The sequence below is a fragment of the Pezoporus wallicus genome, unplaced genomic scaffold (genome assembly GCF_028554395.1).
Source record: "Pezoporus wallicus isolate ANWC-B61680 ecotype Strahan unplaced genomic scaffold, APGP_CSIRO_Pwel_v1 contig_1181, whole genome shotgun sequence".
NCBI lineage: Eukaryota > Metazoa > Chordata > Aves > Psittaciformes > Psittacidae > Pezoporus > Pezoporus wallicus.
Window position 1 is genome coordinate 7165369 of NW_026641428.1, and position 72089 is coordinate 7237457.

The 72089-nt window shown below is 38.1% G+C and overlaps 1 long non-coding RNA gene across 1 annotated transcript; it reads right to left on the reverse strand.

The window, feature by feature from the left end:
- Positions 1 to 14067: 14067 nt before the first annotated feature.
- Positions 14068 to 17767, reverse strand: LOC130607038 (uncharacterized). Its single transcript, XR_008974141.1, has 2 exons — positions 17718 to 17767; positions 14068 to 15969 (listed from the first exon to the last, which is right to left on the reverse strand). It is a non-coding gene; the product is annotated as an uncharacterized LOC130607038 (long non-coding RNA).
- Positions 17768 to 72089: the final 54322 nt, after the last annotated feature.

A 72089-nucleotide genomic window follows, 5' to 3' on the forward strand; every position in this document is an offset into this window, starting at 1 on the left:
GACCATAGAAATTCACCCAGCAATTCCAGTGTCTAGCCAAGTAATTTGTGGCTGAACTCGAGCATATCTTTCAAGAAGTTATCCAGCAAGCTCTTAAGCATTTGTGGAACTTCATTCGCTTGAGTATGTTCATTTAGCTCACTTGAGTAGATGTGATTGTTCAGGCTTAAGAGTGTTCAGGGTCAAAACACCAAGCAAACAAGCCTCAACTGCCAAAACCCCAAAAGTTTTCCATTATTAGTGAGGGAAGGCACTGTTTTGATTTACAAAGATCTGGGTCATTCTTGCAAGATATAAGTTTTCTTGATTTTTTTAGGATGTGCAGTATTTAGAGCTTAAAAGAAATCTGTCTCAGCAACAGCAAAATCCTTTGGCTGACCTCACAGGTGAAGGCACACACACAGATCATAATTTCCAAAGATCTGGAAAGAGCAAACACTTGCCAACCTCTAAAAAAGTAATCCCAAAAGTGAAAAATAAAAGGAAAAAAAGGGGAAAAATAATACTTAACACATATTTTATCTTTGGATATATACATACAGCTTCCCCACAAATGAAGGGAAATCTCATTTACCTGTTTAAATCATCATCCAACCCATTTGCACAGACTGAAACATCTTTATTTTATTCTGATTATTTAACTGTGTTCTCAAGCTCCTATTGAAGAGGAAGGATCAACGTACAAAGTAGGTTACATTTCAGACAAACACTTCATAATTTGAGTCCAGTCCGAACTAGAATTTTGGTATAGGCTTCGCTCTGAGTGTAATGGAGCTTCATTTCAGTAAGTCAAGCACTTGCTTTTGTAGAAGAGGCTTCACAATAAACATGTCATCTTTTCCTGAACGGCAAAATGAGCCCAATTTCCTTACAGAAAGAGTAGAAGCAAAAGAAGTACCAGTAGAATGACAAAGTATGCAGTAAGTCAAAAGATATAGATGGGTTCTATTTCTGACTTTGCTACCAGTGTGGAAAATCTCTTCCTTTTCTCCATGTCCATTTCCAAGATTTGTTCTGGAAAGATAATTAAAATTGCAAGCCTAATTAAAGCTGTAAGTTTTCCAGAGCAAAGCCTATAGTTGTTGTGATTGTGCTTGCATGATATACTAGTAAGCACAAGTATTTTAATGTTGCTTGCTGTTATGTGTTACAGAACCAAGTCAGATACAAACAAAAGTGAGGAGGAAGGTGATAAAACCTTTTGAAATGCCTGAGGGAGAAGGAAGTTAAGATGCTAAGAATAATTACAAAATGGGAAGAAGAAAAAGAAAAATCGGAATGGTGTTGAACAGACAAATGCTGCATGGAGGTTTTTTAAAAAATCAAGGAAATCTAAGCTTGAAGTCAAATATCAGAATGGTATTTCCTGACAGGGGTCATTTGCAATGTGTTGCATCACTGTGCCACAGCAGTAAGATGGATATTACATAGCTAAAGCTTAGAAGACAGTGCTTGGCTTGCCAGTATGGAGTCTGCCTTCACCTTTATTACTGAAGGAGGATGTTTTTATTTGTCTAGTGCAATGCATTATACCCATAAATTCCATCCCCTCAGCAAGTCAAATTAATGCTAACCTACAAGATACATTAGGTATGGGTTTAAATCAGTCACTTCATAAGATACACTGCAACCTAGTTTCTATCCAGGTTTGCAATATATTCACCATTCAAAATACCCTGCAAACATTCTTCAAGATGCATTGTTTGTTGAGGTGTCTCACCTTTTCCAGCTATGTAAAGATGTAAAGAATACAATATCCAATTTGTGTTGCTCACTACCAATGCACTGCTCACTACCAATGAAACTGCAGGCTGCCAAAACATTCCAGTGCCATGAGAAAACACACCCAGCTGAAAGGCATTAGTTAGTCACAGTAAAATCTACTACTTTCCTCATGAGCAGTTTCCGCTGGGATGGTGTGACAATGTGAAATCCTTTCAGGTGATAGCAGAGAGAGAAAAGCTGATGGATTATGTGTGAATCTTTAATGGTGCATGGCAAAATTAAGGTCTGCTTAATGGTGATGTGCAAATTTTCTCCACTTAGCAAATTGTCCTATTTCACATAATATTAAGCATTTGTGTGCATAATCAATTATGCACTATAATGGCTATCAGTTATCAAAAATAAGTGTGAAGTTAACAGACTGATTCCTGTAGTTGCAGAGCCACACCTACTGCAGTCATTTTAGATGGGAAAGGGCTAGGAAAGACAAAAGTTAAAAAAAATAGTAGGGAAAATTTAGAATACAGAAGTTTCCCTAGAGGGAATGCAGGATGTAGATACATTTCTATAGCAAGTGCCACTTCTTTGTCAATATTTACACAGCAAGTGGAATGATAATGTGCCTTCTAAAACAATAGTTTCTGGCTCTTGATAGAGTTGTTCTGTGTAAATTATGCCAGGGATTATGCCTGGATTGCGCCACTGGCATAGTTATTTCAGATCTACATCTTGTTTCCAGATGGCTCATCTGTTTGTTTCTTTAATATATTCAAGATTCATTGTGTTTGCCACAAATTTACACATTTTTAATGCTGGTTAGTCAGATAAATCTGATCTTAGACAAAGGATAAAGAGCTAACATCTGTAGGTTTTCATACGAATGCTAACTTAAAATTTTCTCTAAATAGTGAAAGCAGAATAAAGTTTTTGTAAGGTTAGCCAGTCACTAGAGGTTTTCTTGCTTATCAAGTATTGTAGGAAGCAAAACAGATCTGCTCAGTTTCACCAAGTGATTTCTTTAAGTGCAGGAAGGCAAGACGCATGAAGTTAGTCATAGCCTACATTCTTCCTGCAAAGTTTCAAACTTTTGCTCCTATTCTTGAAATAAACAGTATTTGTACAAGGCAGATTCTCATGGTCATCCCTTCTAAGGACTTCAAGGCATTCATTACTCCTTTTCTGCAAAACCAGCTACTGTTTTCATGGATAAGGTAGCAGGGTAAAAAATCCAATAGGTCTCAACTCCAAGCTGTGTTTTCAAGCTTCCACAGTTGAGCTCCATAGGGTCACCATCCTTTCCCTTTACGTCTTCCATGTATTTCTCATGAGGCTATTCAGAAAGGACAGAAAGTTTTTCTACAAATTTTTACAAGAGTTTTGCATTTTTGTAACATATTTTTAGGTACAGGAGATGTTAAAAGTGCTTACTAAAATAAAGATACCATTGTACTGGCTACTGGCTTCATACAGCTTGGATTCCCAAGGCTCATGGTCTAATTAGGCAATTGAGGCAAATAATTACTATCCCCATAACATACAGGTAAGAAATGGGAATAGAAGGGTGACTTGCCCAGGTCAAAAAAGGCTGTGGGAGACATTTAAATGTAGCTCAAGTCTCCTGAGTTCCAGTCCAATGCATCTTAGTTTTAGCCCTAGGTTACACTAGCAAAGGAAAGGAAAGACGTATGAAATGTTAAGAGCTTTCTTTGACAGACAGGAACATACCCAGTAAAAATGTAGAGGTAAAAAATTACTCTGAATCCTAAGTTTTGTGTTTCCCAAACAAATCCTCTTGTATTACAGAAATTCAAGAAACATATCTGCATGGCATAATTGCTTATAGAAAATACTGAGCCATAACCTCTGATTATCAAGTCCCCCAAGTTTTGTTAGCGATATGAAATGACATTTATCTCCAAGTTGTAGCATACCCACTCCTATTTCATTATTAGCTAGCGCTAAATGTTGATGAAGAAGCAGAAAGCAAACTCAGTGTCCTGGCCCACATGTCAGAGAAAGGATTATATTGCAGCATAGGCTGCAGGTTAACAGAGATTATTTCAGAGAACTCATGTACTGCTGCATTTTCATCTTCAGCTCCAATGCAGCCTTTGCTTTTCAAGGCAGTGTCTCCAAAATTCTCCAATCTTCATGTCTTCATGCAATATATATTACTTTATGGAACAAGCACTAGCTATGGATTTCTATTCCTTAGGCACGTAGTAGTTTTGACTTCCAGCTACCAGCTCTCATAACATGTTTCCCTCTCCAAGCCCTGTCACCTTCAGTACAGATTATATTGCAGCCCAGGATACTGTTGGCTTTCCGGGCTGCAAGCACAGATTGCTGGTTCATGTTGAGCTTCTCATCAACCAGCACTCTCAAGTCTTTCTCCTCAAGGCTGCTTGCTCTCAATCCACTCTCCACTCAGCCTGTATTTGTACTTGGGATTGCCCCAACTCAAGTACAGGATCTTGCGCTTGGACTTGTTGAACTTCATGAGGTTCACATAAGCCCACCTCTCAAGCCTGTCCAGGTTCCTCTGGATGGCATCCCTTCCCTCCATCATGTCAGCTGTACCACACAGCTTGGTGTTGTCAGCAAACCTGCTGAGGGTGCATCAGTCCCACTGTCCAAAGATGACAAAGATGTTGAACAGTGCTGGTCCCAGTAGTGAACTCTGAGGAACACCACTTGTCACTGGTGTCCGCCTGGATATTAAGCTGTTGACTGCAACAATGTGAGTGCTGTCATCCAGCCAATTCCTTATCCACTGAGTGGTCCATCCATCAAATCCATGCCTCTCCAATTTAGAGACAAGGATGCCATACAGGACAGTGTCAAATGCTTTCCACAAGTCCAGGTAGATGATTTCTTCCCTTATCCACCAGTCCTGTGGCCCCATTATAGAATGCCATCAAATTTGTCAGGCATTAATTGCACTTAGTGAAGCCATGTTGGCTGTCACTAGTCACCTCCTTATTTTCCATGTGCCTTAGCATAGTTTCCAGGAGGATCTGCTCCATGATGTTGCTGGGTAGAGCTGAGACTGTAGCTCCCTGGGACTTCCTTTTTTCCCTTTTTATAAACGGGGGTTATGTTTCCCCTTTTCCAGTCAGTGGGAACTTCACCAGACTGCCACAACTTCTCTAATATAATGGGTAGTGGCATAGTCAAGTGTTAAAGCTTATCCCTGACTGAAGGACAACTGGAAATCCATAGTTCAAGCTCTGCTATTAATCCAAAAGTATAAACAATTTCCTCCAGTATAAACAACTTCCTCCAGCTGATCAAGAGCCTATGGTTAAGTAGCATATAAAGCCAGCTACCTTTTCCTGCAATTCCTATGTTTTCACAAGTTATTAAATTTCAACCCTTCTGTTGGAAACACTTTAGAAAATAAGAAATAAGTTAGCTTCTTGGAATCTCTATCTCCCAAGTCACACAAATACTAGCACATATTGGACAGGGTTGTCAAAATCTCTTTCATACTCCTACAAAACCCTTAGGTTTAAGTGGCAGAACCATGTCTTTGATCTTTTAATATGGAGTAGCTCTGGAATTCCATAATCCTGACACGTTTGCTAGGTACAATGAAGTCAAAAGCCACAGCCTAGCTGCAGAAAAGTGAACTATACAAACTAGCTCAAGCAATGCTTTAGTACTAGAAGCCCTCTATTAAGCAAGGAGGACATACCCTTGGGGTTCTGTCATCTGTCACTGAAAATACTGTGATATTACTGAATATAGTGAAAAATAACATGAAAATAAAATGTCACACATTTGCAGAATACTCGTGAAATCTGAGCAGACACTGGTGAACATACATTTTTTTCCCCAACGTTTTCAGTATGTTTCAGTATTATCAGGTCCATTTTGGATATAAAGAAATGAGGCAGAAAAAAATATCTTCAGCCTTTTAAAATTCCTAAAAGTTCCTAGAGCCTATTTGTATATGCATATTATTAATAATTAAGGATTGCATGTAAAGTTACACTTGCAATTATATTGATAAAGTCTTGGGTCACTCAATGGGAGGTTAAATCAAGTGCTTAGTAAAATAATTCAAGTCACAAAGAAAGTTTTGGAACAGAAAACAATGAAAATTAAGGTCTCCTATTCCCCTGTTCTGGGCCTCAGCCCCAGGAATCTTTGCTCTGTACTTGATAGTCTTTTTTTCAGAGCTTAAAAAAAGGAACAAGAACAATTTTTGCAGCCACAGAAGCATGTTCACTCTTTTCCAAACAGTACATTTGCAATTCATCAGTTAACAACGTTCTGTGTTAATGAACCATTAACACCGTTCACCTACACTGCCCTGAAAATGATATCCACACTTGCCATTTGAAAAAGGCAACAAAAGAAAGAGAGACCATGTATGGTTTTAAATACCTATCTATCAGCTCATAGTGGCATGTCACAGCAAGAAGGCTGAACAAATATGTAAAAAAATTGTTGTTTAATGGGGAGAAATACAATAAAATTGTTTATAGTGGGCCAGTAAGTTCTTACAGGCAAAGTAAATCACAAACATATTTTTCAATAACATTTTAAGACTTCACATTAGATTCTTATATACTGTTCAAAAATCAATTTTGCATGGAATTTCTGTGAGCGTTCCATTATTAATAAAGCAGCAGTAGGTGACCCTGGCTGCACTCTCACAACAGCACTACCTGATGGGGAAGAATGCTGCTATACATAATCCTTGCTTTGAAGGACTCAGCTCTCCATTCCTTGCACAGAGAATCTCTACCTGGGACAGGGCTCTTATGCTATCTGTAATCAAAAGAATAGCAAAGGCTGGGAAGGAAGTAACTTCTTCAGGTCTTCACTCTACCTGACTCAAAGTAATTTAAATTCTATGGGTATTAAATTAATCCACAACATTACGCAAATAAATGAAAATAAAAATTCTCATAAAAACCAATGAGAAAAATGCATGAGATTTTTTAAAAAAAAGAAAAAGTTTACATAGATACAGAATGGATCTAAATTATTTCCTATTGTTTATATTATGTTTATAGTACCTAACTCTGGCTGCTGCATCGTTCCATATAATTTATGTAGATCGTATGTGTTTGATTTTATGAATAGTCATCAGAATTGGGATACCTTTATCCTAGTAATGTCATGTAATCCATATCTATCTTGAATGACAATTCCTACTATGCCTCCCATCTTTGGTTTCTATATACCGGAGAGTACAGCAGATCTCACTTTAATTTAGGGGACACTGAAGCATATGTTTGACTTTACACACATGTTTAAGTGCTTTCACAAGCAGACCTGGAATGAAACTTTAACACAGAGAAGGTGAAATGCAGAGCTAGAGCCAAAATATGGAAGATCAAAGTGCTTTAGGGAAGTTAGCAGACAGAAGAGACTGCTGTTGCCCTCAGAAACAACAAAGTTGAATTGCTCAAGGCTTACGTGTCATGGGGTTTCTTACCTTTTACATGAAGAGTTAAATGCTCTTTCCTACATTCAGTGAATTATCATCTGTAAAAGGAAATAATATTTCCTTTTGACTGACGCTTATGGTTACAAATCATTAATGAAAATTTTCTGATAAAGTCCATCTGAATAAGAAATTCCACATACTAAAGAAAAATCTCATAGGCCAACATTATTATATAGTATATTAAATAATAGAGAAGTCTGTGTACCTTCATTGGCTAACAGATGAAATCTGAATAGTGCCTAATACAACCTAATTAATTGTTCAGAATTTATGAGACTCATCATAATTTAATTAACAATATAAATATTAAAAAACATTTTCTAATAAAATTTTATAATTGTAATAAGACACTCCAATTTATGAATTATGGAGTATTAATTCACACCCAGTTGTGTTGAAACTGGGTATGAATGAATAGATCATAATTCACAACTTGTCATGTCCTAGTGCTGAAAATAAAAATGCAGACAAAATAAAGTGGAATAATACCTTGCAGAGACAAATTAGCTAAAATTCAAGTTATTAATATAATTTATTGTTTCAGCTCTTTATTAACCAACTTCTCACATGTTACACGATGCCTAATCTCATAGTCCTGACACATGGAAAATGTCTGCTTCAGCAGACAGTGATGTGATGGTGATGACTTCAGAGATCTTGCCAGAAACACTAGCAGAGATGCTCAGATTGCACCAGCCAAGAACTTGGCTGATTAGCTTAATGAGGAGCTTTTTCTAGTGAAAGGACTCCAAAACAATGGATCTTAACAAGTAATTAGGCTGAGTGACATGTTTTCATAAATTCAAATCATAAATTCATTTGTCAAAACTACAATTTATCCAGAATGCTTCAGGAATCTTAGTTGAACCATACTTAAAAGGGTGCAAAAAACCCAGGAAAAAAATCAAAATGTCTTTACTGGAAGGTTTGGTGTTTTGTTTTTTTTTTCATTTCAAACTGATGCTTCCTTTCAATTTGTGATCAGTTTTTGAAGTTTAAATATTTTCATTTGTTCTGTGAGCCAGAACATCAGTTATTTCTTAGGTCTGGCAAGAAAATGGAGGGTTTTCTCTTACATGTTTAAAACACTCAATATACAGAAGGCTTCCAGAGCTCAACTTGTGCGAATTTTAGGGATGCTGGAATTTGAATCAAGATCAGTCTTGGAAATCAGCCATCCACTTTTGGAATAACTGATATTAAGCTCAATCTAGCCAAAGATAAAATATAGTGATCCAGCCAGTTTCACTGAAGGTCTTCTCAGTGTGCATCCCTTCTCTATGTGCAAGACAGAATGTTGGAATACTGTAAATCCAACACAGAAATTAAGAGGAATTTGAGCTTTATTCTAGTTACCGCTGAGTGCAACTGAAGTAAAAGGAGTCTATCTCTGCTCCACATGGGCCACAAGAGATACTCTTTTTCAAATAACATAGACTGTTTGCACGATGCTCATGTGTCCCAAGCATTTGCACTGATGACAAATGACTGGATATGTATCCATCCTCCAGTGAACTGCATTTTAGCCACATGAAGAGGGCATTTCCTTTTGTATTATAGAGAAGGGTGTTAGGGTCCCTGGAAAAGAAATCAGACTGCAAGGAGATTCAGCTGCCTGCAACCTGCCTTCTACACTTCTGAAGAGTCCAAAAAGGGCCACATAGAATGAGCAGTGGGTCAAACATCATTTTGTCTCAGACCAGTCCAATCATGACCCACAGACTTTGACAGAAGATGCCACAGACCCTGTTTCCCTAAGACATGTTTCTTGCTGCTGGAAAGCTCCATATTGCCCTTCCTCTCCAGTGCAACCTAGTTCTTATGTCATTTCCCAGTGATCTGCTCCACTTCTCTATGCAAGTCTCTGAAATAGCTGGCACTGATAACATTTACAGACAACTGTGTGGCTACTATAGTTAAACCTGTATCCCTCACTCCAAGCAAAGAGCTTCATGCAAGCTAGAAAACTTACAGGAATGGATTACATTAGTTCAGCAATCACTCAGCTCTTGCTCAAACTTATCTGATGTATGAGAAGAGAGAACAAGAGGACAGGATGCTATTTCTCAGTATTAGCTCTTTGTATTATTAGGGTGGCTGCACATCAAGGGTGAAATCTTGGCCCTTGCAATCTTAGTGGGAAATTTGCCATTGACTTCAGTGGAGCCAGGATTTCACCCTGGGTGAGCACAGTTCCCATATGGGTTTCCATAATGAAAATTAGGAATGATTTGTCTAGTAGCATATGGAATCCATTTATGCATTATGAATAAGATTATTATTTAAAATGGAAGATAAATGTAAATTAACTACTATATTCATGCATGCCTTGCACACATCAAATATAGAACACTGGAATGAGAATCCATTGCATTATCTTCTTTTTATCTGCTTTAGGTGAGTTTAAAAAGTCTGTTGGAGGACAGACTTACAGGACAGAGCAAAGGTAACTAGCAACCTATCAAATTCTTTGCTAAGTTTTATAATGACACAAGCCAGGTTGCCTGGGTTCTGGATTTCCTGCTGCCTGTCAGTTCAAATGGATCTTTAACGTTGTTTTAATGGCAGGTTTTCTGTTTGTGAACTAATTTTGCTATTAAAAGAAATATATTTGAAGGAATATGAATGGAGAAAAAGCCAAAAAAGGGAATTTCATCCCTCATGGCTCTGTACTGCCTGACCTTTCCCACCAGAAAAATTGTTCTGCTTCTTTGGAAACATGGCTCAGTGCCATCCCGACTGCAGACATGGTTTCAAACCGCCTTGGAGCTGTGCCACGAGGAACCTCTGGCTTATTATACAGGACGGATGTCAGACAAACTGGCTGAGGTGTGGTTGGGTTTTATGGACTTCCAATTTGAAAGTTATGCTATACATAATGTGATTAGATCTGACTGGAATGTTATTCCTTATTTTCTTTTATTGAAGTTTAATTGTTTCCTTATTTCACTGTCATCTCTCCATTTGACTAACACTTGTGTATCTCTGGTAAGATGTAATACTCAGCCTGGCTTTGTCTTTATACACTACCGCTCTGTGGACCCTTTTATGTTTGCTCAAAGAAAGAAAGAAATTATTCAAAAAGCAAAATCATTTTTAGATCTCAGTTCTGAAGTTTTTGCAGAAAATCTGCCTGCAGCAAATGTTTTACCTGAAGGAGGATAACGAACATAAGCCATCAATCATACAAACTGACCTCATTCTTACTAAAAGGCATACATAGCTTAGGTGGCCATTGCATTATTTTTTTAGCCCCCCATTGTGCATTCTGAGCTGCACACATCTCGTAGAGCTCTGTTTCCTTTGAACAGGTACAGCAACCACACATTTTGATCAAAATACAGGACAAGGACCTTCATTCACATGGTATTTATGTTGGGATCAAAATTACAACCATTTAAATATTTTATATTGGGCATACTCCAATCTAGCAAAGCAATTTGGCTAAACAAGCTTCTGAGGTGAATGAATTACTCCAGTGTGTTTTGGTGCCAGGAACATGTTATGAAAACAAAATATATAACATTTACAGATTTTCACAATTTCTAAGGTCAGAATGAGTGACTAATTGTAATGTCTTTGCCTAACTGAACTGCCAGTTTGTCTCATGTGCTGTTCTTATTTGTAGTGATCAGTTGGACATACCATTACATGGCATGGTTTGTCTCAGACCTCTGCCTCTTGTGAAGTCAGGTCTGCACCTACTGTTACTATTTAATCTTTATATATGTCCTGTTCTATTCCACCTTCAGTTAATAGCTTGCAAGGATTACTGACAGGTGATTGCCAGTGGAAAACTTTTTGGTTTGGTCTAGAACATACTGCCCACACTTCCAAACCCCTCAGATAATGAGAAGCCCACAGTCTTTGTGGTTACACAGCTAATCCTCAACTCTAAAGTTTATTCATCTAAACTTGCAAGCTTTTTTTGCAAGGGAAATCAGAGAAACTCATAACGAGGATGAACCTTTTTATGCCTCCTAGCCCATTGTGTCTCTTAGGCATACATGTACTTGGTTATTTTTTTGGAAGAGGTGGGAGCTGACTGGCTCAACAGCTGTAAATAAGGCAACCTTTCCCAAAGTGGAAAAGAATAAACTTGATCAGGTGCTGTAGCACCAGTTTTTAGAATTAATAAAAAAAATCTCAAAGATGTAATTTTCTTTTATAAGAAAATAACTTGAAAAAGCTAATATATGACTAAACAGCTTCATACAAATGCCAGGTTTACAGTACCACTAGAACAGTTGGGCTGTCCTTGACTGTGTTTCCTTAGGAAGCCAGTGCAGAGTTGCGGGCAGGGGAGAATGACACATTTTAGGTCTATTCATATTTTCTTGTTTCCAATGCAAAGATTTTTCTCTTCTACAGCACTGTAGAGGCAAAAATGTAGGTATTTAAGAGTGAAATTTTATGCTTATAATTTAGCCTACTTCGTTACATATCATATGTAAAAATCACTTTATTAGATGTGTTTCTATAAAAGACTGCAGTGTTTCTCATATTTGCTGAAGGAATGAGGTTTATGGCACACAGCTGAACCCATCTGATACTCTCCAGTAGGAGGCAGGGGTCCACGTGCACTCAGTCAAAATCATTTTAATAAATCATAACCAAAGGGAGTGGGGGAAGAGAGCAGGACAGACAGGAAATAGGCATGTTAACATTCATTTGAAATGATTGTTACTGATTAAGCATCCTGCTGGCTTTCCTACTTTGTTGGATAGTAAAGCAAGGTCACAGAGCACTGGGGGAAAAAAACAGTGATATGAGAATCATGGACATCATAGGCAAGGAGTGAATAGAATGGCAAGGACTGTATATGAGCCCAGTTTTTGCTAGTGCAGACAGTGGGTTTTCAAAACAAAGCCTTGCAGTCTTTTATATAAACACCTCTAATAAAGTGAAGCAGTCATAGTTGGGAAGTAAAAATGTCTTTGCTGGGACTATGAGGTTCCAAGTACCTATGGTCTGCAGCACAGTGTAAAATTGCTATGAAGTCATGGATTTGTTAGAATAAATGTTGTTTTCTATCCAAACCTCCAGTGACATTATAACAAAGTTTTACTGTTCCTGCAGTCACTTTGCACTAAAATACTTAGAACGGTGAAGAAAGGGAGAACTGAGGAGAAGAGGACAAGTAGGGAACTGCAGAGGTGCTGTGTAAGTTCATTTTTGGTGGCAGAGAAAACGAAATTCAATTCAATGGCAGGACAAAGTGGGAAAAATGCAGATTGAAATGTAAACTCTAAAGATCTGCCTCAGCCTTGAGTGCACTAGTAGGCTTTAATTCCCCCAGCCAGGGCCTCCACACAACACTGCCCACAGACTCAGAAGCCCCATTTAAGCTCAGGCCTGGGCACACACTCTTTGCATGTGAGGTACATCACAGGTGCACTTTGTCCCAGACCTACACCTGAATTGTTGCTTGACTTTCCCAGGCTGACTTTCAACTCGACTTGTTATTTTGCTTTTGCTGTTGGTCATCACTAGTGTATCAATAGGACCTGTTATTGTCACCACCCTGCTGTGCTTTCCTGGTTCAGGTGCTGTATGAATTTGCCCTGTCAGTAAAGTCATTGCCTTGTTTCTGTTCTGACCATCCTTGGCTTCTTCCTCTCTGGGAGAGTAACTGGCTCTCACTGCAATACAGAAGGGGGAGCTCTCTTTGGGGAATGCATCCTCGTGGAGAACCAATAAAGGAGTGCTACATATCCAAGAAGAGGAAGGAAAAGAACTGTGTTTCCCACTCTATTTCACCTCTTTCAATACCTATTTAGAGAAAGAGAGATCTTCCTTGGAAGGATGTGAAATGCATTTCATGAATTTCTGAAAGGAAGGCAAAGGCAATTGTAGACTCTTAAAGTCTGCATATTGCTGGCAGTCATGCAAAAAAGCTGCTGGCAAACTGCATGGGAAAGAAAGCAGTAACTACATGCCAAGAAGTAAAAATAAAAATAATGATGTTTTAGACTTACTCAGTTTCCATAGTATCAGAAATTTTAGCCAACAAGACATCATTACGTACCTGATGTAGGATCTCCAGTTGCTTATCAGCTTTTTTACCCAGCCCCTGTCATTCTGTAATTACCTACACCTAAACAAAACTTACAATAAAAACCCTAACCCCCCCAATTACACACACACACCCCTGATCTGAGGTCCATTGCTGTCACAGAAGGATGTGAATAGTCAGGAAGATGTCAAAAACTGAATCTGCACAAAGAACTTAAGTTTAACTAAAATCTAAAGGACACCACATACAATCTGGGAAGGAGTCTTGAACTTGACAGTACTCATAGTGCTGCAGCTATATTGTTATGTTGAACAGGCTGACCTTAAGTGAGCATTAGGAGATCCTCATAGCTTATTATAAATGAGCGAAAATAAAACCCAGAAGATGGAAGTGGTAAGAGAGCTCCAGCTCTTCCAGCTCAAGCAGAGGCTTTACTTTTGTAAGTGATGGTAGAATAGAAACGGAGAAAAATTCAGATCACCTCTTGAGACCAAAAAAGAAAACAAAAAAGATATTGCTTGTGTCATGTGGCACAAGTCAGGCCAGTAGAATTCTCTTCCCATGAGATGTGAAATGGCTGCACAACTACTCTGAAATAGTTTTTATAGCATCTGGGAGCTGTTCTGAGGCTTACTTGCCTGAGGGTTGTCGCTTGGTCTGTGGATCTCCACTGGCATGGAAATACTGGTCATGTCTCTCCTGGCCTGTCCTGATTCCAAACATCCTTTTCTACACTAAAGTGACACTTTGTTCCATTCCATTTATTTTGTAAAAGCCAAAAGCTCTGACCAGGATGTAGGATTCTTTATTTCTATCCTTCTCAGATCTTAGCACACAGCCCACAGGAAAGAAAAAGCTGAAATTACTTGTTTGCTTCTTTTATTAATAATAAAGAAGTTCACAGCTGTTGATCTGTCAGTCATTTTTAAATGTCAACTTACATGTGAGGTTACTAAAAATGCAGTATCTGAGTGAGATTCAAAATAAAAAATAAAAGATGTTTAACAGACAGTCCTGATGTATTCCCAGACACCTTAAAGAAGCTTTTTTCCTCTCTCCCCAGACTATTTTCCTTCATTGCTGTTCTCACTGTCACATGGCATTACAAACATAAATCCCATTTCCTTTTCCACAGAAGCTAAAGAAGCTTGGTTGAGAAGATACAGCTTCTAAAACCAGCACTTCCAAGATGTACACAGTCTATTAAGAGTGCATGTATTCAAAGCAAGGACTAAGGTAAATGGCAATCACAGGGAGACTCTTCTGCTCCTGGTTAGGGCCCACTTTTCCTACAAAGATAAATAATCCAAAATTTATTGGCCTCTTTATGATTGTTCTGATTGATATTTATTGCAAGAGAATATTGCACTGAGTGCACACTTTGTTAAGCACTACAATTTAGATTATAATGTAGAAAACTAAGAATTAAATAGCCAAGATGCGTATGTTTCAAACAAGCATACTGGAATGATGTTCTAGCACGTTCTGTCCCCTGCAGCCAAATTAACTGGTGTTTTGAAATAATGAAAGTTCCTGGTAATTCCTGTGTAAATTCTTAACTACTTCTACAAAACGTCTGAAACATGGATCAACTATAAAGGTGCTGCACTGAGGTCTCCAATTCATGTTTACATGCCAGGAATATAAACTTTTTTCTTGAATGGGCTCACAGTAGATTTGTCACTCTGCTCAGTTCGTCTCAAACTGAGAAACTTGTCCATGCAGTTTCTCATGAGCTGAGGTCATTGTGAGGTTTAGGACTTACCACAAAATTGTCTGGGTTTGTGCTTTCAATTTACTGTATAGTGATTTTAGTACTTTAATATCAGACTATCTCAGTACAGTTGCAAGCATTCCCACTCTAATAATTCCACCAGCCGTATATTGCCTTTTCCTATTTCTCATAAAATGATTACATTTACATGCTACCAGTTCATTAACAGCACTCACAATAGGAACAGATTAGGGGAATAAATTGATACAACTAATGAAATGACAATGAAATCATTCCCTCAAAGCACTGCATTTTTAGCAAAGTTTGGTTCTGTGCTGAGACAAAACCACAGCTGTCAAAAATACGGCATCTAAACCCCTTCACAAATTTAAAAATACCATCTGCAGGCAATGCAGTGCAGATAAACAGATGTCGAGGAAGTACAAAGCCCAGAGAAAATGGCTTGACAGTTTTAAGGTTAATATGTCTGAAAAAAAAAACCACATATGTTTCTCTGATGAAGAGACTGCGAAATGTAACAATTGCTAATGTTTATAAATAGCTACTGAATGCAAATACACAGTTAATACCTGCATTTCGTATTGTTTTGAGTTTCCTTAAGATCATTAAGTAGATCAATTAGAGAAGACTACAAGTTCAGCATCTTTCTGTGTAGCATTAGTTGTTTAGTTTAACTGGAGAAGGTCTCTATACTATCTTTAATCTGCTTGTGGGTTTTTTCTTCCCCTGTCCAAGAACTCCTCTCATTAAAGTGAACTCTTCTGAAATATGCAACACTGGCTAGTTTAGTCCCACTTACTAATGGTCTTGGATTGATTCTTAATTAGTTGCAATTTTGGTCAGAATCCCATTACAATAGCTGAGTTCTCCAACAGGAAAAAAGGAAAAGTCTGGTGTTCTGCTGTGAACTGCTGAGACTGGGGGTGAGCTTGCACCCACAATGGCAGCTTTGCAAAATGCAGTGAGATTCAAATCACGCTCTGTGTCCTGGTTTGAACACAAACCTTTGTATGGTAATTTATCCTCCATCTATTAAATATGAAGAAGAAAGGCATCCAGATGCTGTTAGAAAAACTGCATTCTTCCAGTACTCTTCTAGTCTATTCTTAAGGAAAAAGGATAGTAATTCAGAAGCGTATGAAGCCTTTTCAATAAATCACTGTTTTTTTTCCTGTACAATTTTATTTGCTGTATATTTTCTAACCTTCTGTTTATGTTCTAGAAAGCCTCTGGGAAGCTAAAGATTATATTTTCATGGTTTTTTTTTTTTTTCAAATGAATGAGTATTTGGTATGAACTGAAGCATATTTTTGTTCACGAAGGGAATCAGTGTCATTGTGCAGCTATTGCTTTATGATTTGAGTTTAATTATAGGAAAGTGAGGTATCAAGAAAACATGCTCTTCTAAAGCACTATCTGGAGCAAGTGTCCCTGTTGTTAGGGGACAGTGATGTCACGTGAGCAGCTTTTGTATTCAGCAGTAATAATTCACTGCCTGCATGGGGGGATTGATCCCAGCTATGGTATCCCCAAAGGAGCCTCCACTAGGAATAGGCTCACATACTTTGATCTGTAGATTAACATGAGCAGGATCACAAGCCTTTGTCTCTTGTAAACATTGTATGTCCCTAAATTTGTATCCAGCAAAAGGCTGAGTCTTGTGTTTATTTGGGTAATGAATTGCAGTAATTAATGCACACATTGATTCCTCTACTGACTCTCCCCTAAAGGCCATTTCCATTTTTAATTTATAGAAAATGCATACGATTCCTTTAATCAGAGCATAGCATGCAATCTAAAACAAGCACTCACATAAAAAATATAGTAAGTGGAAGCGAGATTACTGAGCAGAATAAAGGTAGGAATTTAGGTACAAGGAAGTTGTATTTAGCATTGTATCAAAAGACAGCTACATAGCAATAAATGTGAGAATATGCATTTGAATTTTCAGGGCAGGTACAACCCTATAATCAGAGAAGCACAAATCCTACATTTTCATTGAACAGATTTTCACTTACTTCAGTAAGGGCTCAGTTTGGTCCTTAATGTATGAATGTATATTTCTGTCATATATTTCTATTACAAGGATGTTTTGATGCTGTCTTTCTTTCAGCCTTTTATAGCTTTTGCATTAAAAAAGACTCTACCATTTATTATACATTCTTGGGCAGGAAGATCAAAAAAAAACAAAGTGTGCTTCCTTTCTGAATAATGAATTTTTCTTATTTTCTAAGTGCCAAAAATGTACTCAGCATTGTGCAAGGTGTGAAATGCAAACAGCCTTTCCCTGTCAGTCCTTCAGCCCAAAAGCAGTTTCTAGCATTCCAGACATTATCCTCATCTTAAACTGGACCATTCACAAATAACATAGCTTCAGAACAAAGCAAAACTAAAGTGCAAACCAAATGACACAGTTTAGAAATAAAATTAAAAAAAAAAACCAACAAAATAAATTATATCACAATTTTTGTTTCATTCCTGCAGTACTTTCAGTCACTAAGATTATCTGTTTTCCTTACGTGGGAAATGTCTACCTTGCACACATAAAATTTCCATATACATATTGAAATGTGTGTAAAATATGCCTGGGGAAGTATGAAAATACAGCATTATGAATACACAGCAAGGCAGATGAGGCTGTGCTGAGGAATGCAATCTAATATTTTTCTGAAGTGTACAGGTAATATAAATTAGAAAATACCCCATGGTATGTATGCAGCATAAAGGACACAAAAAAGAAAGACGGATTTGGAAGCACATACAAACTAAAGGAATACCTGATTAACCTTTCACTGACTCCTGGGCCACGTGATGCAAAGCTTGCCTTCCTCCTAGAGTGATGGCTTTAGAAGAAGATGTTAAATTTAACCTCTGGCGCAATGATAAATTGACAATAAAAAATTCAATGGCTTGGTAATTACCAATCACTTTGGACATCGGCAACATTTTTCAGTTCTGTCAGTGCTCATTGGCACAAAAGCTTCAGCTGAAATTCTCTTGATCTCCCTCTTTTTAACTTTGTTTTCATGATGCAGATTAAATCTGCCACCCTATTACTGATTCATTTTCCTAATTTTTCATGTCTGCACCATGCCCCAGCTGCACTAGGCTGATAATTGTGGAGCCCAGCCCTGATGATTAACATCAGAAGAATTAATTATGCCTGCCATTAAAATTCCAGGTTGCACATGGTGATCAAGAAAAATTAAGTTTCTCTAGGCCTCTAAATCATTTCACCTTTGAGGAGAATGATAGTGCCTCGACAGCTAAACTGCAGCCTGCGTTCCAGAAAAGGTCTAAGCCACACACCCTTTGTGTAATTCACTAAATGCCTTCCTAGTTATTCTCACTGGTTTATTCCACTTGCTAAAAAGATTTACTGCTCTCCAAATAAAGACAACTAAAGTATCTAGCTGACTGCTTGATTCCAATATAAAACACCATTTTCTCCTCCTTTTTGAGACTCTTTGAGGAGTATCTGTTGTATTAATTTCCAGATAAAAGCATCACGCAGAATGAAAGACCTAGGCATGGAACTAGTTTCACAGAATTAGTAGGTAATTTACTTTCATCCCAGTTACAAAGTGAAGGGAAATTATTATTTTAGTACTAGGTAAAGAAAATGATATTTCTGAGAAATAAATTGATAATGAAACAAAAACAGATTCCTAAGATCTTTAGGCTAAGTAGTAATGAGTAAGGAAAAGCCTGTTGACTGACTTGTTTTGAAAATGATTTTTGCATGGGAAACTCAAAATGTATTTGGTCTAGCCTAAGGTATGACATTTACTGGAGCCATAAAGATTAAGATGATATGCATTTATCATGTTCTTTCTCTACACTATGTTTCGTTTTTAAATTACCATAATCATGTATATTACTGGCTCATCTTTAGAAGACTGATAAGGAGACATATTTTGCTGAACGGATGTAAATATCTAATGTCAAATGGAAAATGTCACAAAGACTATGCATAAACTCGCATTGTATCTGCTACCCTTGTTATGTATAGGCAGTGCAACCACTGCAAAACTATTTAGATGTGGATGCTCTTGTTAGCTTTTATAGATGACAGGTTTCTAGAATAAACTTAACAGAATCAGACCAAAGTGCAGCACAAGAGCAATTATCTTCCCCTATAAAATACGTTACAAAATGGGACTCGGTGTATTTAGAGATTAACTTCTATGGGAAGTCATGTGCCTGGTGAAATAAGAGAAAGACCCTTCAATATAAAACTTAAATTCTTGAGTTTAACGTGAACATCACTACTATATCTCAAGGATATTGTATTCTATATAAAATAGGCCATTTAGAACTTGTGAGGACTTTATTGCAGTGTCTCACAAATGACAACTAGCATAGTATTCATGATTAAATGAACGTTTATTGTATTTGCAACAGTATTCCAGGAATGCCATAAAATGCAGCATGAAGTCATCCATTTAAACAGTTTTAAAACATGTCTTAACTGAAAGCATTGAAAGTATCTCCTTACAAGAGTTCTGGCTAAATCCAAAACCTTTTTCTTTTTCCCCCAGGACAAAAAGGGTAACAAAGAACCAAGATTTTTGGCAAATCACAGCTGTCTCCCCACAGAGTCAAGAATATACTCAAACACATTGTCAAAAGCCCAAGAAATGGGTGAGAGTAGTCTGAATATGCTTACAGTCTTGTCCATTTCTAACATCCGTGAAGAGAGAGCAAATGAAGTCCTAAAAGGGGAAGACATAAAAAGCAACACAATGAAATGGGATTAAAACATTGGTGCAAAATTATGTCTAGCATTCTCTGAATTAGACTAGTATCCAAAACCATAAATTCTAAAAGATTAATCACAGATTTACTTTTAAGACTTCAAAACCGCCCAAATCAAACAGTAACAGGATGAAAATTAACTGTACGGATTTTTGATACATTTGAACCTTAGTGCAAATATATTTACTATGTACATATATAAATGTTGTATCAGAATCACAATCAGCACAGCATGAACTGTAGGAGAAAATTATCTTCATTGACTCCAGTCTGGAGAACGCCAAAAAATAATTTATCTTGAAAGTAGCTTGAAAGGTTATTCTGGGATTAAGCTTTAGGCCAGGGAAGACAGGGATTAATATGCTCCATTTCCCCTAAAATAACCAAGACCCTTTGTCCAGTTTATTCTGACTAGTTCACACATGACTCTTGCTCCTGCATTATGTGCATGTAGCACTTTATCTACTAGTCAGCTGAAGTACAGCAGATGTTAAAGAGTACAAGAGTACAACAGCATTAGCATCATCTCAAATCACAGAGTTAATACCCAGTCCAAATCTAGGTTCACTCATTTATGGGAATGTTGAACATGATGTTTGACTAATTATTATAGTGATCAGACACAAAACTTCAGGGTCTTGTATAAACTATTTTGGGTCTAAGAGATTTATTTGGAATCTCTACATTTTGGCTAATGCTAATTTCTACTCAAAACTTAACACAGCACAAGGAGAAAAAATATACCTTATGAAGGGAAGGGAAAATAACAGAAAATCTGCTTGCAGAAAGAATTTTACATAAGTACAGAAACACTTCTGTTGCCATTTGAAATCAGAGAAAACTCTGTCACAGCACTGTCAGGATGTTAATTCTTTCAGCCTGCCGGACAGCAGCTACAAGAAGTGACGCTGCTTGTTAGAAGAGGGAATCACAACCTGGCTTGCAAAGCCCCTGTAATACTTGGATGGTTAGGACAATCAGCTCTAAATAACAGAAATAAGCCATACCCCATTTCCAGATAACTTCAGGCAAATTTAAATTGAGATTTAGTTATCAAAGGTCAGTGGCTCTGTATGAAACGCATTAAAGAGGTCTTTGCCATTTTAACAAATACAATTTCAGTCTTTAGTTGCTCAGCCTTTTTTTTTTTTTTCTTCCCCTAAAAAAAGAAATTATCCCATTCCTCCTGGGTAAACACCATTTATCATAAAACCAAACCAAACATTTTGCATTGTCATTGATGGTCATCTTCTGCTATCCTTTATCCTGATTTACTTTGCCTGTTCATTCCAATTGCATGGTTGGTGAAGTAGGTTACCGCCAGACATCAGTAGAATAAGGCCTTTAATCTTCTGTTGGTAATTCCAGCACCACAGCTGACTGAAAGCCTCTGCACCTGCCATCCAGTTTTTTCCTACTTTTTCTTCTACAATATCACATTACGAACTCATACTAGATATATAATGTGCTCACCTTTGGCATGAAAATAATTCCAACATCTATTATGTGTGTATTTGCCTTAAGGACAACGAGGCCTTCAGCCTAATCTCTTGTGCACTTTTTTTCTTGTGATCTTTCTGGCATGAGTACTGTTCATTGGTTTGAGTATCCACTTGAATATTGCCTATTAGCAGACTTCAATGTTATTTATTATATATTGCATTAATGTGAAAATTGTGCCAAGTGTGGCAAAACACAGGGGGTCTTTACAGAAAGAGTTCACTTTCCAAGCCACAATGACTGGCAATGACAGACCAATAGAGGAATACAAATAAGTAATGAGACTGAATTTGTCAGCATGTTATAAAGTTTTCGTAGCCATCACAAAGCCCAAACCAAACCTGAAAGTTCTGAGAATAATGTACAACCATTCCTTTCAAGCAGAATGAGAATCATGTCTGTCATTTTCTGTTACATATACATTAATACAGCAAGAGAAGCCTCTACTAGTGATATTTCTTTGGTGATATATTCCTTCCTTCCATGTTGTTTAAGTATTTCTTCATCTCCCAAATCTGTATTTTTCCCACGCTGCCAATTTGAGACTCATGTCATCCAGTTTTCAAAAACAGCGCTAACAACACATGAAGGTGCGAAAGGATGCACAGCATAGCAGAGCACATAGTAAATTTTGGGTTGCCACCTGGTCCCTGAATTCCTGAAGCCAGACATAGGCTGCTGTGTTTCATGGCAACTGGTACTGCACCTACCATTGGCGCTGTATTAGCTGAAGAGTTCCAGGGGAAAGCACACCGTGTGATCATTAACTTTGCCCCACAGCTTTGTCTCTCAGACTGGAAGCAAACTGGTAATGCTAGACTCTTCTACATCAGTCACATATCTCAAGGCAGTTGATGTACCTCTATCCTCACATACAAATCAGATGTACTTCTCATGTAATAAAGTGAAATAGATGAGCATGCCTGATTTCATCATTTTTCCTGTCAATTTGCTGTACTTACAGATCTGTATCAACTTGCTAAAGATCAGAGACAACATTCCAGTGTTGTGTAAAAATCATGGAAGGAAAAAAAAAGAGAAATAATGCACTTTGAAGTGTAACAGGCTTCAATTATTTAGAGATGTTGCACTGATGCAGCTAAACATGTGTCTTCTATATGAAACAAATATTGCTTCATAAATACAGGCAAATGAGAGGAAAGTCCTTTTTCCTTAATTGTTGAATGACATATAAGGTTAGGAACCCTAAGTCTTGCTCAAATGAGTAATCACTGACTCGAAGAATACAACTTGTGTTTCTAAGGACAAGTTGTATGAGCAAGATTTATAGAATCAGCATCCAAATTTGCAGAGTATCACAGTAAAAGCAATTACTAGCGAGGAATGTGAGAATCCAGGGGGCATTATCCAGGTTGAAGTCATGATAAAATGTTCCTTTACTGTAACACAGTCTTCTGTATTGCTGGTCTGGGACACAGCAGCAGACTGGTTTGGTTCCTTCTTCTCTCTACTGACAAAGGACCTGCCGGCAAGCCCCTGTGCTACGATCTGCACATTGCTTCATCACAAGCTGTAGTCTGTTACCTCTAAGCTGATAGGGACGGTACTATGTCTGGTACTATGCCAACTGAATTGGCAGAAAAATCACAATCATCTTTACAGAACTATAGTGACACTATTACATTTCACAATTAATAATATTGCTTAGGGAAAAAACAATTCAAAGCACACATAAGTGGTGATTAATAACATTCTGGTTTGTTACATTTTCACTTGATGAGGACCTGCTACCTTGTTCAATACTTCATCCCTGGTGATTTCCCTTTTCACATGCTGCTAATCCATGCTCCAGGTTTGGAGAACAGGCCACTAGTTTTAAATAGTTTCTAATTCTTTCCATTTTACAGTGTTAGCTATGCTTCATTTTAAAATATCTTAATACTCAATAATTAGAACTGTCCTCCATATGTTGCAAAATAACAAAACTAGCAAACTGATGGCAATTGAATATTTTCTGGTTTAAAAGAGTAATTTACAAAAATCTGACATTCACTGAAAATGCATTTTTCTGCTGTGAAGAAATCTGCACTAACACACCCTTATCTGACGCTGCAGAAAATACAATAACTCTTTCCTAAATAATACTTTTTCATACCCTTTGCAGTGACTGCAATTGCTACAAACACCATTTGGAATGCAAATAAATCTAGAAACTTACAACATATCCTCGCATTTTCTGCAGTGATTAGGCTCAGTTCCTTAAGGGATTGATGGAAAAAAGAAGAAACCTTTCTCATGGCAGTTTCCCCTCTTTATCCCGTATGCAACATAGCCAGTAGCAGTCAAAGGTCAGGGGACAAATGAGAGCAACTCAGCTAAGTGAGGCTCTACAAGAGACAAAGATAAATTGAACTGGATGTTGGAAACTGGAATGAATGAAGAATTAAAATGATGTTCCCACTGATCTGGCACCTGTATCAGAAGACAGAAACCCACACACCCTACCATCTATGTCAAAACTGTTAACACAACATTTCAGCTAAGACTGGCTGAGAAAAATAGTGTGGCATCTCTTCAAAATTCACAGTCAAACATTTTAGGTGTTTACACAGCTTTTATTCAGACATGTAAATTCCAGTTTGTAAGGCATATTGAAAGGTAGGTCATATACTTGAAATATCACTCTTCCATCAGGTAATGCATTGAAGATCTGAATCTTTATACGCAGGCATGTTTTAGCAATCTCTCTGCAAGCAAACCCAACTGACGCCCAAAGCTGGAAATCTCATAGAGTCAATCTTTTGATGAAATTCACAGTGCTTCATTATTTTAATAAGGTCAAAAATTCCCAACTCCTTTGAAACTCAGAAAGTTTGCCTGAAAGACAAAACCTTGCTGATTTAACAATGTTCAAGTTTTGATTCTGCTTTGATTTAATGCACAGGACTTTGATCTTCACTAGCTGATATTGGAGCAAAGCTTTATACTCCTTTTGCCTTTGTTTTGCGAGGGGATTTGGGTTCAGTAATATGGGAAGGACTTCACATGATAGATTACCTGAGGATTGAACAAATGGCAACGTTTCATTCATGCAGAGCAGGAAAATTTGTAGGGTTCTGTTACTGGGAGCTCCTTAAATCAAAATATGGAAACTCAATATCGAGGTACATAAAATATAAGCTTTATTGATCATGTCTCTTGTGATTAGGCATTCCTACCATTCTAAAGACATAATTCTGCATGGGGCTGTTTTCCTTCAACTCTTAAGGGTGTTCAGCATCCAAAAAAATTAGAAAATCCTGTTTCTGCACATATGTGTCTCAGAACAAAACATGAAGGAACTCTCAAGGATATTCTTTTTCTTCAGTTTTTCTGACATCCTGGTCAGGCATCTAAGAATCCTGAAGAAAATTAATGGATATGCTTTCCGGTGAGGAAGTTGCCTATTTGGCATAAACTGCCATAACAGTATGAAATGCCTTCTGATAAGAGGCCAGTATCATTTTGTTTTCCAATGTAGTGCAACGCTAGTAATCCATTCTTACATATTTGCATAACTTTGCTTTGTATCAATTTGAGTGACTATTTATCAGTCACATATGGTGTGATACTGAGTAGATGCAGAAAGGAACAGACAGCGGAGGGTGAAGGAAGATGCCAAGGTTATAAACCAGTGCTCATATTTACAATTGAGCTTTATTTTCATGAGAAGCTTCTCCAGCACAGACATGGGTGCAAATGGAGAACATCAGAGCTCTCTATCAGCCAACACCCTCCCTGGCCCATTCCTGTAAATTCTTCTCTGTGGCATGTTTTATTGCTCTGGAGGCACCCCATGATGGCTATTTATTTAATTGCCTGGAAAGCCCAGCCAAAGAAGGGTGTCTCAAGTTTGGCATGTTAGTTTCCTGCTTGCAGATTTACAATTTAGCACCATTTGGGTTTTCAGAGTCTCCTTGTTAAAAGTGCAAGGGGCCCATTTCACCAGATGAAGTACAACTGCTTTGTTTGCCTCCAAACAGTTGAAATCCCCCAAAAGGCACAGAGCAGGACTGCAGTCTTCATGAAAACCGGTGTGTGCTGCCCCTCCAACCACTGATTCCTATTTGGCACATTCTCCAAGCAGAGCTCTATATCAAGTTCAGTGTTTTCTCTGTCCTGTCTTTTCCTTCCCTCCTCCCGCCTAATTTTGTAGACAGACAGCCATAATACGCAATAGAAGCATAACTCTTTAAACTGAAAATGTCATCACTTAAGAATACAAGAGAGTGGTATGTGTCATGTATGTCTGCAAAATGCAGTTGCTGTCTGTTACAGTCTGTAGCAACTTTTAAATCTGTCATCACAGCATGAATTTCATATTAAGCTCCTTCCCAGTGCTTTAGCCAGGAAGTAAAGGGGGGAACATACTGTATCATTTATGGGCATGCTGGTGCTGGGTCAACCATGACATCACTCTCCACTCCGCTGAGCTGTAATGAGGTGAAAAGGCAGCTTTAGAACAACATAGCACTTTATTTATTAGGAAAATTTAAGTGTGCGTGTATTTCAATTTATGATAAAACTGAAAACAAAGGTTATGGACTATAGCTCTCCTACAGCACAAAGTAAGGGGGGAGAAAAGGCATTTTGTGGATGGTGAGAGATTTAATGCACATAAAGCACAGAAGATTGAAAGTTCTCAGCAGGCTAAAAACCTACACTGACAACCCAACCAATTAGAGATGGTACACAGTGCACTGCGCTGCACTGAAATTGTGCTACATGCTTTGATCAGAGTGTGTCACTGAAAGAAGAGTCTAGTTGAGACTCGCTAAAATCTTCAAATTCAAAAGCATGTAGGCATATAAAGAGCACAGAAGAAAAAAAACTTGGTGAGGGTTGGAGGCTATTAGAGCCCATGATTGCAGAAGAAACCTAGGTTTCCCTAGAAACCTGCAACACTTTCTAAATAACATTGAGAAGCTGGGAGGTTCATAGCATCTCTCCAAATTAATGCTTAAGTATAAGGTGAACATTTGTACTTTACACTATGGAATTTTTCTGCTCATAGCTGGAGATGAGACAAAAGAGGTACAAACAAAAAAAAGCAGAAAAGCAAAATGCAGAACAGGTCTGATCATATTTGTAATTATCTCCTCTTACTCCTTCCTTCTCAACTACTTCTAGTGTTCTGTTTGATTTTTAAGGTTGGTTGGCATAATTATTTTTCATGCTTAGGTGAAGCAGTAACAAATGTATTATTTCCACTGCAAGCACGGTGCCAGCAGTTGGCTTTTTCTGGAAAGCATTGCAAAAGCAGCACTGCTGCTGACTTCCCTATTTTGAATCTTGCCTTGCTTTTAAAAAGGGCATCCCAGTGTCACTGATCACTAACTAGCCTGGTATTCGTGCCTTCTTTGGCATGCACAGTAAACCCCACATCCACAGTGTTCAAAAAGTACTTCTAAAATGCCACATGCAATCTGCAGCCACTACAGACATACAAATAATTAATAATAGTTTACATAACTATATTGCTACTTATAATTACATACAGAATTATATGTAGGTTTAAATAAAAAATGTAGTTTGATATTGATTTTTTTTTCCGTGTTACAAGATATTACTTTAGCAGCTCTGATCCCAAGAAACACACAGTCTGAAACTGGCCAGTAGCCAGAATATCTAGGGTTTTAACCTTGCTAAAGCTCACAAATGGGATTTTGTAAGTAATACCTAGCAAGCACCTGAGCAGTATTTGGAAGAAAATACTCCACGGAAAACCCATCTGGAAGAGTCAGTGTCAGCTCCTGAGAAGGAGGTATTCTTTTTTTCAAATGAGTGGTAAGCTGGCGTCTCAGCATGGTCCTAACCTACAGTGTACCGCCGGAGCTGTAATCTTTCAGATGAAATGTAAAACTACATTTCTCAATATTCATAGAGGTTTAAAAGCCATTATATGTTTCTCAAAGCAACTGTATAGTATTAGTAAAATAAACTAGTAGACAAACTTTCAAATGGAGGAATTAATTCTGCACAGGATATTTACCCCAAGAATGGAAAATTATTTCTTTTTTTTTTTTTTACTTCATACATGCATCAGACAAATGTCTCAGACATGAGCTTTTGAAACACGATCTTTAAAATATCAACCTTCCAGAAAGAAGGCAAAACATATAATTTTGGATATCTTCTTATTTCTGCCAAAAATATCCACTAGACAGCACCAAATATGTCAGAAGTTGCAAGGGCTACATTTCCAATTATGCTCTGCAATGTACATGTAAAAGCAACTCATGCAGTAGGCAACTCTTCAATTCAAATGCAAGCAAAACCCTAGACATCTTTCACTCTTTCTTTTTCCTTGATTTTCTGGGGTAAGGTTATCCTCTATATTATCTTTTTATGTTTTCTCCCCATTCCAATCAGGTTCAATCAATCTATGGATTTCTTTGCTTAGGAAGAAAGGTCTAAAGAAGTGCCACAAATAAAAAGCTTTCTAGTCCACCACTCATTCTTAAAATAACTCTGCCTGTCTTCTCAGTGCACATTTTTAAGAGTTCTGGAAAACTATCCGAGGAACCTATTAGTTAAAATATTTTATTGAAAGTTGACTTGTAAAACATTCTTTCTACTTTCCCTCACATGTGTTACTTGTTTCAAGTACAGCATGAACCAACAGTAAACACTGTTTTCTATCTCTAGCTGTGATGGAAAGCACCTGGAAGACAAAAGATGACTGGGAGAATCAAAACCAAGATTATACAGCATGAACCAAATTCATTCTTCATATGCTTCCTCAAATGCCGACCTAAATTGAATTATACTGTGAGTCTGGCTCTCTATCTGCATTTCTAATTGCTCACTGTTAGCATCTGCCTTTTCATTATACCTTGTGGCCCTTTCTTTCCCATTAATAACCTCTCCATATGCCCCAAGTTCAGTACTTCCTCCACTGAATTTATTTTGTCATCTACAGATTCTTTAAACTATTTCCTTTTCAGTATGTGAAACATCTTTGTAAAAGACAAGAAGCACAGTCTTTATGTCTCTATCCATTACTTGCACGATGCTCTTTTCAACAGGTAGCCCTCTGTACCTGTCTGTATTTAGTAGTCCTGTCCCTGAATAGTGCGGTATTCCCTATGGATTTAGAGTCTTTGTAAAGGAATGGAGGAAAAAAAAAACAAAACCAAAAACATCATTATGTCACTGTATGAATCCAGAGTGAGTAAACTTGTCTAGCCCAAAAAAGTTGTTGTTGAAAATAGAAAGAAGAGGCCAGCAAAGACAACTGGGACTTGGAGTGAGTTCTACACAGAAATGATTAAATAGAGCAGGGCTCTTAAAGCCATGCCACTGAGAAGAAACAATACTAAATAAAAAAATCAGAAGTTGTATGAAGAAGTTTGAAATATCTTTTCTAATACAAGAATGAGACAGTATCAAATGAAAATGGTTCAACAAATGTGCAGTTATACTAACAAAATTAAACAGTTATACTAACAAAATTAAACACAGGATGCTGGGAATGCTGAAGATTCAATGTGCATTTTAAAAGCCGTTAGATATTTTCATGAAAGAAAAATCCATCCAGGACTATTAAACACAAAGATACCACCTTTGCTTCATGAAATCCTAGAACCATAAATCAATGAAGACTACAACAGAGAACAGATTATCACTATGTGTTTGACCTATTCTCATACTCATTCATAGGCAGCTATTAGCGGCCATTGTTGGAAGAAGGAATCTGGGCTAGCTATGCTGAGAGAGGAACTCCAGTAATGCTACTTAAAATCTGGTCCTCTGACACAGCTTACTGCCTGTGCAGTGAGAGTAACAAAGAATGTGTACTCCTGCCCCAGCTGCTTCAGTTCACAGCTTCAGCTAAAACACCATAGTGAGCTCTGGAATGTAATACAGATCTCAGTCAACTCTTCTCCTGTGATAGCAGTGATATTCAGTTAGTGAGGCAATAGCAGAGAGCTACTCAGCAGTGCCTTACACTGCTGTAGTAAAGACTCACAGATGCTCTTCTGGTAATGTTTGTATCAACTGCATGTTATGCTGCATAGCAGTTTAGTTCTAAAGTATGATGTTTGCCTCACTTTCAGCCTGCTTGCTAGCTGACACCTCAGACCTTCTATAAATACTTCACCTACAGTTTTCCTGTATTCACAAATCAAAGGGTTCTTCTCCATTTTAATTCTCTAATATTTCTCACAGTGCCTTATAATCTGAACAGAAAAAGCTGAACAGGAAGAAACAGACAATGAAACACAATGCAGGAAGATACCAAATCAGTCAGAAACCCCCACCCTATCCACACACAATCAGCACCAGCTGTAGTCCAATTAAACTTAATCTAGTCACATGCTCATGTGTTCCTCCAAAATTAGAGGAAATCAATTCAAATGCTAATGAGAAAACCCATAATTTATTATCTGCTGAGGAATGCATGTTACATTAATTTTAACTGTAAACAATTATTTTTATTGCAAGATTAATTACACCATCTTACACAACTTCCTTTTTTCATATTTTCTGAAGGAATTAGTTTTCTGCTACTGTTTTGTTGATCTGTCACAGTATTTTAAGCCTGGAAAAGTATAATTAATTTAGGAATACTACAAATGTGGCTTTCTATTCTTCTGTCAAAGGAAAGTGGGACAAATGCCTGGGGCAAAATGCAGAAAGATCCAGATGAAGCTCTTGGCCTAAACAAAAGTACAACAGCTAGAAAACAGTGCACTCCTTAATGTGAGTCTGGAGCTAAAAACATAAGATGAGAGAAGGCAAAGTCCAGGTAAAAGCACAAGCAAATTTTCATGCCTGTTGGCCAAAACAGAATGGAACATAGAATTTTGAGTTAACCCTAAATGTCATTCAGCTAGCCAAGTCACTCTCTTGATTTCTAGTTGATCCCTTTTTACATCTTTTTTCCCTCAGTACGTCAATTTAAACAAAACCCAAAAAACTTCATTACACAGTGAGGAAGCTGCGAAGTATTTTAACAACAGAACACAAGGAAGCAGTGGAAAAGAAGCAGCATTTCAGAAAAGCCTCTCTTGTTTGCTGACCAAGTCTTAATGCTTTTCTGTAAAGCATGTATGTGTACAGAATGAAACATGTGCATTATAGCTGTAGTTTATTGCAGTGATACTGGAGGCAGAGAACAACAAAAATAATCCAAACAGTGTTTTTTTCACTTTCTGGACTTTTTTGTGTGTGTGTGTGTGTGAAAAGCCTGTTCTAATCTCAGAAAATGTCAGTGATAAAATGCCTTACCCAAAGCAGCCCATTATTCTTCCTACGTGTTTGATTTTTAATATGAATAAGAATTCAGACACCCTTACCAAAACAAAAATCAAACCCAGAAATGCATGAGAGTTAATTTAATAGCTGCTCAAGCAAGAAAGACCGTCCAATGTAGTACCTTCAATTCACATTAATTGCTAGGAGTTTCCTCAGTACAACTCAATCTGGGCCTCAGGTCTTAGGTGACTGTGGGGCTCAGATTTTGGGGTTACAAGTGAACAGGAGATCTTTCTTGACAAGGATGTTAGCACTACCATTGGTCACATTACTTTATAGGAATCATGACAAATGTAGCTCTTTTCCTCCCTGAAAATCCTTTGCAAAACCAATTTGCACTTTCACTAATTTATTAACAACTCACGATGTATTCACAGATTTTAAACATACCTGACTTTGTGTGTAATTAAAACAAAATTTACAGTATTTTTTATTCTTCTCCTGTCTAGCAAATGCAATCACATTTCTGCTTATAATAAATGGTTAGCACATTTTTGGCTGAGAAAAAGAAAATAGATAACACTGTTCTGCACAAATAGCCTTGTTCCCATGTATATAGGAAGATCATATTCAATCTACAAACTGTAGTGCAGACAGAATATATTACTGTATATATTCACCAAAAGCATCTGAATATGAGTTTCAGAATGTTGGGCAGAATGAACTGTTTGCCCCTAAACTGTGTTTTTAGTATTAAATCAGATTGGTATGTTATAGAGAAACAGGGGACCAGTTTATAACAGCTGGCCAATTTCATACCTAAGGCTAATAGCTTAGCAAAAAATGCCTGAATTTCATAGTGTTTCTTCCACTAATAAACACAGAAACCGTACTGCACACAACGTTCACTCTTTTCCTCCATCTTTGTGTCAACAAAAGAAGAGAGCATCTGTTTTTAAAATCTGTCACAGAGGATTACCCTTGTCTCTCGTGAAGTCTTGTGCATAACGCAAAGTTAAAAGGACACAAAGGGCAAGGGAACTTCAAATGTCAACTGTGTTTGACTGCTGCTGGACCCTATACTTCAGCAGACTGAATGGTTCAGCAGTCACCCCAACTACGCTTTGTCTGCACTAAAACACCTTTGGGATTCTGAGCAAAGCTGAATGTGACTATGTCATTTGTTGCATCTGCTAAAGAAACTCAGTGCATTGTAGTTCCAGGTTCATCACTAATACTGGTCAAACTGTAAACCTCTCTACAAAGTAATAAAGTAAATGGAGCATACTAGCATATATCACACGTATGTTAGGAACCAGTGCTGCCATGAGGCTCTTATTAAGCAGTACAGTCTTCATTCAGTCTTCATGCTCCAAATGCGCACTTTTGAACTCCTTCCCTAATAAACTAGAGAATGTGATGAAGCTACTCTGGAGCCCTTCACATACTGTTGACACACAATGACCAAAGGAATTTTTCCTTGGCACAGGGTATTACGTTGCTGTACTGTGGGTGTACCAACACCCCTTCCTCCCAGCTTGCTCAAGCACAATCTGCAGCTCACTCTGACTAGCAGAAGCTTTGACATCTTTTACTGACACTTCTCACCAAGTATAAACAGTGCTGACAGTTTCAGCAGAAGGACGCAGGATTTTTCAGAGGTATTTAGTGGGACAATAATAATCACCAGAGTTCTAAGAGTGTCTTTAAAGACAACCTAAGGAGAAAATGGAATCACAACTCTAATCCTGTTAAGCAAAGAGCCCTAAATTAAAGCCATTAAATTGTATATTTCAAAATTTTATAGTTCAAAGTCAGAAAGAATTATTAGATGCTTCCAGCTGGCCATCTATTAATCAGAAACCATTAAGTTTCATTCAGATGGCCCACAATGATTCCCAAAATTTCTAGTTAAACCAAAATATTTAACCCCATTGGAGTACTAAATTACTTGCTGAGGCAGAAGGTAGAGGGGCACTAATAAGAGTCCAAAAGGCAAAACTTCAACACAGGCAGGAAACTGATGAGGTGAGACGTGCCCAAGTGATCTCAGCAAATGAACTCTAGCCTCCACTATTGAGGGCCTACCTCATCTGGGTTGCAGGTGTATTCCCTCCCAGACAGCAGTCACAATAACACAAGCACATGAGTAAGAAAGTGAGCCGTATCTAGAAGGTTTCTCTGCACAGCTCAGAACACTCGCTCTCATTATCTGGTGTCTCATGTCTAGTTATGGTCGGTCCCTCCTTTAGAGGAAGCTGCAAACAAAATTCTCGGATCTATATACTTAATTGGACATCTGGGGAAATTCCTTCTTGACTGGCTGAAGCTCTAAAGCTTGAGAGCTCTTTATAACTATTGTCTTAATGCAGAGCTGGCTGTGTCACAAAACAATATAAAAGCATTTCAGAGAGAGCAATGCAAGCATTTCCATTCTTGCTACAGTCCGCAAAAAGGGGAACTCAGATTTACAAACTCCAAGGAAAGAAAAGATAATGGGAAACCTTCAGCAATGCATTTTCACTGCTATTCCCACATTCCTGTCCCTATAAACAAAACATGCAGGTATCAGAATTTCTTATTGAAGTTGAATTGTTTGTTTTTTTTTTTATTTTAAAGAAGATCTCACCTCCCTTCTTTAAAAATCTAAGTAATAGTGAGTCCAAATCCTCACTTGGCAAGCAGTTCCCACATCTAATTACTCTCACAGCTTTCAGCCATTCGATCTTGTTATGCTTTGTCAGCAGGACAGAAAAGCCCAATTATTGCAGTTTTTTCCATGGAAGGGTAGCCGTGTGCTTCTTCACTTTATCTTTAAGAAGCTCTGTAAGTAGAACTCCTTGAGTTTTGGTGGGGTTTTGTTTCCTTAGAAGAATAAGGCTTGTTTTCTAGCACCTGCATAATTTTCATGGCTTGCATTTGAACTCACTTCCACATCTACCTCTTGAAAGGCAGTCTCCAGAACACAGCACAATCTTATTAGTGATCTTGACAATATTGTTTGTACTTCTTTACTGCTGCCTGTTCTTTTCTTCTCACACAGCCAAGGAACCCCTTGCCTATTTTAGCTACATCATTGACAGCTCATATGGAGCTGAATATTCATAAGGTACTACATTCTTCTATGACAGAATTACTGCTTAGGTTCTTAACTTCTAGGTATAGCATATCTTGCTATATTATAGGAAGACTCTACCGTATAGTATCTATAGTGATACTAACATGCAATTGTTAATAACATAATAATTAACCTGTGGCCATGTCTGAGATCACTGAGATCCATTTAACCATTGTGCTTTTTCTTTACTGTTACTAACTCACTAATGTTCATCTCATCTACAGACTTTATCGATTAATGCTTTTCAGTGGTTTTTGGCAAAAGTATTGTATCAAAACAAGCCTCGATCCCTGGGGAGCTCCATTGGAAATAAATCTACCAAATTAATCTCTCCCTATACACAAATATATTTTGGTATCTGTCATTAGCCTATTTTTAATCCTTTTAATAAGTGTTCTGTTAACATAATACAAGTTTTTTTTTCTAATCAAAACGGTTTCAGATGAAAGATATGTGCAGACAGCTGCAAATAGTTAGCTCAGCACATATAAACTGGACATATATATGTTATTTGCCTGTTCCACTTGAGAAGTAAACTATGTTAGCTAAAGCAGAGTGTTTTAGCATGGACATTCACAGCATTATTGGAACAGGCCATACTTCTGCAGTCAATGCATCAAACCTGACATGTACTTCAATTCAGATTGCTGCTGCGCTTTACCAACTGCATACAGATGCACTGAAGAAATTCCACCTAAGTGCAAGATTCTGCATGGCTTAGGTAGCACCAGTGATGGAAACATCATGTAGAACTACATGGGATGCTTGTACGAGCTATCAAAGAACCTCCCTACTAATGATCTGCAGGCTCCAACTTTTCAAAATCTCCTTCCTCAGCCAAAGTTCAGTGGACTGGTATAGTTTACTGTGCATAGTGCTGCGCTTTCTGAATATTGCACAGACCAGTTTTCATAGTAAACTGAGATGTACCTAATAAAAACATGGTATTTTTGGAAGCTGTATTAATTGCGCAAAATGTGTCTGGTAGATTTAGTCTTGTTCCTGGTCTACATATGTCTCAGTTACAGAGCTTCTGTCAAAAGCTCAGCTGTCAAATTTTTATGTACTTACTGGCTGGCATTCAAATAGAAAAGTTGCCTGTAAACCTAAAAGCTAGTTGTTGATTACACTCAGAGACTTAATTGCTCTCTTTTCCCTTAAAAGGCTTCCTCATTTGGAATCTCACCTTTTCAGTAAATGTGTGAATAGAAAGCCTGAATCTGAGGGTCACTTACTGCTTATCAGAAGCAGTAAATGAATGTTTGAGGAGCTGTACAGCCTTAGATGTGACAGCTACCTGTGTACTGCCATAGCTTCAGCCTAGATAATGTTGTAAGCATTCTCAATACAAACTCAAACATTAGCCTATGTGTGGGCTGATATCAGACCATCTGTGAGTATAAACATTTGTGCAGATGAATTCCTGCTGCACATCAGGTGATGAACATATAGATGAGTTTCCTCTGTGTAAAACAAACTCTTTCTGACTAATCAACCTTTGCATCAGTGGTATAGTATATACATCCTTTCAGCTCTCCATCAGAATGCAATAAATCTTCCTGCTAGTGTCATAATACTCCTCTCAATATTTATAGTTACAAAATTTAACTCTTGACTGCATGTTAAAAAACGTAGGGAGGATTGATTGTTAAAGTAAAAATCAATCTGAGGGTTTTGATGATTTAACAAGCCACAGAAGCTTATAAATGTATCACAAAAACTTTGATTTAGAATTTTGTAATCCATCCCTTCTCATCTATTATCCTGTAAGTAGTATATTAGCAATCATTAGTAGCAGGACGAGATAGAACACTGACATCTTCCTGACACAATACAACCATAACTGGAATCTTCTAATACACAAATGCTTTTACCTGGCTATTAATAGTGCCCTTCACTAAAGATGGACTGGTATTGCCAGCCATATTGAACGACTGAAGTTTGTCATCAATCCTGGAAGTGTCTGCTCTGGATGGTTGCACCTACCGGAACAATACTGGACTGCCAGCCAGACTACTGTACTCCTGTTCCTACCAGTACTTTCATTTATCTCTGTAGAAAGACAGTAAGACAGTAATTTAAAATTAAATCCATAGTAGTAAGGGCAAGGTGGATATTTTTCAGGATTTTAAAATCAGAATCTGACTCTGATCTCAATGAAAAAAATGTTTTCATTTTTCCATAAGATTACAGTTCTCCATGTGCATAAGACTTCAAGATTCCTAGCACAGGCTGGGACCAGCAGTGATGTCAAATAAAAAATCAAGCGCCTACTACATAACAAGTCTTTATCCTATCGCTATGATAGCAATTTTTCTAAGGTTTTAACTTGTCTCCTAAAAATTTTATACAGGATGAAAGTGCACAAAGTCTTCACCAAAAATGAATACCAAGAAAGATTGCCACTAACTCCATTTTAAACAAATTATAAGCAAAAAGAACTAATTTTCACATGTACGCTAAAAAGGCACATATTTTTTTCTATAGATTCTACACACCATTGATGTCAGTGGTTTAAACAATATAGAGAACAGCTTGGACAGCTATAAATTTTGTTCCTTCCTGCTTTGGCAATTTAGGTGACACTCATATTTGAGCTTTTACAATTCTTTACAAAAACAGGTGTGAAAGCCAGCCTAGACAGCAGGTTCTCCCAGGGCGATTCGTGGCCCTGCCAGACAGATTCCCTGCTAGTTTCCTTGTATCTGTTATTGCACTATATTTTTACCCCAGAAATGGATGCATTTTATTGCTAAAGTGCCTACACTGGGCCAGTTTCTTATCTTACGCTACCGTAAATATAGCAGAATTCCTCTAATGATAGCAGGGTCATTTTGCATTTATGCTTGTGTAGATCAAATCAAAATTTGTCATTTCTGTTTGCACTTTCAACACTAAATATTTTCATTAACTTTAGTCTTGTTTTGAGCTGTGTGAGAAATCTGTAACAATGGCAACGGTCTGTAACACGTTTAAGACATTGGAAATATATGGCATTATATAATGTGGTCTATTTAAAAATACTGCAATTCATTGTTTTTATATGAGTAACTCCTAAAGAAATTCCTGGTGTACCCTGTTGAGAGCCCAGATGTGGATAAGTCTATGTCAGTGACAAGCTCCAAAACTTCTCTTATGTATTTTGTCATTTTGGGTTCAAATATTTTGCTAAACTGTTGTCTTACATTTTCATATATGGACTTAGTGCACACCTGGTACCTTGCAACACATTTAAAACATAATTGTACTGGGTTTGTGTGGCAACGGTTTGGTAGCAGGGGGAGCTACATGGGTGGCTTCTGTGAGATGCCACTGAAAGCTTCCCCTGTTTTCAATGGAGCCAATGCCAGCTGGCTCCAAAAAGGACCCACCACTGGCCAAGGCCGATCCATCAGTGACAGTTGTGGGATAACACCATTAAAAAGGGGGAAAACCACCCCAAACTGATGCAACAGCAGTGGCAGCCAGAGAGAGAAGTGAGAATCTGTGTGAAACAGCCCTGCAGACACCAAGGTCAGTGAAGAAGGAGGGCAGGAGGTGTTCCAGGCACTGGAGCAGAGATTCCCCTGCAGCACTTAGTGCAGACCATGGTGAGGCAGGCTGTCCCCCTCACACAGTGGAACCATGGAATTCTTATGGAGAAATGGATATTAGAAATGCCTGATGGGAACAAACTATGTATACTCGTTTTCTGAAGATCAAACCATCTTCAAGCTAGGTACAGTTTTAAGATCCTCTTTCATGTCCCTAATAGTATGGGAATGTCACTGCAGAAAACTAGCAATCAGCTCATTGGTGCCACTCCTCCAGGCAGCAAGAGGAGGAGTATAGAGGGCTATACAGTGAAACTGGCAGTAGAGCTTCCATAGATCCCAGGGATTAATTAAATATGTCCGAAAATAAATCAAACAGGAATTTGAATGTACATAAGCCTCTTGTTCTCAGGTCCTCCTAATTCAGGCCCAGTCAAGGAATATTTCTGGATTTGGCTCAATCTTACTGTTTATTTTTTATTTCAGAGAAATCCAGATCAGACAAGCAAACTAGTGTAAGGCACAGAGTCAAGCTGAGCACTGATTTTGGATAAAGTGTCATGTTCACACTGGCATGTTAGCATATACTGTCCACTGGGTGAATCTGTAGTATAATATGAAGGACCTGCAACAGTTCTGGGTCTGTTTCCACCAATGAGCACTTCATAGATTTCACATTAGACCTTTAGCAATCAAACCAGCAGCTGAGAACTGCACACTTGAATATTTATGGAAGGTCTCACTAAGCTGCTTCTATAGATGTGTTTTCCTTCCACTGGGCTTTCTTTCTCCCAGCAAGCACTACGAAATAGGCACTTTTAAGAATACTCTTTAAACACTGATTGGTTTAAACATTAAACTGTCACAAGCGAAAATAAAATTTTATTAAATTACCACTATATTGAAGACCACAGCCCAAACCTGAAGACAACTAAGTGTATTAGTTGCATTACTGCATGATTAGTGTTAGCAAATTTATGAGACCATCTTAAAAAACTGCAGGAGCATTTCACCATTCACAAGTGCACATTAATTACTTAATAGCTCATATTATACATTAATATCTAGGCAAGGATTCCTGAAAAATTATTCAAACACTTGTCTTATTCATGTAAGTAGCCCCATTAACATCTATAAAGCTACTTCTATGAATAAAATACAGTTTGTATTTCTGGGATCAAAGGTTTGCACATCCATAGAAACTTCTGAACAAAATCAACCATGGAAAGAATCAGTAGCTGCTGTTACGTTCACAGTTCTTTACTCCTGCAAGTGCCTCCAGAATCAAGGGCCTTTACATATAATAGTAAAACACATTTCCCTTTCATTCTTAGTGCAGGTGTTCTTTCCTTGCATTTTAAAATTCCTTAGAAAATATTATGTTTCTAAATATTATCAAGTTTTGAATTTATACATTAAATATGGGTGTGAATTGTACCAATATTTTAGTAGTCCATTTCCCCTCCACATTAAATGAATTTTGGCTAAAATCCCATTTGCATTATGTTATAAAGTTGGAGATGTATACATACAGATAGAACCATAGTCTGTCCTTGACAGATATTTTTTGTTTTCTTTCCCTGTTTTAGATGACTATTAAATAGTTGTGTATGTGTAATGCACCAAAAATCATTTTGGAGGGAAAGAGTTCACTGTTTCCAAATGAGCTATTTTATGTGCAGCAGATTCTGTCATCCTCAAATAAGAAGTACTTACCTGCTGTTATTTAGCTGGTGGAGACACGGTATAGATTGGAGAATCTTTAATTAGCACAAGGACAGCACATTCTTCTCCTTCATTCATCATACAAAAACTCTGTAAAATTTAAATTTACTAAAAATATTTCATACATAGTTAAAATAAATAAAAGCAGAGCTCTCCTACTGTAGTCATTATAGACCTGATCTTGTAATCATGCAAGTGCCAGAAATTCTTCTGACTTCAAATCTTTCCACTCACTGCCTGTATGTGAGCACACTTTCTGGACCTTCCGCTAATTATGGACCTGATCTTGAAAATACGAACTCACCAAAGACTTGTTATAACAGCTTATCACCACTTATAAGTCATCCTACAATAATTTACATGGTTGTATAGCAATTTTATAGACATAATTACTACAGTGACTACAGTAATGCACTCCTCAATGTTATTTCTCATCATGCTGCAAAACTTGTCATTCTTTAACACCATACTGCAACAGACAGGAGTAGAAAGAATGGCATCAAAACTACTAGTACTTAGGAATAAAAACCAAACTACTTTGTGTATTTACGTATAAAATTCTCTCCCCTCTGACCACAAAAATTGCCCCATCTGTCTGAACGCTGGGCCAGAGGCTGGCCAGGAGTGAAGCACCACATTCAGGGTTTGTGTTCATAAATGGCTCTCTGCAGGCCCAGATACTGGATAGCCAAAGGTCACAAAAGAAGTCTGTGACGGAATTCCCTCAGTTTACTGTAAGTACAAGCATGCCAAAGATGTTTTCTGTTTCAAACTGAATTTTAAATCAGGTTCAGAAGTTCTTTTTCTTCCAAAGACTCTGAGGTAGCTCATTCTGAGGCTTCTCAAGCACAACCACACACTGTATTTTACCATATATTCATTTCCTAAACAGTCTGGACCCAGAGAAGATAAGTAAAACACACTAAGCTCCACATGGAAGGCTGTTAACTGTTCCACTCCTCTAAAACAACCACCACAAATGGTTGGGTGCCTACAGAACATGGATTTTCCTCAGCTTATCCAAACTCACGGAGTGAACTCCCACAACAAACAAGGACTGCTGCAAAACTCGTGCCATTCCATTCCTAGTGCAAGGCATATTTCTTTGGACATTGCTGTCTCTAAAATAAGCCCATACCAGCTTGTGAATTTTAAAATAAAAATTTAAATCTCTAGCAAACCAAGACATTCCATTGCACGTACTTCTTCCCTGGGGAGAGGATGAAAGAATGACCAACATGTGACAGATATTAGTCACATTCCTCCATGAGCTGCTGAGCCCAGAACTATGATGAGAAACATCATTTGAATGCCTAGACAAAATGGAATCTTGGAATTAAACTCATTCTCCCGAGAAACCCAGAGAGAATCATAGAATCGTTAGGGTTGGAAAGGACCTTAAGATCATCTAGTTCCAACCCCCCTGCCGTGGGCAGGGACACCTCACACTAAATCATATCACCCAAGGCCTCGTCCAACCTGGCCTTGAACACTGCCAGGGATGGAGCATTCACAACCTCCCTGGGCAACCCATTCCAGTGCCTCACCACCCTAACAGGAAAGAATTTCCTTCTTATATCCAATCTAAACTTCCCCTGTTTAAGTTTTAACCCGTTACCCCTTGTCCTGTCACTACAGTCTCTAATGAAGAGTCCCTCCCCAGCGTCCCTATAGGCCCCCTTCAGATACTGGAAGGCTGCTATGAGGTCTCCACGCAGCCTTCTCTTCTCCAGGCTGAACAGCCCCAACTTCCTCAGCCTGTCTTCATATGGGAAGTGCTCCAGTCCCCTGATCATCCTTGTGGCCCTCCTCTGGTTCCAACAGTTCCATGTCCTTTTTATGTTGAGGACACCAGAACTGCACACAATACTCCAGGTGAGGTCTCACAAGAGCAGAGTAGAGGGGCAGGATCACCTCCTTCGACCTGCTGGTCACGCTCCTTTTGATGCAGCCCAGGATACGGTTGGCTTTCTGGGCTGCAAGTGCACACTGCTGGCTCATGTTCATTTTCTCATCATTTTCTCATCAACCAACACCCCCAAGTCCTTCTCCACAGGGCTGCTCTGAATCTCTTCTCTGCCCAACCTGTAGCTGTGCCTGGGATTGCTCCAACCCAGGTGTAGGACCTTGCACTTGGCATGGTTAAACTTCCTGAGGTTGGCATCAGCCCACCTCACAAGCGTGTAGAGGTCCCTCTGGATGGCATTCCTTCCCTCCAGCGTATCAACCGAACCACACAGCTTGGTGTCATTGGCAAACTTGCTGAGGGTGCACTCGATCCCACTGTCCATGTCAGCGACGAAGATGTTAAACAAGACCGATCCCTGAGGGACACCACTCGTTACTGGTCTCCAGCCAGACACTGAGCCATTGACCACAACTCTTTGTGTGCGGCCATCCAGCCAGTTCTTTATCCACCGAGTGGTCCATCCATCAAATTGATGTCGCTTCAATTTAGAGACAAGGATGTCGTGTGGGACAGTGTCAAGCGCTTTACACAAGTCCAGGTAGATGACATCAACTGCTCTACCCCTGTCCATCAGTTCTGTGGCCCCATCATAGAAGGCCACCAAATTGGTCAGGCAGGATTTCCCCTTAGTGAAGCCGTGCTGGCTGTCACCAAGCACCTTGTTGTTTTTCATGTGCCTTAGCATGCCTTCCAGGAGAATCTGCTCCAAGATTTTGCCAGGCACAGAGGTGAGACTGACTGGTCTGTAATTCCCCGGGTCATCCATTTTCTCCTTCTTGAAAATGGGGGTTATATTTCCCTTTTTCCAGTCATCGAGCTTTAAAAACAAGACAGGGTCTCAATATGAAAATGTATAGAGGCAGAACATACTCACCTGTGTGATGTCTGTTACATCTAACTGCAATTCACCAAAAAGATACATTTTAGGTATTTTTATATATGAAGAACAGTGGCCTGCATTCCTTACTGAAGTTAGCAGAAGGTAAATGGGTATTTCTTGACTTTATATTCAAAACCATCACTCCAGAACCGTTTGTTCTGATCAAAAGAAGTTGTTTAGACCTATATGCAGGGTGATTTATGCTCAACAACAGTAAAGTTGTAGCTCTAACTTATTAGTCTGAAGCAACTTATTTTTTCTTGATCTGCACATGCTTTGTGCACAGTCTTGTTTAAGGAATACACCCAGTGAATCTTTCCTGGAATATTATACCCAAAAGAGAACAGGTCACTCCACTTCCACACAGGTAAGAAAAGGTGCTTTACTCTATTCAGAATCACCTTCAAACTGGCAAAACCTAGAAAGCAGTCAAAATAGCAATTCATCCTTAAACTAACAACTACCCATACTCTCTGTTTTGTTATGAAAGACTGACATATTTCTGGTCTCTAAAATTGCTTTTCAGGATTTATGCTACATCCAAATAAAATTAAATCTCCTATATAAAATAAAATGAAGTATTGCAGTAGGATTTTTATCAGTAGCTGTGCTACTGGCCTCCAGAAAACACTTTCCCCTTTTGCTTCCATGTCCTTACACTTTTTCCAATGTTCTCCATTTAATCACCCTATCTTTTAGTGTGGTCTCCCTATGAAGACACGCCACACTGTGGTATGTGGACCTGACAAGACATATGCTTGTAATAATCTTCACTGCATTGGTCATATATGTTCAAATCCATTACAGGAATTATTCTTTTTTTTTTTTTTAAAGACAAATATATAAAAGTGAAATATCCCCTCAAAAAGTCATTTGCATGGCATCTAAGCAGAGGGTGTAATTCTTTGACCAACCTAAACGAACTGAATTCATGGTTCCAGGTGAAGTTTCAGCCTATTGCCATTACAATTAATCTTACAATTGAAATGATAAGTGATACTTGCTTCAGACCATTCTTGCCATACCAAGAAGTGAAGGGTAAGGTTGATGGTATCAGGGACAACTGGAATCTTGACATCAGAAACACATTTGTTACAGTAGCAGTAATAAACAAAGTAAAATTAAGAATAGCAGTGGACCAGAATCAAACTTCTAATTCCAAATGTCACTGAGCTTTAAAAGCCAGTGAAGTCCACATTAAGATTCTGTGGATAATTCTCCTCTCTGGCCAAGCCAAAATCCCAAGAATAAACACAAATGAACTTTAACTGAATGTGACTCCAGATAACAGCGGAGAACAAAAAATACGTGTCTTGCTACCATGCAATATATTTAAATACAAATTAAAACAAGCAATAGCCCAACAAATGCCAACAATAATACTAAGAATAATACTAAGGGACATGCTTATGGTAAGGTACCCATCCAGTTTATAAATGAAAAAGGGTACTTTAATTGTATGCTTCAGTTTTTTTAGGGAAGGCAGAGGAAAGGCAAACAAAGCTAAAAATAACTTTATTAAGTGGCATTTCTAGGGTAAGAAAGAATAGCAAGCATTTGGGTAAATAAACACAAAAACCAGGAAAAGGCTGCCTTAATGTATGTTGAGGGGAAGGGAGGAAATAAGCACTTCTACCATTTTGTCATTTTCTGTTTTGAGTTACTGAACAAATGCTGGGATTACTGCAAAGGAATCAGCTGGATGCAATTATATAATGACACTATGCCAGCCTCAGTAATACTGGAGCTCTAAAGTAAGCTCAGAGCTCCCTCTCAACCTAAACAGTGTTATTACCTGCTGTTAAAAGATTATTTTCAATCAAACTTCAATACTTAATATTGATGTTACCTGGCCATTGAAAGATCCAAAAGGTATTTGTATCTACTGAGATATTCTGATCATTATAATAAGGCTTTTAGGCTTTTTCCATTTGGTTGTTTATATACACTTTGAATTTTTACCAAGTTTCTATTTCACTATTGTCAAGTCTTCAGTCTCTTTGGAGCAGTATCTGGATTTTTATACGAACAGAACAGATTCTATCTGTGACCTATTAAGAATACACTAATGAGATCTTATGTCGGTTATGAGACACAATTCACATTATGAAAATTCACAAAAAGCTGCCACTCTTAACTCAGAATCTATGTGTGCTATTATAGTTCTAATAAAACAAGTGTTTCAGATAAACAGTTAAAACAACTTATAGACCTGCAGAAAAATCCCTTTACCCCATATTTTTCATGCAACTAATGTTCAAATATACACACGTATTTATGCAGCATTTGCTACCTAAGACTCACTTAAGTTTCTAATAGGTTTTAGCAGAAGTATTCATGTTCATAGCGCATGGGAGATCAGACTATGTTTGGATATGACACCATATGAAAGAGAGACTAAAAGAGAAATAAAACTTAGGACATTATGCATGTGGTAAACAGTGCTAGAATTGCTCTTTGATGGAGATTTTCCAAGTACCATATTGCTATTAACAGAATAAAACTAAAATATATTACATATGGAGGCTTTTGACTTCAATAGGAGCAAAAATAAGGCTGATACATGAGATACAATGTTTCTGAAGGTTGTTCATTCCCAGAAGGGCTCTTTTTGCTTGCAAGACTGTTGTGTGTTACCACCATCTCAGGTAATGAAAGAAAGACACTGATTTTCTCAACTTTACAGAGAAACAAGCATATTAAAATTGCCTTGTTTTAGACTGGTTTTGATACTGCATTGAATCTGCATTCAATGAAGAACAGATTACAGAAAATTCCCCAAATTCTCAAGGAATGATCAGCAGCCATACAACAAAGAAAAGAAAGTAGTTCTTTTATGGAGCGCATAATTAAACTGTAGAACTCACAAATATATACAAATGATGGTTAATAAATAGTATTATACAACAGTACTAAAGGGCTTCAGGTTTATTAATTCAGACTTTGTATCAGCACACTAAGAAGGTGGACTCAACAGAAGGCCAGAAGATAGATAAGGGAGATGGTACAGAAACAGAACTCAAGTGGGCTGGCAAGAAGGAAACAGCTGAAGTCTTGTGGTAGAAAAGAATGAGGACAACTGGGGTTTAATGTACTTTTAACATATAAAGAAACACAGTCAAAACACAGAAAAGTACATTACAAAGCACATATTTATTAATATCTCATTCATGATAAAAATCAAAAAAAGCGCTTCTCTGGAGATCTTTTAATCTAGTCACTCATTACTTCATTTGGTTGTTTGGCTTATCTGAGCATGTTCAGAGCCAGATAACACAGTAAAATCTGTGCCTCTCTAGACTGTCACTGTACAAAGACATTTAAGGAAGTGACTGGCTCTTTTGCAGCATTCTGGGAAGCAGCCAATGAATGCGATCGTATCATACTGCTGATGTTGAAAATATGATTTGCTTTTGTGGAGGTGAAAATTTTGTAAAATTTCCCTCTTGTTATGTCGGGTTATGATATCTAGATATATTATGTCCTCTTAAATAGTACAAAAATAATGTATCATAATTTCATCATAATTTTGCCTATTATTAAAATGAATACTAAATAGGCAATCATGGTGGTTTTTGACCCTGGAGAGATAAGCACACTGTAACTCAGAATGCAGAGGAATAATTCAATTAATATTTCTCAAAGAAATTACTGAAAGCACATACCAAAGCCTCTGGAAATATGAGAAAATCAGGTACTTAAGGCCTTCACCTTCATTCCTTCAGATATGTGTGAAGGGAGCCTGAGATGGGAAACAAGTACTGAGATGTAACCTGTGCATGTCAAAACCAAGGAAAACCACAACCATATAGTGAGGAAATATATCTCCTTGCACACCAAGAGTTATCAATCCTTCTTCACTCTGCAGCTTTCTCTCTTACCATGGACTCAAGGGCCCATTCTTCCTCTACAGAATATTTGCTGGGTTGGGGTAAAGTCCTCCTGGACTTCCACTCAGGAATCAGGATGTGAACAACAGAAGGGACTCTAGTGTCCAGAATCAGGACCTGAGGTAGCATGAGGAGCTCTTGCAACCAGCAGCTGCTGCTCATATTCAAGACTTATCCTTGGGGTTTAATTACTATTAAAAGTATCATCCTATTTCCTTCCCTCTTTGCAAACAAGTAAAATAATTGCTAGACTTGAAAACCCGTGAGCTTCCCTAGGTATCTGAGTTGCAGACAACACACTCCCCAGCATGCCCACTGAGTGGTTAGGCCTGGTTTAATGAGTGTAATAAAACGGCTGTAAGCGTTTACAATTCTGCTGCTATTGGTATCAGTCAAAGAGAGTGGAGAGTTCCTTACACAGCCATGCTGCAGACCACAACATTCAGCCACCTTGTTTCACAGAGACAGGGCAGTTAGGATGCCTCTGCTAGCCTGGCTAACACCTCTTTCTCCCACCAGCTGGCATTTGCATGGAGTCTGTGTGTATAAAAAGGTGCTGAACATGCAAGACGTATTGTGGACCTTGCAATATAACATCCTTTGTCAGTCACAAAGCATTGCTACTATTTCTTTTATAGCAGCCCAGCCTTTCTACCTGAAACCATAAAGAAAACAATATAGGAAGAATTATCTCACTTTAAATGCGTGGGCTAATTAGCTGGTACCTAAGCATAAGATTTGAACATTAACACAAAACTCTGACTCAGTGAATCCTTAAGCTGTGTGAAGGACTGTCATTTCCGGGTGTGAAAAATACCAGGGAAATATGATGACAATTTTAATACTAGCAACTAATATCATGATAAAAACACACGTATTTATACAGCAAAGCATCCATTCAGACAAAGAAATTCCCACTAGTAACCTTTTCCCAACTACGCGTTAGCGGTTCATTTTCATTTTGCTGATGTTTCTCTCTTCTCTTTGGTTAACAAATTCCTGGTTATGCACTTTATCTAATTTTCCAAGAAGGCCTCTATTTATGAAGAGTCCCAGCCATTTTCTTCTGGATGGAAATGCTGCCCTCAAGCTGCCATTGTAACCTGAAACAAGGATGCTTCATTGCTTCAGAAAAGACCCCAAGGACTCTTCTTCATACATGATTTATCATCTTCATGATGTACACACAGATTTCCATTGCAGAGAAAAGCTGTGTGATTCCAAAAGGCTGTGCTTTTCACAAAATGAAGGTTTTGTTCAGGATAAGATTAAACCGCAGCATTTTGGGGAAGAGAAAAGAAATCTTTACAGAAAAGCATTGCAGCTACTTTACAAAAATGCACAGTGAGATCACAGTTTTTGCTGTATTCCTTCCTCCTCATTTTGTTCCCTTTCAGGTGTCTGTTCCCGTCAGTTCCCCACCTCTGTCCTCTAAAATCTGTTAGTTTTCAGCTTCATTCTTGACCCTCAGCCATAATCCTATTATTTTCCTGCACACTACTGAGAATGTTCATCTACATCCACCTTTTTAATAGCATTATTAATGATTTGAGGAGAGTAAATCACAGTCAATATAATGGCTACAAAAAATGAATAGATATGATTTTTATGATATAATATACTAGTGTACTAAGCGTCTCAGCAGTTAATTGAAAAGCACTAAATTTTATTATTCATTTGGTATTCTTTCTCTTTTTACCATTCATGCTTCTGTTTATTTTCTTTAAAACTTTTTAACCTACAGTTCAGTCCTAAACTATCTTTACTAAAAATTGCAGCTTACCTGATTCTAATCATAGCACTTTAAAACATATTTAAGAAATATTGAGTATTTGTTTTGACACTGCTGCTGGCAAGATGGGGAACACAGACTGCATTTCAGCATGTAGAAAGCTTGCTGCAGAAGGAAGTCCCAGCTTTTCAATCATTTTCCTTTAAAGCAGACTTAAAGTGCTGTCACTCTGAAGCACGCAGCCTCATCATGACAATCAAACTTAGATTATTAATGGGACAGAACACTTGCCAGTCCAGCTATATCGTGAGGCCTCTGCTTTTCTTCAACACTGTCATAATTCAAGGTTTTGGGTTTTGTTTTTCTTTCCAAAAATGCCATCTTAGTTAAAGGTTGTGTTATGCGTAAATTTGTGAAAATGAGCTGAGGGTTTTGTGGTTGGTTTGCTAGAGATTTTGCCTTTAATGTTAGCATCTTCTCTGATAGTATTCAAAAAATGCAGGGCATATCCTTCACACAGCCAATGGCTAGCAGTGTCATATACAAAAGTTATTAATTGTGTTGTTTGGTATTTGTAAATGCACCCATGGGCTTGCATGAGTAACAGACATGTTTCTTTCATAAATAAACATATTAACTGAAGCAAAATCAGTGTTGACTCTGTTTAGGTTGGGGGTGTGTGTTTAACTTTGGAGTGAGCTTAGCATTTATGAAAATATTGCATATACAATTTAGAAGGCAAAAAAGGGCTGTAACTATACATTGTGTATGTCCTGGTTCACAGGATCACAACCCTGTTACTGTCTTCCTGCAAGGAGAGTCCCACTAAGCCCTGTGATGGGTAACGTAGTTACACATTTACACAGCTACATAAAACTGATGCTAAATTAGCAAACTAGACACTCAAAGTTTAGTAGAAAGCTCCATATATTCTGTGCTAAAGCTTTTAACAAGATGACTGCATGCAGTATTTTTCCATAGATTCCCACCTCATTCAGCAAATGAATACTTATGCAGTTTTTTCTCTATATGCTCCACACAACGTGTGGCTCCAGATACAGGCTTTTCCACTCCTATGTGGGCCTTTCTCTAGAGTTCCTCAAATGCATTTTACTTAAAAAGCAAAAACAAAGCCAAAATCTATGAAATGAGGGAGTATTATTTTATGTAGTACTATTTTCTCATTTTCCTGAAAGGTGAATAAAGAAGTGGGGAATAGCTACCGGTTACCAAAAATATCACCAGCAATTTTGGATGCTTATAAGAAGCTGCTAACACCTGGGATCACCATCCATAACACTTTACAACTTTTTGCATTAAAAATTCTATTTGCTTTGATGCCCTTTGTAAGTGCTGAAATCTCAGACATGTCTGTCTCTATTGTCTCTATAAACTTCATTCCTTCAAGGAGGATTATGTCAGCCAGTGCCTGAGCACATAATGAGACTCCCCACACCACAAGGACCTGTCCCCAGGACATGAGCTGCAGGTTTATGTGGACTAGCCCTCTGTAAACCTGCAGATCTATTCTGATATATATTCAAGATATTCAAGTAACTGCAAGTAATATGAAGGATTTTATTTTCACTCTGATATTCTAAGTGTACATCTGAAAACATAATGAAAACCTGATTGTCCTTGATTTGCATGTGAGTGCATGCTTTGGCATTTTTACCACCTTTCCCCAAGTGCAGATACAGCCACACTTATGACAGGTAAAAAAACAAGCCCTGAATTTTCAGATGTGCAAAGCACCTGCAATTCCTGTTGTTATCAGCTGGAGCTGCTGGGCTCCCAGAACTTCTGAAACTCCAGCCTAAGCTTATAGACTGCCACGAGCATACTTATTCTTTAATGAGCAGCTAGCATTTAGATAGGCTTTACGTGATAAAGGTGCAGATGAGGGAAGCAGGAAAAAGGTGGAGTTAAACTATTCAGAAAACCTCTTACTTCTCCTGCTGCCATATGTCTAATCAACCCTGTGTCTAACATTGCTCAGCTTAGCTGAAACATTTCAAGGGTAAGTATACAGTGCACATAAAATGTATCCATAACCACCTCTTCCTCTCACATAAAACACCTTATTTACATGTGTGGAAGTGCAGGTTCTTGTAGAACAAGCCAATATATACTCAATGTCACAGTGCAACTCTTGTGCCCAGTGTAAGACTAACGAAGGTAAGAAGCCACCAATAAAGTAGCTCTCCTGGAGCTGTACATGACCTGCAGCTACTGAGACAAATGCACACTTGGAAACACATAGCTAGCTGGTTTTGCCACCATAGGCTCTGCTCTCTGCACTAGGAGAACATAATGGCCAGTAGATTGGAAGAGCAATCCTACTCTCTCTAGGAAGACTTCTGTGCATTTTATTACTGCGCTCATTTTCCAACCCATCAGTTAAATACTTCTTTATATATATATACACGCCCTGGCATATTTTATGACCTTTTGATCATACAAAATGACATTCCATTTGCCCAAAGCTATTGTATACCTTCAGCACTTATGTTCATCTTAGCCAGCCAGTCCTCATCATTCATTCTCAATACCTCCATCTGTATTCATTTGTATTCATTTGAATCTCACATAACAAAGAATGTTTAACTACATTGTCTTCTAATATTAATTTACTAATATTAAGTAACAAAAGGCAATCAGTTCTATTTCAGACAGTGCTAAATATCCTGTGTGAAAAGGATGGTCTAATGCTTTTCTGAGGAACACAGCCTCATTACAACACAGGTCATGAACTTCTCTGAGGCTATTGTAGCAGTGTTTCACAGACAAGGCATGAAATACAAATCTCAGCAGTTCCTCAAGAAACAGCATCAAAGATGTCACACAGGACTACTCCAAAGGTAAAACTCACTCTAGTTCTAAAGACAAAATTTTTTTATGGAATTCTTGAATATTTTGGCATTTTAGGAAATATTTAGAAGGACAGGGTACTGCATTTATTATCTTACGGAAGAGCCAGACAAGAGATGAGTTAAAAATTCCATTGTGGTGGAACACAACAAGGCAAATACTAACAGAAAGAATTACTTGGTTTTGTGCACTGGGTTTTGAAAGCACTTGTACAGTGTTCTTGAAAGCTACTTTTGTTGAAAGGTATCTGGATAATGCAAAAGAGTATTTGATAGGCTCAATTTTGAACCTATGTTATAGCTTAAGAAAATCATGTCAAGGTGGTCTGATGATGTCAGCTGATTGCTTTTATTAGTTACAACTGCTGAATGTAATCCTTCCACAGGGAATAGCTTCAATTTCTTCTCAAGAATGAACCTCACAGACACAGTCCTTTCTTCCAAGTCCAGACAGCAACTTGATAGACATAATGCAAGACCTGGATGTAAGCAGTCAATGTTATGACTTAAATGTCACTTTCCAGTAATTATACTCTCACCACGTTCTCCCAGTAGTAAGGACTAAGCTCTTACCCATTTACACTGGGTAGAAGGGCTGCTTTCCATTCTTTGAAGCCACAGAGCTCTCATGACAACTCCATTTGCCTCCAGATCTGGAATGGGGCAGAGTATGATACTGGCACTATAAGCTTTCCTACCCATAGGTCTGCAAGCTGGGATCATTTCAGAGTCACAGCTCGTATTATTCTTCCAAACAGGGATTCATTTAGATTTCTTTATGGCTTCTGTGTATCTTACAAGGTTTTACTTTTGTCATGTTCTGAGGATGAGTATGTGTTCCAGCATATACACAGACAGCAGACTTGTTTTAGGAAAATTACCATTGCTACAGATAAAGTCTTAATGTATGTTAACTATTTAAAGAACAGAAGGCTCTCATTCAACTAAGCACCTAAAAGATACCATGCTGTCCTGGTTTCAGTTGTAACAGTTATTTTTCTCCTTTCTGGTAGCTAGTGCAGTGCTGTGCTTGGACTTTAGCTTGAGAACAATGCTGGTAACACACTGATGCTTCAGTTGGCACTAAGTAATGCTTACCCTGATAAAGGACTTTTTAGTCTCATGCTCGGCCAGTGAGGACGACACAGGAAGTCAGGAGGAAACAGACACAGAACACCTGACCCAAACTAGCCAAAGGGGTATTCCATACCACAGCATGTCATGCCCAGTATATAAACCGGGGGAGTAACACAGAAGGGCAGCTTACTGACCGGGTCAGGCTGGGTATTGGTCAGTGGGTGGTGAGCAATTGTATTGTGCACCACTTGTGCTTATTGCTTTTTTCCTTTCCCCTTTTAGTTTTATATTCTCTCTCCTTGTGTTATTTCCTTCATCATTAGTAGTAGTAGTAGTTTTGTATTATACTTTAGTTATTGGACTGTTCTTATTGCAACCTGTGGAGTTTACATTCTTTTGATTGTCCTCTTCATCCCACCCAGACAGGGAAGGGGAAAGAAGGGAGTGTGAGCGAATGGCTGTGTGGTTCTGGCTGGGCTTAAATCACGACACATGCATGCACAAACTGCTTCACCAAAGAGTTCAAAACAAAGACTGTCCGAGCTTCTAATGCAGCAAGTCCCCTCTCTTGTTGTATGTCCACAAGTATATACTTCTCTCAAGAAGAATCCAAACTACAAGAAACTTCACATTTTGATTCATGATTGCCCTGAAGAAGGATAGTATCGTATGCTGAGATGACTAAAAGTCATGAAGTTTTGATAAATAATTTATGTATCATTGTCTTGATTCCATATGACTAAGAGCATGTCAATGTAATGCTATAATGCATAATGACAGTTAGGTTAATGCTATACAACTGTTTTTGCTTGAAACGCTTTCAGATGCTAATTATACTTTCCTCAGATTTACAGCTTATAACTGAAGTTTCCCTTCCCAAAACGCTTTTTGTCCCTGCAGGGGGATGTTTTGCCAGGATGTATCACTCTTCTTCATCCTTGTGTTTACACAGCTCTCCCACTTCGCAAAATAAATGCAAATATGAAAATGAAAATTAAGGAGCACAATGAGAAATAAAAATGTTAACACTCAGCTAATGAAAACTCAAAAACAGTTTCTTAAGCTGGGTAAACAGAGGCACACAAAGCTGAAGAATTCCCTCAAGTCACATAAGGAGGCAATAACAGAAATAAAAGTAATGCCTATAAATAATTACTGTGATTCTTTAACTATGAAGACCGATGTCCTCCATATTAGTGCAGATATCACACAGACTAACAACTGTAAGAAGAATTACTCTGTGACAAAGCAGTAATGCTGTCAAAGTAATGATATTACAACAGTGTATCAACAGAAGAACAGCCATACCAAAATCTGTCTCATCCCCCATCCTACCTTCTGTTAATGGCCAATAAGGATGCTTTGGAAGGATTATATGTCATATACTGGTATTTCTCCAGAATAGTCTTTCATCTCCTGGCAACCTGTACTTTGGGGACTTTCTGAACCATAGCAGTAAATTCATATTTAATATTTTTCTCTCAGAAAATTGTCTAACAGTTTTTTGAATCATAATGAATTTTTTGCATGTTCAGTACTAAATCTAAACCTTGAGTTCAGGAATTCCACTGCTTACTTTCTTTTGTGTGGAAAAGGATTCCTTCTGTTACTTTCAAACTGAACACCCATTAGTTTCATTTGGATTCCTGCTCAGAATAATAGAATTTTCATTCTAATTAGTGTATAAGTTCTTGGTACTTTAGAACATATTAGCACAAGGGTAGGTGGCATGCTTGTTTGTAGTGAAGAATCTATTTTGGCTTTTACAAAAATCTAATGCTTCAAATAGATTTGGTGCGTGGAGCTGAATGGGTTCAGGACACTGCTTTTACATAGATTTAGCTATGAATTCTTACCCTGAAATTCAAGCCTTTTTTTATTCTAGGAAATCTCTGCATTTACCAGAGTCAAGATCTTTTTGCCAACGTAAAACTTAACACCAAACACCTAACACTCTTTTCAGTAGCTTCAGAGTGAATGTTGCATGATAAATTTCTACCTCAGATTGACTTAGGAGGAAAAAAAGCCAACCAAATAAACAAAAACCCTCAAAGAGTGAAGTTGTTTACATTATTCTTCAAGTATTGAAAGCTGTTACACTGGAGTAATGATTTCAGATTTGAGAATTGAGTCATCTGAAATCAGAAAAGCTTTATAGAAGATGGACCAGAAGTATTCTACATCTCCATAACAGAGAATGAAACACTGAATCCCTTTGCTGTAATTTACAATTCATTAACAAAATGCTTTTCTCACCTCATGTTATGGTGAAGTGTAAGAAAATAGTAACTTGTAATGGTTACTTCTAGTTTCTCAATTATCTTAAGCTAGAGATCTGTGCTGCGGAGTCACCATTCTACCATAAAGATTTCTGGAGACAGTCTATGCAATGGAATTGCCATTTTTATCACTGTGCTTTTTAAACGTGCTCTGGCTAATTAAGTATTTGCAAAGCCTATATGCTGTTGTACAGTTAAGTATTTTTCCAGTATTCATTTATGCAATCAGTGCTTTACTCATAGACCCTCCCCCTTACCACAACTGTAAGTGGTATTTTAGAAATAAATCAGAATGCATGTCTATATTACAGCTTAAAAGTAGGTCTGCAATTCACCTACATATATCTGAGCTTGCTTTGAACTATCTAATAAGACTACTGATAGTTCCACAGCAACAGCAGCCACAGTGACATGGGAGTTACTATAGGCAAGCTACCACACATTTACTTCTGGCCTATGAAGGTTTTGTAACCCAGATTGAACTGTTTTCCCACGTAACTACAGAAAGATTGTCTTCCGAGAAATGCTACAGGGATTAACACTGAAACAACCCTATGGTACTATAGATAACCACATTAGGAAATAAATGAAATAGCTTCGGGCATTTGGGGAAAATGACAACAGGCTGTCACTGAGAACTTCACAATCTCTAGAAGCTATCAGTTTCTTTTAAATAAAATATTTAATAAAAAGTAATATTTTGGTAAAAACAAGATTTTTGTTAGAGACAAGTAATGGTTTTAGATTAGGTTTTTGTTTTCAATCTTCAGTTTTAACAGTATGACATTTGCCCCAAAGACAGTACTCTAGTTGATCTTACTATCCCTGGGAACTACATGCCCCAGAGAGCAGTGGTTTAATAAAAAAGCTTTTATAATATAGTCAATGTAGTTAATGTTAACAAATACTATGTGCTAATAAAATATACTCTTATCATTGCCACACAAGTCATTCATCACTCCACTATAAGGGAATTTTCCAAGAAGTCACTCCAACCTCAGCAGAAAATAAATACATACATACATGCACACATACATAAGAAGTTTGGGATTTTTTAAAGCTTTATCACCGAATGTCACTTATAATGGAACTCACTGCTAAATTAAAGTTTATTCCCTCAAGGACTCTTATGTCTCCTTCAAAATGTTTTTAAAACATTTTACTCTTCAGTAGATCACTACAATGCCATGTAAATAAAACTGATTAATAAGAATTCAGTGAGGAGAGAGAGACATTTACCATAAAACCAGGAATGCTTTGAGCTCTGTAGAGATTCCTTTCTGCCACACACAGCTTGGCTGGAAACATTCCACTGGTCCCACAATGCATATGTTTTCAATTACAAGCTACAGATTTTATCAGAGTTGAAGTTAATTATTTTATACCTCTGAGATGAAAGCAATTCATGTTTAAAAACAAATGTACACATCTTCCTAGTTTAAACCAAAAATATTTGTGCTTCCCAAGAATGGACTGTGAACCCTTTGGAACAATTTTTTACTTTTAACATTACTGCGATAGGGAATCTATTCCCCTCTGGTGCTTTACTTCTCTTGGGTTGTCAAGCCTCCACAGCATAATGAGATCAAAATTGCATCTCGTAGCAGCCTATTATGGTCTTGTTATTTACAGGCTTTTTAGGAAAAAGCAGCCCCTGCACTAGCTTTTGTGAAATAACCCAGAATGCATTTTCTGCCCACTGCTGTTTTCAATGTCCAAACTGTATCAAAGTAAAACAACCCAAAGGAAATGAAGCGGTTTATGTCAACATCCCCCATGTGCCATATGAAGTATACACCCTGTATAATACTTGAGATTTATATGTTAATAATATCGCCTTGTATTTAATAAGTAAATCATATATATTGTTTTAAAAAATGAAAAGAATCATCAGTTAGCACAGATAAATCTCTAAGATATGTTACTAAACTTTATGCCAAAACCAAAATCATAACAGTGCAGAAATGCTGTATTTTCAAAATTCAGTATTAATACATATAACACCCTGTCCAAAAAATCACTATTTTTGGTCTCTCTTCTCTGAGATGAGAGTAAACACACAATGACATCACACTGCTTAAAACAAGGGGAAAATTCTCTAGCATTGTTTTTAAAAATTGCACAATTGCCAGAAAAGAAGATGAATAAGAATTGATGAGGACTCTCATTGCCAAAAGCTTATGTCTTTTAAGGGCATTTGGAGTATAAAATCTTCATGTTTTTGAAGTAGAAGATACTAGACAACTGTAAGATGGGGAAAGACCCGGAGACTGGGGCTCTGTTTTCCTCTTTTGTCACGAAATTGCCACACAGCCGCAGGCAAGTCCACACTGCACACAATCACCTATGAGTTTATCAGTCTGCAATAGGAAGGATAATGTTTGCTTATCTAATTTAGAAAAGCATGGTGAGATTTACATAAAAAAATATTATGCATGAGTGTAAACCAGACAGTAATATCCTAAAGCAAAGGAATAACTCATCAGCAATGAGATAATTTGTGGCAAACACTCATTACTTTGGCTAATTTGTTGCAGAAAAGAATAAAACCATAACAAATATTATCTGTCCAAAATAGAACTGAACACAAAGGGCATTCTGGAAATAATTTCTGCTTTTCTAGTTTCATGCTAATTGTCATGTAAATTAGGAGAGCTAAAATTTCACCAGCTGGGAAAGTAAAAGGTTTCTTTTGTTTCTTGAGTGACCCTCAGAAAAGTCGTCCCCACCTGATTAACTCACATTGTGTTTGTTTTGTGGACAATAAAATGTAAGAAGTTTTCCTTTTCCTGTCAGCAAATGATGAATACATGTGGACCAGATTATTTAATACCACTAGACCACCAGGGAAGAAGATTTAGGTGAGTAGCAGCAGAGCTGTACCATTTATTTTTATTACCATGCATTAAAAATTACGTTTACAGATAATTGTTTTTCTCCCTCCAATAAACCAAGATAAAAAAAAAAATCAGGGAGAATATTTAATAATACCAGACCACCAGGGAGGAATTTTAAAAGTTGATTTTTTTTATTGACAAATTAGATTCTCTTTTTCTTCCTTTTTTTTCTTTCTTTTCTTCTAAATTTCCAATTAACTGCAATTTGTGGTGAGAAAATTTGAAAATAGAATGACAAAATGAGTTTTCAGCTGGGGGAGTTCCACACAGATTAAGTTGTCCCTTTATAAGGGTAATTAGCTCATCAAATAGTCCCTCAACACCAACAGTTTTATAACACCTGTGTAGCTGCCCACATGTTAGATAATGTTTTGCAGATGTAAGAACTCAAAGGTCTGGTCACACAGCCCTATTTCCTACTGTTGGTTGTCATTTGTGCCCCTGCTGAATTCTGACACTAATGCTATCTGTTTCTGTGGGAGTGTTACTGGGTATGCAGTTGTTGAACTTACTGCATTTTCCTGCCAGGAAGATTGCATTTTTATATAAACCTCTGTTTCAAATTCCCAATCCCAATTTGAAATTGAAGGCTTGTGAGAAAGGTCATTCAGTTCTGTGATGCTCCTCATGCTAGGACACCCCCAAAATACTCAAAACATAAGTAGTCAGTTTGCTTATGTGAGAGCTCCAGATGATTTATCTATAAAAGGAATCTGGGGCCAAATTCTCAAGTCAGAGCTCATTAGCTAAACAAAGCTGATATGGGCTTCAAAGTCAATAGTGATTTTGCCTAAGTAAAACCAGCAAGCCCGTCAGGATCTGATAAGCGTCTGAATGCCTCAGATTTACAAAAAGAAAAAGAAATTAAGCCACTGAATGTTTAGCTGTTTGTCTATTACAGTATGAAAGGAACCAGATGTTAGAAGACAAGTCTATGCTATTATGAAGTGTTGGTCAGGTCCATGCTATTTTCTATTTGAAGAAAACAAACAATTCTGCATGCACAGCAGGGCCATAAAAACATGCAGTGACACATGAATGTGCAGTGAACTTTTTCAAGTGTGCACTGACTTTGTGAGGTATAAATGTTGGCTACTCAGCAACCACCTACAGCTGCTACAAACACTGCTCGGATCTGTTGACCCGCCCTCTGTTGAGGGGGTTTTCTTATATACAGCTTTAAAAAGAAATATATATGCCTAAAGTTGACACTTGCTACATACATTTTCAGTTCTATCTTGATGGTCTTATCACCAATATACACACCAAGCAACTGTTAGCTTAAATGAGAACTATACACTCTCTAGGGAGGCCTTACAAACTTTCCTGTGTTGTTTACACATGACCTTAAGACTCAAGCAACAAAGTAGGAACAGCCTGTAGTGATATACTGCTTACCTTCTTTGCGTCTAATGAGATAAGGATCTAGTCTGAATGGCTTTTGCTTTCACAGCCAACTGCTCCTGCCACGGCGGCCCAGGAGAGCTTATGGCGTAGTGTTGCTGCCTGTTCCTCTCTGTACCAGCAGATGTTCCCAGAAGAAAGCCCTGCTCTAATGAGTACAGATCAAAAAAAACAGGGTCCCCAGAAAGGCTGAAAAAGACAAACAGAACCATACACCTGCCCAACCACAACTGCAGACTCTACAAAGACGCATACCCTTAAACTTGAGTCCCTTTTCCCCAAGTCTCCTTCAGAGCACTTGTTGCTCTTACGTGACTAAGCTCTCACCCAAAGCTTACCTTCACACTGTGAAGGTGATTTCCCATGACTTTTCAAATCGAATGCTATGATGACTCAGACCCCGAATTCCATCCACTGAACTTCCCTTAACATCCTTAGACTCCTCAAATCCCAGCCTTCATTCTGCTCCTCCCCAGAAGTCTACACCACACTAAACCAGAGTATTGCCTATATTGCTGATACCACTGAGGAGTCTATCCAAAGCTCACTGAAATCTCCTGAAACTCTACCAGGAAGTTTAGGGTGTTTTATTAGGCCTTTAGCTCTGATTCTAAACTTTCCATACGGGGGAAAGTCAGTAAGCTTGTGGGTTTTTTAATATGCTGTTTTCAAAACATAGAGATGAAAGGGAATATATTGGCAAAATACCTAAATGTAAAAAAGATTAATAGATTTTTATATGATTCATGAAACTTCACATATTTAATTTGCAGACACATCAGAATATTATACCTAAAAATGTGTTTTTTCTTAATTGTTTTGCAGCTGTAGCTAAGAGGATAAAGCAATAAAAACATGCATGTTCACAAGCCATTCAGTATTACCCTCTGTGCTTGTCAATAAATGTGTTTAGTAACTAGAGTAATGGAGTTAAGTAACAAACAACAGGAGAGGGAAAATATGTTTCAAATGAGGTTTGAAATGAGAAGGAGGGTCAATGAAGCAAAGGAATGGGAGTAACATGTGCTTATCAATTGCAGAAAAGGCTTAGTTATTAACATGAGCAAGGAGGAAGATACGAATTTCTGTTCCCTCTCTGGATATTATTTGATCACAAGCAGCACTTAAAACTTACTCAAGTTCTCCAACAGCAGCTACAAACTGATTTTTAAAGAGGCACCATGAATGCTCTTGCAAGATCAGGTTGGGATACTACAGCCACTGGAAGTTTTTGTCATCTGCAAATTTAAAAACTCAAAAGCAGGTGAATCTAAAGACTGGGCTGCTCATAGAGAACTGCAAATCCTAGGGCACAGAGTCAGGAGGCTTTCTGGCTCTTCAGGTGCTGCAAGGGTTCAGTTTCAGATTCTTCACAGAGCAGCAGTCTCCTTTCCCTTACTGCTCACAGCAAGTACAAGAAGCAAACAAAAGAAATGCAAATCTTTCTGGCCAAAAAACAAGCTCAATCCAGGAGAGGCAAATAGCACACCAGTTGCCAGAGTAACATCTAGCTGATGAATGAAATAACAATGATGGACAACAAACTCATCCCTATTCCCAAGATAAATTCTTATTCACTAAGTAAGTTAGTAGAATCATCAATATCATTATTACATTTACCTTACACAGCAGCTGCCCTGTCTCTGCTGTTATATTTTATTTTGACTTCTTTAGTAACCAGTAGCTATTCAGAAGTGTAGGCACAAATATCAAGGGAGAAAGAACAAGGTGAGACATGGTAAATGGGCTTACAAGAGAATTTTATCCAGCAGTTGTACAAAGTGAATAGTGAAAATGTTTACAACGTTGAGTCTACTTCCTTAACCCCTTGTCTTGAAATGCAGTGTTTTTCTTGGCATGGGAATGGTGTTGCTAGTTCTTTAGTTTTGCTTTTTGAGTAACTGAACATAAGAATAAATGCTGGCACTGGAAATAACTTGTTTCTGAATTTTTAATGCTAATGAACATATATTTATATAATATTCATGATGCCTTGCATTTAGCACTTATAATTCCTTAAGATTCAAAAGCACTTTATAAACAAACATAAAAATGGTATGTAAGGGTCACTCACATTCTCCCTAGCATATCAGCTCCCTGTGTCATACCACAGAAGACATTTTGAACAAGGCAAAAACAACAAGTGAAATATTATTGTTTGAAGTGAATTTGGACATGAGGAACCCAGATGAACACATCTGTCTTTACAGAAAGTGCTGTAAGGTGGTTACGGCCCTGTGTTAAATATTCCCCAGAATAATGACACACACAGAGTCAGAGCAGCTCAATGCAGACTTGTTCCTGAGCACCGTAGTTCAGTACTAGGTAATAGTACCAACGACTGACAACTTGCTTCACACATTTCCTTCAGTACTGTCTCATTTTCCTCCTTTGGCAATATCTGCACCATGAGAGACTTAATTAATGCACAAGTTCAAGACATCTTTTCATAATTTTTAACTTAGTTGCATATAGGTATAAAAAAGGGGCAACTTTTAATTGCATGTACAGGCAGCATCTCTCTGCCACTTGTGGTCTATATTCCATCTGAAATTAAGTGTTTCTTTTCCTGTTAAGGCAAAAAAAGTGTAACTTAAATTGCAGTTGCCGATGTTTTCTTTACCTGCTACTGTGCTCCCTGTAGTTTGGAAGCATCTATTGCATTGATTTCTCCAGGAAGTTACTAATTTTCATCTGTGATTTCTGTAATGCAGCATGTGCACAGGATTCTTATTTATGCACACTGCATGAAGAAATCTAGCCAGTCCAGTGATTTCTTTTCACTGACATACAAAGGAAACCATATTTGGTAAATTCAGCCTCTTTCCCTTGTTCCCCTGTTTTAACTTTAGAATTGTCAGGAACAGCTGTGTACATTGCCAATCACCTTCCTAAAAACTAACAGGCCTTCAGCAGACAAAACTTCTATTCTCCTGCTAAATTTGGTTTTAATTACATTACAAGTAAGAAAAAAAAAAAAAAAGCCCCAGCTGTTAACACTGACTTGGAAAGGCCAAAAGGAGATACAGAGCAGACATTAGGAAATACTTAAAGAAATTCTTGCAGTTCATCATGCCTTAGTAACAGATATTTCTGGCTTTGAATTAATTCTGAGATATTCTAGGATGACAGATTAAACAATAGACCTCAACTATTATTTTTAGATTTTAATGCCTCAAAATCTGCTTCAAAACCACAGTGTATTAACTCTGTATTTGCAGGTAAATACTGTTATTTGTCATAATAAGTTTACAACTTTGTGTTTCACCTTGTCTTGCCTTGATTGCCAAAGGTAATAGGGCCTTCTTTATTATACCCATAAATTGAGTCAATTGACTTATCCTTATATCCTGTTTCCTGAAGTTAATGAGAGATTCTGCATCATTAGGAAAACACATCATCCTACAAGAGGATCAAAAGCAAAGGAAGCCTGATAATAAGTCATTTGGATTTCAGAGAATGTTCACAGGCAAACTTTCAGAGTTTTGACCTGAGCTCAGACAAACAACTGGTTTTGTAAGTTTGCCAGCTCTTGAGTTTACTGTGCAGATGGCCCAGGAAATACAAGCAAAACTCTGCTTTTTCTGAACATAAGTTGCATTCTCTTGAGTATAAATCTGTGTGCTTTGTATGAAAAGATAAAAAAATTCAGAGCTCCAATCAAAAGAAGAAAGCAAAGCAGCAAATTAAAGGAGCTGCTTCCAATAAAATCTTAGAACTATTTTTTCAACCTTAATGTGTTTTTTTACTAGCAACACAGAACATCTATTATGTATTACATTCCCATCACAATATTTGAATGTGAAGGCTCCTATTTTATAACCAAAATAGGAAGACAAGCCTTTAAATCCCAGCCAATTGAGTTCATTGGGCATCTGGGCACAAACAGTGCACCAGTACCATACCTGGGTGAAAGGATTCACTAATACAGAGCAGGTCGCAGGATAATAGCAAGTAGACTAGCAAGTAGAATTGCAACCCTGGACTTTAGCAGGGCAAACTTTTGCCTTTTCAAGCAATTGCTAGGGGAAATCCCATGGGCAAGGCTGTTTGAAGGTAAAGGGGCCAAAGATAGTTGGTTGGCATTCAAGGATTGCTTTTTCCGAGCTCAAGATCAGAGCATCCCGACACGTAGGAAGTCAAGGAAGAGGTCCAGGAGACCTGCGTGGCTAAATAGGGAATTGCTGGGTATGCTCAAGTGGAAGAGGAGAGTTTACAGGTCATGGAAGGAGGGGCTGGCCACTTGGGAGGAATATAAGGCTGCTGCTAGAGGATGTAGGAAGGCAGCTAGGATGACTAAGGCCTCCTTAGAATTAAACCTGTCGAGAAGGGTCAAGGACAGCAAAAAGAGCTTTTTCAAATATATGGCAGATAAAACTAACAGCAGAGGCAATGTAGGCCCACTGATGAACGGGATGGGTGCCCTGGTGACAGAAGATACAGAGATGGCAGAGTTACTGAATGCCTTTTTTGTCTCTGTCTACTCTGCTGCAGGCAGTCCTGAAGAGCCCTGTACCCCTGAGACCTCAGATAAAGTCATGTCAACGGAGCGGTCTGTCTTAGTCAATGAGGAATGGGTTAGAGACCAGTTGAGCAATCTGGACATCCATAAATCCACGGGTCCAGATGGGATGCACCCGCGGGTGCTGAGGGAACTGGCGGAAGTCATTGCTAGACCACTCTCCATCATCTTTACCAAGTCTTGGGAAACGGGAGAGGTGCCTGAGGACTGGAGGAAAGCAAATGTCACTCCAGTCTTCAAAAAGGGCAAGAAGGAGAACCCGGGTAACTATGGACCGGTCAGCCTCACCTCCATCCCTGGGAAAGTGATGGAACACCTTATCCTTGGTACCATCTTAAGGCATATCAAGGATAAGAAGGTTATGAGGGGCAGTCAATATGGCTTCACCAGGGGGAAATCATGTTTGACCAATCTCTTAGCCTTTTATGAGGAAATAACACGGTGGATGGATGATGGCAGAGCGGTGGATGTGGTCTACCTTGACTTCAGCAAAGCATTTGACACAGTCTCCCACAGCATCCTCACAGCTAAATTGAGGAAGTGTGGTCTGGATGATCAGGTAGTGAGGTGGGCTGTGAACTGGCTGAAGGAGAGAAGCCAGAGAGTTGTAGTCTATGGGGCTGAGTCTAGTTGGAGGCCTGTAACTAGTGGAGTGCCTCAAGGGTCAGTACTGGGACCAGTATTATTTAATATATTTGTCAATGATTTAGATGAGGGAATTGAGTGTACTATCAGCAAGTTTGCTGATGACACTAAGCTGGGAGGAGTGGCTGACACGCCAGAAGGCTGTGCTGCCATCCAGCGAGACCTGGACAGGCTGGAGAGTTGGGCAGGCAATAACTTGATGAAATATAACAAGGGAAAGTGTAGAGTCCTGCATCTGGGCAGGAACAACCCCAGGTTCCAGTATAGGTTGGGGAACGACCTGTTAGAGCAGTGCAGGGGAGAGGGACCTGGGGGTCCTAGTGGACGACAGGATGACCATGAGCCAACACTGTGCCCTTGTGGCCAAGAAGGCCAATGGCATCCTGGGGTGTATTAGAAGGGCGGTGGTTAGTAGGTCGAGAGAGGTCCTCCTTCCCCTCTACTCTGCCCTGGTGAGACCCCATCTGGGATATTGTGTCCAGTTCTGGGCCCCTCAGTTCAAGAAGGACAGGGACCTGCTGGAGAGAGTCCAGCGCAGGGTAACGAAGATGATTAGGGGAGTGGAGCATCTCCCTTATGAGGAAAGACTGAGGGAGCTGGGTCTCTATAGTTTGGAGAAGAGGAGACTGAGGGGTGACCTTATTAGTGTATATAAATATATAAAGAGGGAGTGTCACGAGGATGGAGCCAGGCTCTACTCAGTGGCAAACAATGATAGGACAAGGGGTAATGGGTACAAACTGGAACACAAGAGGTTCCACTTAAACTTGAGAAGAAACTTCTTCTCAGTGAGGGTGACGGAACACTGGAACAGGCTACCCAGGGAGGTTGTGGAGTCTCCTTCCCTGGAGACATTCAAAACCTGCCTGGACACATTCCTGTGTAACATTATCTAGGTGTTCCTGCTCCGGCAGGGGGATTGGACTAGATGATCTTTTGAGGTCCCTTCCAATCTCTAGCATACTGTGATACTGTGATAATGCATGATTCATCACTGATGTGATACATGGCATGTGCCACTGTTCTGTCACGTCAGTAGACACAATATATTCTGCATTCGCAGCAACACTACAGGTTTTCTGTGGTTTAAATACAACCTACTACCACGCTTATCATCTTGCCCTTGCTCAGAAAACATAAGAAGGTAAAAAGTGAACTACAGTTTTGCAACTCAGACATTCTCAATGCACAGGGTGCACAGAAGTTCCTCAAAAGAATCTTCTGCTACTTTTCCACCTGTTGCTATAAAGATGTTTTTATGCACACACAGATAAATTCAAAACTTAAAATGGGAGTCAAGCCTAAGAAGAAAGAAGACTGTATTTAACAGACAATGTTTTCATCAAAGTTGAACAGCAAAAAGTGGAAGTATTACACATGAAGCTGATTTCAGGCCCTTTTTCAGGCAATATTTGTTTTTTTTTTTCTGAATAGGAAACTTATGAAATTTCTAGTACAGACATTAAACCAAACTGCAGTCTTGTTTCTTCAGTATGACTTGAATACACCTCTGTAGTCCCTTGCATCCCTGTCCTTGGAGTTCACAGATCACTAACAGGTTTTTTCCATTTACTATTATCTTTAAGAAATAAGGAGTAATTTCCAAACAGAATCCTATGCAATTTATGCAATACCTCAATTAAAATGATAACGTAGCTGTAAATTTAAGGTTCTGACAAACCCACTGAAGTAGCAAGCTTGATGTTAATAATAAATGCCTTTTTTTTAAAGTCGTAAGGAGTGACTGCAACATACCGCATGGTACACCATACCTGACAATACAGTAATACTATCATAGAATCACAGAATAGTTAGGGTTGGAAAGGACCTTGAGATCATCTAGTTCCAACCCCCCCTGCCATGGGCAGGGACACCTCACACTAAACCATGTCACTCAAGGCTCTGTCCAACCTGGCCCTGAACACCTCCAGGTATGGAGCATTCACAACTTCCTTGGGCAACCCATTCCAGTGCCTCACCACCCTTACAGTAAAGAACTTCTTCCTTATACCCAATCTAAACTTCCCCTGTTTAAGTTTTAATCCGTTACCCCTTGTCCTATCACTACAGTCCCTAACAAAGAGTCCCTTCCCAGCATCTTTATAGCCCTCTTTCAGATACTGAAAGGCTGCTATGAGGTCTCCATGCAGCCTTCTCTTCTCCAGGCTGAACAGCCCCAACCTTCTATGCCAGTTAATGATAAATTTTCAACCTTAATTCTGTCTTTGTGCTTGTGACTATATACTGACCTTATTGCATCCTATATTTTCTAGAAAGGTGATTATTCCTTTTAGAAAAGATGATTTTATTTTTACTGGATTCTGTTATGAAACAAACAATCCCACAGTAGAAGATTATTAAAAATTCTATGTATGTTGTCTTGAATTAATCTAAAATAATGACTAGGAAGGCTTTCCTGCAGTATGGAGTTTTACTGTCAAATGGAAGTTCCAAGAGAACACTTCTGAGACTCAGTGATCCATAATGGTTTTCCACTGCAAAACACAGACAAAAGAATTTTATATGCATGTTATCAATATGTAGTAGCAATAGAGAATGTGGAGGTGAATGTGTTAGGGAATAGTGCAGGATATTTCAATCTGCAGACTAACAACTTCTCTTCAGTACGGATATTATTGACAGAGTAGACCACAATGGTCGACTGTGTCAAGCTCTACTTAGTCTCTCTTTAGTGCACAGATTCTTTACACTAAAGCTCATAAAACCTCCTGCAGAATTGTTACAGTCTCTCAATAAAGACTTTGTTTTAAATCAGCCACTATCTTGCAAAGTTACCATGTTCCAGGGGAACAGACATATTTAGCATCTATTTAGGTATTACACAACACATCTCAACTGTGACAATCTCTATTTTCTAAGAATTAGACTTTAAAACTAGGTACCCTGCAACTATATTTTTGCTGTTGTTCTCTTAGGCACTACATAAAAGACAGCAGTTACCAGACAGTGTAAGTATTCCCTTGGTCACACAAATACCTTTAGTAAAAGATTACAGCTGAGAGATGTTGTTCCTAGTTAAATAAAGATTACTGAACATATTAATTGTATTCCCAAATGTTGCACAGTCTTGTTTTTTGACCAGTTTAATGGTGCTGTGGTTAAGGTTAATGACAGTTTTACATCATGTAGCACATCCATCATGCAGATGGCTTCATTTCACTATACAGTTTTATAATAGCAAAGAATATGTATTTTACTCATGGCCTGTACAAAACAGTTGTGCAGAGGTACTCTCTGCTAAACTGTAGAAACAAACTTTTACCCAGAACTCCAAAGACCTTTCTGGGATGTCACACATGCCAGAATTAATCTTCTGATTAATTCCACTACTGGCAGGACAGGGGAACCTCAGCTTCAGCCTCTTGCTGCTTCCAGGATCCTTTAAGAGGATGCAAACTCTAGTATCCTCCGGAAAAAAGGAGAGCACTGGCTCTCCCAAGAGGTGGTTATTGTACCTCCTCTGTGCTTGTATATTTGTATGTGGATTGAACACAAGCCAGTTATTTTTGTAATCATCACACCAGGAACCTTCAAGGAAAATAAATGTGCTCCCTGTTTGTCATGACAGAATACCATATAAGTTGTGTAAGCCAATTTCACCTGCTTCCATGTCTCTGTTTATGAGACAGAAGGAAATTGCATGAGCAAGGAAAAAAGGGGTTTAAGTCTACAAATTGCCAACATGAGTGGTGTGCAAAAGATTCATAAATCAGGCCTTTCTTTATCAGAAATGCCACACATAGTGTATTATCTTTACACTTGTTTCTTTTCTTGGAAATACTTTACGGATGTTTAAAGGGTGTGGAAAGGATGAAACTTTTGCTGAAACACTAAAATTGGCAGGCATTCAAATTGCTGTGTAAACTTACTGTAACCAATTCTAAGTCTCTTAGCTAATATTATGTAGTGTTTTATGTAATACCTCCCAAAGGGTTCAGAGGAGAAGTTTTGAAGTAGAAAAACTAAATGCAAGTTTGCTTTTTGTATTGAAGTCTGAAATAACGAAGTCTGGGATAATTCTTTCTCAAATAAATCTATGTTATCAAATCCACATCCAGCTTTTGTGCAATTCTTTTTCATACTCTAATGTATTTCTAAGTCCTCCCACATTGCCTGACACTTCTTTGGCTTCATAAATGGCCATGGACGAGGTTGCGGTGGTGAAGATGTAACTTTTTCAGACTGCTATGGTCAGACCTAGAGACAGCTTAAACAATGGAACTGAGCTCCAATCCATAGGGAGGGAGCCAAAACATAGAATAACTGGGTAAAGTGTTGCAGTGTTACTTGCCAGATCAAGTGTTACAGTTTAACTGGGTAAAGCTTTTTTTCCGGATCTGTCACTTCACTGCTAGGTATAGTATGTAATAATACTTGCATGATACCATAAAAATCTGATGACTTATTAATTAATAATAAACCTCATAAAGAGTGAATATTTGAAAATGCTAAATACTACCACCTAAATTAGCAGGGACCACTCAGCCGAAGAGAACTCCCAGTTCTGTTTGGCAAATGCGTAAGATTCAGTTTTTCTAGAAGCAGAAACCACTTCCCTCTCTACTATTTGTAAATAACATCCTCTTCTCTCTTCCTATGCCATATATATAAAAGCATATAACTTTTGACTACTGCCTAGAATATAAAGGTTGCTGTAAGTGTCACAGTTCACAGAGATATTCAGAAAAACTAGTCGTTACTCGCAGTCAAATTCAGAACTTTCAGCAAAGCCAATCTAATAGTTTGGGGTTTATAACTGACTCCTAGGCATTTTCACAGCTTTGGCTTCACCTTTTTCCAACCTAAATGATGCTAAAGAACAGGCTGAGATTTTCTAGTCACACAGTACAAAGCCTTCACGTTAATTACATGGTACACAAATGCTGCTTTGGCTTGACTTCTTAGCCAAAGAGAAGTATTTAAATCTCTGCAGTATACTCTGGATACCTTCCCTTGGCCCGACTGCCTACAGGAAATAGCTTTTAAATACCAGGAGTACACTGTACTTGTCCAAGCTTCAAACATGGATATGAGATTTGTAAGTTTTTATCATCTTCTTACATATGCCAAAGAGGAGCACATTGAAGAGCTTGAAGCACTGGAAAAGGAGAGAGAATATGAAACAATGCCCGCATTAGGTGAACACTGGCTTTGAAGAAGGGTCATTTACAAAAGATTTATATCTTGTTTAAACAAACATTCAAAACGACTGTGCAAAGGACTGCTCTCTCATTGCCTTAGGCTGCATCCTTTTAGCTACAAAAGTGTAACTTTCAGGGCAGATTTCCTCTGCTCCATTCTGTACTCCTTCTTCTTCAGAAAAGAGTTCACATACCTATAACAGCAGTGTGAACAAAACAGCTTTACACTAGCTGGCTCAGGAAGTCACTAGAAGTCCATTCCCAATGTTCTGTTACTATTTCACCCCTCATTGGAGGAGGGAACTAACACTCTGAAATACTGAAGTATTGACAGACGATTCATAGCAGATATTTTATTGCTTCAGTGGAAAGACTAAAGTCTCACCATCATCATTATCACAAATACTGCAGTACTCTCCTAACTGAAACTACAAAAGAATATTACCTCATTTTTCAAACTGTTGAGAGCATCTGAGAACAGCAAATGCTCTTTAAGATCCTTAACAATTAAGCAAGATTACCTTTTTTTAATAAAATTTTTCATGTGTTTCCCATTTCTGTGGTTTACTGAAACTTTAGAATGTGAAAAGAATAAAGCACCATTTGTCAGCAGAGGAGGTGATGGGAATGCCTAGCTATGGCCAGAATAAAGTTCCACCTACTTCTCCATGCAGCGAGGACAACTACTAGATTATGAGCAGTATTAATTTCAGAGACGAGGGTGTTGAAACCAAGTAACTGGAAAAGGTAGTTTCTTTTTTTCCCCTTTTTTTTTTTTTTTTTTAAGTAAGCCTACCATTTTAAATAATGCAATCAGAAACTTTAATTACAGTCTTGATTTTGATGGCTAACTTGCGCATGGGATGCTCATATGGCAAGTGGCATAAGAGAAGAGCAAACAAAATACAAGAAAAAAGAATGAAGTATAGCATCTGTACCAGAAAGGAGCAGAAGGAATAGAAAATAGGGGAAATTAAAAATCAAAACTTCCTAAATAGTGATGCCCTAAGTGGGCTTTATGATGTTCCTAAATAATAGGTTTACCTCTCCCTCCATAGAGAAGACACAGTGAGATAACATTTTTTAAAATGTTGCTAGATGATATTCTTAGTTGTAAGATATTTTAAGTTAAATTCCATTATCTTAAATATTATCTTTTAGTATTTCACACTGCCCTTGCTTTTAGCACATATATTGATAAAACCGATAAATAACAGAAGTGTATTTTTTCAAGATAACATTAATCTAATTGGTATGTAACATATTATTTCTGCAAAGTTAGTCACCTTCTCTGATTCATGTCTGGCCAGAAACTTATAGGAGAAAAACATTTTAATAAGAGTTTTTTAGCTTTTTAAATTTAGAGTATTCCTTTGACAAACATCCTGCTCACTGAAGAACACAGGAAGCCAAAGTCTTAGGATTTTGCAGTGAAAACTGTGCAAGTATTTAAAGAATTATCACATTTAATCATTATCTAAAGTTAAAAACCCCTACATGCTTTGTGGTAGGAAAATTCACAAAACATCCAAAGAACACTACTGAGCAAGCCACACCATCAGAAGATGGTGCAATGTCAAGCCTTATAGAGAATCTATACAGCAGATAAACAGACAACAGCTAGGAAACAACTTCTGGACAGCAAGCCAGCTGGATTTCTGATGCTTATAAACCATGGAGCCAGCTAGATGGACAACAGGCCAGTCACAGTTACCATATCACAAATGCCAAGGATATGAGGAATGAGGCAGTCTGTGGAAATGGTATTTGAGGAGCTAAATAGAAGGGAAGAAAGCCAGTTAGCAAGATACTTGGAAGCTTAGACAAGCCAGGAGCAAGCCACTCTGTGGTTCATACAAGCAGCCAGAGAAAGAGCTAGCTGCCCATCAAGTGATGAACTAGGATACTGCAGAGCTTAAGAGCTTGCCAGGTCAAGAACCAAGAGAGCCTAGAAAAGAGGTCACACAGCTGTTGACAAGCTGGTTGATTGGTGCAAAACCTGGCAAGAAAATCAAAGCTCACCTCCCTGCCCGTTTTCTGTTGATAGCTGTGACAGAATGAACATTCCTGTGGAACATTTTTGTTCCATCAAACAGGCATCGTTCTATTGGAAAAAATTATGCAAGCTCTATTGAAGGAACATTCTGTCTTTCTTCTAAAAATACCTATTGGTCATAAAAGATGTTACTCTCCTGGATAACTAAGCAGTCTGTAGGACTACTTCAGCTGCTTTCTTACCAATAATGGAAGAAATGCCTCAGCCAAAATTGAGCATTGACACAAAAAATGAAGTTCTGGATTTTTGCTCTAGTGACTCTAAACACTGAGGGACTTTTAAGTAACAGATATATGAGAACAGATAACAGTGATGCATTATTACTGGAAAAACAGCCAAAAACAAATGGGAAAGAGCCAAGATGTAGGAGCTCACTACAAACGTGTCTCTACTGCTTGTATTTTCTCATTTCTAGAATACTACTTATAAGGAGGCCTAGCTTGCATTTTGTTGCAGAGCAGTGAAGATTGAGTTAAAATCAAAAGCTGTTTTCTGCCAGCTCTTTACATCAGCAAAAACAATAGGAACATTTTCTGGCCAAAGTCCAAGGTTTTCCCGCTTTCCTGAACTAAAGAAGTATACAATGTCAGCAAGGGTGAGAAAACTAGCATTATTATTATTTTGTTAGAATCAGGTTTTTAAGTTGCAGAGAGTAACTAAGGAAGGTTGTAATACTGCTAATACCATAGAGGTTTCCCTGAATTCAGCATCACAACATGTGACAGGTAAGAAAGGAGTCTGGTGAATAAAGCCAGCATTATTAAAGATTGCTGAACAGATCAACTGTTACAAAGACACTCCTGTGTTCTTAAGGTAGATATATTTTCCATGCCATTAGCCAAAAAAATTAGTGGCATTGAGGAGGTGAAAGAAATATGCTTATCATTTTCTTGGCAAGAGAGGGTGTGCTGTGTTCCAAGCCCATATTTTTTATTCTCATTCTGACAATCGCAAACACTTACTTAAGCTGAAATATTGGACCATAGCACAGATTTTAAAATATGATTTTTGAAACTTGAACTCTTGACTCTTATTTACATGAGAATTATGACATTCTATCCCTTAATGCTAAGGCTTGTCCATTACACTAATACTATACTTGTGTTTTTCAGCTGACCAATCCCAGCATAGAAAGTCCCACCACATAATGTAAAACGAGTGATAAATTACATATCTCTCAACACCATTATAAGCCATACCAACAAATAATAGAACTCAAGCCATCCAGTTCCTTATTTTCATAAGGCTTTATCAACCAGATATTCCTCAATACGAATTTATTTTAGAGTTCAGCAACTGAACTTGTGTTTTGTCCATCAGTCACAGAGCCCAAGTTCTCTTCTTTTTCGTTTTCTCTCAGCTTCTTGCAGCCTTTGAGCCAAAACTTTTAAACTTTCTATTCACAGCAAGCAGTGTAGCCTGGATTATATCCAGACTTACTAACATCTGTCAAGTTCATATTTGTGGTTGCAGTGGAGTGGAATAGAAAATAAAGATGGATGGCAATGGATTAACCCTAACACTTCTTTATTACACTGTAGCCATTTTATATGTCTCTACTGTACTGAGTCTTACTAAAGTTTCCACACATTATCTTCCCCTATATTCTTTATCACCTACTCACAGAAGATAAAATAATTCATTTAATGAAGCAAGTGTTAAATCAACATTATCGGTGACACAACTAAGATTCTTAGATCTGAAACACAACTTTTTGCTTATCCCACATGATTGTGCGTGATCTGTTTCAAACGCATTGAAACTCATAAAAGTACCTAACAGGAAAATAGTTTTGTCTGCAAAGAGTAAAAATAAAATCTACATATAAAGATTTTATTTTCAAGATGCCAAAAAGTAGTACTGATAATTTACACTCCTACTATGAATTGCAGCCAAAAATCTCACTTCCTTTTATAAAAATTAATTAACCC